The sequence below is a fragment of the Arachis ipaensis genome, chromosome B10 (genome assembly GCF_059453495.1).
Source record: "Arachis ipaensis isolate K30076 ecotype BB chromosome B10, ASM5945349v1, whole genome shotgun sequence".
Classification (NCBI taxonomy): domain Eukaryota; kingdom Viridiplantae; phylum Streptophyta; class Magnoliopsida; order Fabales; family Fabaceae; genus Arachis; species Arachis ipaensis.
The window spans coordinates 25,225,287-25,297,375 of NC_142435.1; the positions used below are offsets into that span (position 1 = coordinate 25,225,287).

Sequence of the window (72,089 nt, forward strand, 5' to 3'; positions counted from 1 at the left end):
TTTTGAAGTTTGAGAACGAAAAAATAAACGACTAGGAATTGAAGCATTGAATAATAACAAGGGATGTTATGTATTTAATAAAAAGGTCTTGGCTAGAAGTAAAAATTGGAGTTCCTATCCTTGTTGATTTTTTCCAAATATAATAGTAAAAGTTTATTGCGTCCACTTAGTTATCCTCTAACTAATAAAGGAAAGTCAAGTGGGTAACACTAACTCTGATTCACAAGTCCTAGTCACTTCCTAGGAAAGGACTAGAGTTGGTGAAAATAAGCCAGCCAGCAATTCCCAATTACAAATTGATACTTGAGTATTACAACTGAAGGGTTTCCAATTAATCAACTCCCAAACCAAGTTGAAATATCTACTCCACTAACATGAATGCTATTTTCACAAACATGTAAAGGGAGTAAATAAAAGACATGGTAATTATAATAAATTAATAAATTCAAAATTGGCAATGACGATTAATTAAAAAGGGATTAAACAAGCAATAGAATTAAATATAAAAATAATTCATTGTATTGATAAATTCAAAAGTAACAAAATCCAAACATGAATTCAAGTAACTAAATGAAAAAACAAAGGAGTAGAAGTAATAGAAAAGCAAACTATGACGATAATAACTCCACTTGAAGGTAGTAATAGCTCTCTCCAAATCCAACATGAAGATGAACTAAGAATGCTAAGAACCCTAGGCGAAGTAGTGTTTCTCTCTCTAGAATTCAAAACTAAAAACTAAAACAAAGTGAAAATGAAAATGTGTTCAGTCTCAACTACACCCCTGTCTCTAGTCTGCGTTTTTGGGCTTGAAACTGGGTCCAAATCAGCCCAAAAATTGCCCCCAGCGAGTTCTGATAAGTGCACTGTCACGCATACGCGTCGCTGAACTCCTGCGCTGGTCACGCGTACGTGTTGCTGTGAGATGCTCAATTTCACGCGCACGCATCACCCATGCGTGCGCATCGCTCCTCGCTTCTCAGCTCCTTAGTTTCTTGTGTTTCTTCCACTTTGACATGCTTCCTCTTCATCCTTTAAGCCATTCATGCCCTGTAAACCTGAAAACACTTAACAAACATATCACAGCATCGAATGGTACAAAGGAGAATTAAAAATTAATAATTTTAAGGGTTAGGAAGCATATTTTCAATCATAGCACAAAAATTAGAAAGGAAATGAAAAACATGCAATTTACATGAATAAGTGTGAGAGAAGTTGACAAAACTCACTCAGTTTAGTCCAAAATATATCATAAAATAGTGGTGTATCAAGAAGCAGTCACAGAAGCAGAAAAAGCAGAAATAGAAACTCAAATAGAAGCTCAAGCAGAAGCAGAAAGCAGAGGCCAAAGCAAGGAGCAAAAGCCGAAGCAAGAAGAAGAAACAGATGCAGAAGAAGAAGCAGATGCAGAAGTCGAATAAGAAGAAGAAGCAGAAGAAGAAGCAGATTCAGAAGAAGAAGCAGATGCAGAAGCCGAAGTAGAACCATCGGCGCTTCCCTGACGGCAGCTCGTGGGCGAATCGGCGGCGACGGCTCAACAGTGTGGTCTCCCGATGACGACGCGACGGCGGCGGCGAGCCCTAGCAGTGCCGGCGCATCTCCCTTCCCTCTTCTCTTCTCCCCCGTCGCAGCCCCTCTCTCCTTTCTTCTTTCTTTCGGCGACGGCGACGGCAGCTCCAAGCTTCGCCGGCGCTGTCCCCCATCCCCCCTCCCCCCTCCCCCCTTCCCCCCATCCCCCCTCTTCCTTTCCCCTTTCCCTCCCCTCCCCTTTCGTGTACCCTTTTCCTTTTCCCCTTCCCAACGCGTTCTTTTCTTTTATTTTTTTTAAATTTTATAATTTTTTTATTAAACTAGGGGTAGTTTAGGAATAAAATTAAAAATTTTATTAAAAAAGACAATTTTAATTAATACGAAAAAATGTTAAGCATGATTCTAAATAAAAAATTACGTTGGGACAGTTTCGATCCTGACCCTCAACATTAGGGACCAAAACAATACTTATCCCTAAAACTTATTACTAAAATATCACTATTTTTAAATTATTTACTCATATGACACTTTGTCATGATAACAACTATTTTTTGTGTGTGATGATTGAGAGATGCTAAATTAGTATACACTTCTTGTGAAACTGCCAAACCAACTAGCGCATCTAGTATTAAACATGTTCAGGTCGATACTCTAGTTGGTTTAGCTATTTTATTGAGAAGGCGAATACCAATTTAACGCATTTAGTCAGCGCATGAAAAAAAACTAGTAGTCATCATATAAAAACAGTAATATTTGAATAAACAATTTGAAAAAAAATTGCATTTTGATAATAAATTTTAGAAAGACAACAGGTTGATAAAAGAACCGAGGTCCTTATCATTATGGAAAAAAAGTTATCTTTGTATTTATATATTTATCCTTATGTCAAAAAATTTATCTTTGTGTTTATATATTTATATAGGTAATAAGAGAAGGTATTTTTTTTTTCAGTACTTTTTTTTATATATATAAAACCATTAATAGTATATCTTGTAATAACTCCTTAATTATGAATTACGAAAATTGAAGGATCTCACAGCAAATTTTTGAAAACCATCTAAAATTCGTAATATTATAGATGCAATCCCATATAGAAGACGCAGAAAAGCATCTGGGAATGCCAATAATCTTTGCAGAATTCGATGTATCATCAAAGGACCATATGGCTACAATGCAACATATAGAGACAACCTTATAACAAGTGTGTACAAAAAAATCTTAAACTCCATAAAGAAAGGAGGAAGTGGTGGCGGAACACTCTTGTAAGAAGAAAGTCATTTATGATCCTGATGATGAATTCTAGATTCTGATCCATGTATTAATACTAGTTTTAAGACCCGTGCCGGGTACAGGGACATAAAAGAAATGGCTACTGAGCATAAAGAACAATGTTCAGTTGCTGCAATATTCAACAATAGCATATTCATAAGAATTAACATAAGTATTAGGGATACGGAATGCAAATAACATCTTGAGAAGATGAGCAAAGAGCCACACAACAAACATACCATTCAAGGTAGAATGAAAGGTAGTAAGCCGGTAAAAACCTCTCTATAGACAACATTAATAGTATGATTTGAGACTGTGCCGTTAGAGCCAACAGATAATATCTTCAGTCCATAATGCATACTGACCTGAGAGAGTGTAACATAAAGCTGACCATGAGTGAAAACAGGTCTTGGAAGATACACGCCAATAGTTGACAGTGTTTGTCCTTGGGACTTGTTTATGGTCATTGCAAAGCAAAGCGCAACCGGAAATTGTCGTCGAGTAAACCTGATTGATAATGTCTCATTATTAGGGGCCATGTTCATCTTGGGAATAAAGACAACCTCACCAGTATTACGACCTGCTAATATGACACACTCAATGAAATGGTCGCCGAGACGTCTAACTTGCATTCGCGTACCGTTGCATAGTCCATTGGATTGGTCAATATTGCGAAGAAGCATCACAGGAACACCAATTTTAAGAACTAACATGTGTTGGGGAATTCCAGAACAATTCAATGCATTCAACGACTCTATGCTCATTGTATATAATTCAGATTCCAAGTGACCATCTTCATTAAGTAGTGTATCAGAGCTCAAGTAAACTCTCTCCTTGCCAGGGATCAAAGACATCACATGATTGTTAACTTCAGTAATAACATCAAGTGTTGGTGCTAATATACTGCTGCCCTTAAAATAATCCACGCTAGAAGAATGGAGTAAAATGTCAGGATAAACAAACAACACCAAATCACGCAGACACAGAGACTCAATATCCAGTAGCAAGTTGTTGGGTATTCTAATAACTGATTCGCCATCGGTACTGTCTCCGAGTAACCCGTCACCTATTTGAAGCAGCCAGTCAACAAATTCCTCTAACTGTACATTGTGGATATCTTGCGAACCATGACCCAGCCTCATGTTTTCAGTCAATTACAACACTTGGCAACATTGCCACAGGTTTGAAGCATTAATACACGAATAAACAATCTCCTCCCAGGAACCACGAGGAATCACAGACAATATCTGACGAAAATTATCTCCTAGAACAACAGTTTTTCCACCGAATGAAGCATTAGGATTATATCCATGATCAAAACAAAGAACATCCTTAAGGCACTTGTCGAGCGCTTCAAAGTAAAATTTATTTAACATTGGTGCTTCATCCCATATAATTAATTTTGCAGATGAAATAAGATGCGCGAGGGGTGTGCCTTGCCTTATATTACAAATGGAGTATTGGTTAACACTGAGTGGAACCTTAAAGCGTGAATAAGCAATTCGCCCATTAGGCAACAACAGCGCTGCAATGCCACTGGATGCCACGTTGAGAACAATATGACCCTTCGACCTTATTGAAGCAGACAATGCATTTCATAGAAAAGTCTTCCCAGTTCTACCATATCCACAAACAAAGAAAAAACCACTAGTGCCACGACTGACTGCATTGGCTATTGTGTCGAATGCAACACGCTGGTCTCGATTCAAGCAGGAAACCAAATCGACAGAAATACTTTCCAACTCTGTCTTATCAAAATTGAGCTCATCAAAGAAGACTGTGTCGGGAGGGTCAGTCGAATCTACCGAATCAGGAAATGGCATGTCAGTAAATTCTTTTAGGGTCCTACCGTTCGGCTGCAGAAGTTTTTCAATTTTGGCAAGCGTGGTAGACTTAATCTCATCGATGGAACGCTGGAAACCTAAAAACAAAATAGAAGAGAGTTACATCGCAAACTATTTTGCCATGGTGATAAAGGAAAAATAATAAATGCATAACACACAGCAGGAGAATGAAAAAAGGGAAGTTTTTAAATTGCTTGGTATGATTTTGGCGAGATAGCAACATAATAGTAAAAAAAATGCAAAGTTTACCCAAGTTGTGTCTTCCGTAAAGCATCGAGCTGTTTGCACAATGTTGCCAACATTGTTCCCACACCATGTCGGGATGGACCATGTTATTTGACATCAAAAGCATTGTAAACAACCTCCTGATATAATTCGGTGAAGCCCACGCATTGGCTTCATTAATTGCATCAATAAATTCCCTATCGTCTTGTAACAACCCTAGAGCATAACAGGCTTCTTTGAATGTATATTCACAATGCCACCAACAGAATGGACATCAACAAATGTCTGGCACCCTTTCTGATAGTTCAATAACAAACAAAGGTAGTACTCCTCTCCATGCGAGTGAGGAATATGTGTGAGGCGACCAATCACATGCCCTTGCTTTCGCTGCTTCCACATATGCCCCTGCTTATCCCAAACAAAAAACGATGGCATCTCCGCGTAGGTAAGTGTACAGGCCATATCAAAATCCTTGTTAGCCTTAAACCAGCCGATAAACATACCATCCTTTGAGACTGCAGTCTCGATTACATTCTCAATAAGCTGATGATCTTCGTACAAAATATTCTGTTCATTCGGCAAGTGGAATGGAAGGCGGATGACGTTAGGCTCTTTGAACTGAATCTTAAACTTGAATAGCCGCCAGGATTCCTCACAAGCAGATATATATCGGCAATCATAGTAGTTTTGGATTTAATCCACAGTGACAACCGAATCAGCTGAATCATGTGGTCGGAAAAATGAAGCTGTGACACGGTCATTACCTTTGTGGACGTACTTAAACAAATACTTAATAGCAGATGTCTGGCAAGTGTACTCGACATTTATGTGACATCCATACTTAAGAAGCAACGTTGCATTGTATGGGACAATAGTCAACATTTCTCTTGCTTGTTGAACAACCATTATCCGACCGTTTATACTTGGGAAAACCTGCACTGTCTATGGTTGTTTTCTCACGGAATGCCACTGGATAGAACTTGGAACACTTCCTGTTAACCATACACGGGCTACTCGTGTTTAAAACCCCACAGGGTCCATGAACCATGAACTTCTGGACTAACCTATGTAGCTTAGGTTACGTGTGTTTGTTGGGTATCTCAGCTAAGATATGATGGTCAATATCATCGGATGATCTAGGCTTCTCGTCTGGCTAAATAAACAATAAAATGTGACAGTGGGGACGGCCACGCTTCTGGAATTCAACTGTGTAAACAACTAAGACAAAGAAAATGGAAAAAAGAATAGAATATGTTAGGAGACAAATAACAACTAACGGAAAAAGGACTAATCTGTTAGCGTGAACTTGAAGACAGTGAATGAAAAACCTTACTTCCTTTAGGCTTTCCAAATATAGACCCATCCTTTAAGCCTTTTAGTAAGGCGTCTAACTTGATCTTGAAAACCCTAGATATGATATCTGGCCTGTCACTTGGCTTTAATGAATAGTTGGCAACGCAATCTTTAATCTCGTTTCAGTCTGGGTTACATGTGATAGTAATAAAATAGCTAGGATAACTGGCATACCTGCAAATAGCAAATGCATCTTTGCAATTGTTGTACATGTACCGGGGATCACCGACAAAGGACTACGGCAGGATAACTCGTTTGCCAGTTCTGGCAGCTTGTGTCTCACCATGAATCAGGCACTCATGACGCCCCTGCAGTTGATGGGAGCGAAACTTGTTCTGGTGGAACCTGTGTTTGTCTTTCAGCTTCTACCATAGTGTAACTATCAACCAAAAAATGTTGGAACAAACATCTTGACTTGAGAAGAACTCGCGACTCCTGTTCCCTCATTTGGATTCGAAAAGACAGAAACTCCCTCATGTTAATCGTTTCTCGCTTATGTAAATATTGCTTAGATCTTTCTTCAAATATTAAGATGTCACTCCGAAAACCATCTTCTCCGTATGGAAATAGCAAGGGGTACTACAGGGCAAGGTACTGGGGATGATTAACGTCTATGCATTTCAACTGATTTGAACGCGTCTGAATGATAACGTCCCTCGCAAGGTTTTCCGTATCAAAATCACCTACAATAAGAGCTGCAACTTCAGACGTTGATGGTAGATTATATCTCCTACCATCTGTATTCCTCTTCTTAATAAGACGAAGCTGTAACGGAGTGGTTGAATCTTCAGCGAACCTTTGCTTAGCATATCGAAAAGACTTAGCAAGAGAATTATGGGAATCAAGCATGTTGCTGAGGTCGGCCACAATTGTCTGATCAATAAGATTGTGTTGATAAGACTGGCTACAATAAACAAAAAATGAAAGACATAATGATAACTCAAGGTCACACCCGAATAAATAATATGATACACATATTAAAATATCAACGGTTCAGCAATTCGCAATAATGGTCAATGAAAACTACTCACCCAATTGCGTCAATCCTATTCTGGACTTCATTTTCCGTATCATGAAAATAGAGCTGTGCAAACTTGGGCTTGCTAGACTGTTGTGGCATCAAACTTCTAATAGAATGGTAATTTTGGCCACTAATAACAAACATCGGGGGAGCAGATCCCTTGTTAGGTGTGTACTGAATCTTCCCAGCCATAGATGTGAAGGAAAAAATACCATTGAAGGCCCTGATATGTTTCTGATAATGCAGAGCTCGTTCATCATCAACATCCAACAACACCCTCAACAATGGAGGCGGAACCGGCAACAAAGGGAGGGTGACCTTCCCACTCATACAACAAATAGCAAATAATATAGTGTTATTGGCTCCACCTTTCGCAAGGCGCTCGTGCATCCACATGTTCGCCCCGCAAAAAACACAGCTTTGCGTGGGTAGCCCAATTGACCAAACGTCTAGTGAACATAAGAAATAAATCAAAATCAAGTGATGCAGGTGTGCAAGAATCGGTCAAAGTATCAAGAAACTCATAATCATAGTCATTGAGAATAAGACCTGGTTCAATAGCAGATGAATCAGAAGCTTGAACTTGGACATCGCTGGCCTCAGGCATGTGAGAATTTGTGAACTGGGACAAAAGGGAATAGCCAACATGCCTGCGTATTTGATCAGAACCAGTTATCAATTGCCTGAGTCAAAACAATTAAAAGAATGTGGGTTAGTGAGTGGAACAATCTGATTCAAGAGCTATGCTCAACCGTGGCTGCCGTTTAGGCTCGCCGAACGGTCTCATACTAATGATGAGCGAAAGCGCACCAGCTAATGCGGAGAAATAATTTCATTGCAGGATAATTGCACGCGTTAGAGTTTCAAGAGAAACGGCTAATTCAGGCATTACTTACGTGGTACGTGTTATGGAACGCTTCTATCTGTCCCCAAACCTAGAAACGTTGCATGAGGGCGAACCTACAGGGAAAACAGGGTGTTATCGGCGGACGGAGAAGCCAATACCATGTTGTGGGGTGGGATAAAAAAAAGGAAAAGAATATAAAAAACGAAACGAAGCAGCACGAGTGATCACAACAACTAAGAGATATCAGCGGTGACTAACGCACGTGGGGGGAATATCCTAACGTTACGTGGAGAGCCAATGAACCAAAGAATAAATTAACAAAGAGAACCAACTTCGAATAACAAAGCAAAGCTAACCTTGCACTACAACAACCGTGGCGGGTGATTTTTCCGGCACACCCATAGTGGTCTGGGGGGACTCATATATCTGTTTGTTAGGATCAGCTGCAACAACAAAAAACATAGTTGAAAGTTTATAAATCATAGATAAACAAATCAGGAAACCAACGACCTTAGGTGCACGCAACATTCCCAACATAAGTTCACATGTTTCTTCGTATGAAGAGAGTGGATCATACACAAAATGAAAGATAGCAAAGAAAAAATGATGACGAACATCGAGCAAATTAAACAATGGATAACCATGAACAAACCATTCTCGGGGAAGGATGGACTCATCAACACGTTTACTCGATGCCTCTTATGACTTAACAAATTCATCCGCCGTTGCCATGCGAACTTAGCTTGGGGGTCCATGGAACCAAGCCAGGGGAAAGAAAGTGGAACCCTTTGGCAAAAGGCTAGATGTGGGGAAGAATTTTGAGATAGGTGTTCAAAATGATTTCAGATAATTGCAAAATTGGACACAGCTTGGGAAGCCAGGAACGACAATACGCACCGCTAAAAGTCAGCAAAGAATGGCAAGCCGGGGGAAGACTGAAAGATCTGCATCAGAAAAGATGTCAAACTTGGACAATAAAACCCACCTGTGCTCAGCCGTTTGGTCAGACTTTGACCATGAAGTAATAGAAACCACTTCACAAAGGGAAAAGATCAATTTGGCATCCCGCGACTCAAACAAATTGAAAATACAATGAGGCCAAGCCATATTCAACCGATCACCTCGAAATGGCAAAAAAGAAAAAAACAAAGGACGAAGTTAGCTGATAGGGGAAAATTGTAATAGCAAAAAGAAACTTATTTGTAACATAAAAAGGAGTACTGGAGCATGGATGCATGAAACCCGTTAAACAAAAGTTCGGTATGACTACTCAGCACATAGCTTCTATATCTAAGGGTAGCAAACAACGAAAACGAATGCTTAGTGAGTTCTGGTCTACAAACAAAGGTGTCACAAGAAAGAATTAGAGTGACTTTTTAGAGGATAGTTGTAACGTACTTTATGTTTACTTCATCTGCAAAAAGGGCCTTGTAACTTATTATGCAGAATCAAAGAAATACTGTCAAATGTGCATTATTCATATAAAACCTATGATAATAATATTTGAGAATTTTCTCAACATAAGGAGAAATCTCTTTGGTAAAAATATCATATTTTAATAGTTTGAAGTTTATTATTGCATATCAGATAATAATTTGAATCCACACTAATTTTCTCTACCTCACAGAATATGACATTCAACCGTTGAGCTAAAATTTGGAGTGTTGGAGCATGCATCCATCTTTCTAGTTTGTAGGTAGATGAGATTTTTCATTGATCTATTGTGCTTTGTTACAATTTATTAGTGCCACCATAATTGATAACAAACTGATGTGCAATCCAAAACCGAGCAGAAGGTAGGACAAAAACATACAACAGAAGAATAAAATCCACCATTGATAAGATATTTTTGCTTATAAATAAGCGGTGTTATCGTTAAATGAGTGGAAAATTAAAACCACTTGGTCTATTTTATCCCACCTCAACATCTTGAATTCTTGATAAACCTCTAAGGTGTAAGCATAGAATCTACGTAGACCATATAATAAAAATGGGCTTTCTATTTAAAGAGAAATCTTTTGGCATTAATGAGAAAATGTAACTACTAATAAATATTGTGTGTCTTCACAGAGTAAAGAGGATCTCGCAAATTCTATTGCGACGTGTGCGTATGAAGTACATGAGGCTTATTCAAATTTAATAGTTCGAATCATGTGACATTATGGTCGGATGGGAGTCTGTTTAACTGATTTACTTTTTTATGTAGCAGCAAGGAAATCTAAAACTTCTTGTCGTAGGCAACTCTGGCATGTGTTCTGCTGGTTGGTTATTGACTGTGTTTAACTAATGTTTATGATGTTTTGAAGGATAGTAGAAGAAAATTATGCATTCAACTAATGTGTAAGAAGTCCCGGGAAACACATTGCAAGGAACCGCTTGGTGATAAATCTATCATCATGCACAGCACAGATACATCAACGTGGGAAAGCGTGAGATGTAACTGAAATGGCTTGCCCTTGATGTTGTGATGACGAAACTCCAGAACACAAAACACTATCAATAGTAATTAGAACACTAAACACTATTAATAGATTGAGATATTGAGATATATATATAAAATAGATATTAAGATATATAATCCTTTTATACTTGTATATTATATAGAGGGAACATAATTTTCTAATTAATTATTCAGTTCATCAGTTAGTTAATATAAATATCCTTAATCGTCCAAATAGTACATATATATATATATATATATATATATATATATATATATATATATATATATATATATATATATATATATATATATATATATATATATATATATATATATATACACATTATCTTACTAATTGCTTATACGGTTGCATATATTTGTATTTAATGTTACTATAATTAATAAATAATTCATTGTACCCTATACTTCATTAGTTTGCTTATAAGTTGTATAATTTTTTTTGCTCTTACTAATGGCTTCCATGAAAGCGAGAATATTGACAAAAACAACAATGTTAACCATATCCGTTATATTTTGGTTACCAAATGCAGAAGTGACATAGCATATGAAAGAGAACACAATACCACATAGAAGTATGAATTGACCATCCTATAAACTAAGGGTGGTATCAATATGTGGCATCTCAATCCAGACTAGACCAATAGCCCAATCAAGATCGGCCAGTATATCTAACCTTATGACCGGTCAAACTAATTAATGACGACGAACATGAGATGATGCAAGCAGCATCTTTAGGTGAGATACACATCGCTGATGTGAACATGAAAAAATTAATGACAATTTTAAATGTAACATTAGGAAGGCTAACCAAGCATAACAGTAAAGTTCATAAAACAAAAGATGCAGAGCGCTTTATTTAACACCGAGCAGTTTGGCTGGCTTTATTTTTAATGATTGCTCTGGCATGAAGGGATGACCGGCTCAGATATCCTCGGCAACATGATCATTGGCATTCCCTGGCATGCTGGTGCACGAAATTGTGATGTCCAGGCTCAAACTATTCCTGGCACGTGAGCAACTTGGTTTGCGTAATCGTGATTACACATTCATAATCTGTCACAACTTCGATACAACTAACCAGCAAGTGCACTGGGTCGTCCAAGTAATACCTTACGTGAGTAAGGGTCGAATCCCACGGAGATTGTTGGTATGAAGCAAGCTATGGTCACCTTGTAAACCTCAGTCAGGTGGATATAAAATAATTATGGAGTTTTCGAATAATAAATAATAGAATAGGGATAGAGGTACTTATGTAAATCATTGGTAGGAATTTCAGATAAGCGAATGGAGATGCTTTTCGTTCCTCTGAACCTCTGCTTTCCTGCTATCTTCATCCGATCAGTCTTACTCCTTTCCATGGCTGGCTTTATGTGATACATCACCACTGTCAATGGCTACTTTCGGTCATCTCTCGGGAAAATGATCCAATGCCTTGTCACGGCACGGCTAATCGTCTGGAGGCATTACCCTTGCCAATGGCTTCATCTTATCCTCTCAGTGAATAATATGCTCACGCACCCTGTCACGGCACGGCTATTCATCTGTCGGTTCTTGATCATGCTGGAATAGGATTTACTATCCTTTTGCGTTTGTCACTAATGCCCTGCAATCGCGAGTTAGGAGCTCGTCACAGTCATCCAATCATTGAATCCTACTCGGAATACCACAGACAAGGTTTAGACTTTCCGGATTCTCTTGAATGCCGCCATCATTCTAGCGTACGCCACGAAGATTCCGGTTAGGAGATCTAAGAGATATTCATTCTAGCTTATTTCATGTAGAACGGGAGTGTTTGTCAAGCACGCGTTTATAAAGGAGAAGGATGATGAGCGTCACACATAATCATCACCTTCATCACGTTCTTGGGTGCGAATGGATATCTTGGAAGTGAAATAAGATGAATTGAATAGAAAACAGTAGTACTTTGCATTAATCTTTGAGGAACAGCAGAGCTCCACACCTTAATCTATGGAGCGTAGAAACTCTACTGTTAAAAATACATAAGTGAAGGTCCAGGCATGGCCGAGATGGCTAGCCCTCAAACGTGATCTAAGATAGCATACAACTGATCAAAGATCAAAAGCTGATCCAAGATGCCTAATACAATAGTAAAAGGTCCTATTTATAATAAACTAGCTACTAGGGTTTACATGAGTAAGTATTTGATGCATAAATCCACTTCCTGGGCCCACTTGGTGTGTGTTTGGGCTGAGCTTGAGTGTTGTACGTGTAGAGGTCCTTCTTGGAGTTGAACGCCAGTATTTGTGCCAGTTTGGGCGTTCAACTCTGGTTTTGGCTCCTTTTCTGGCGCTGGACGCCAGATTTGGGTAGAAGGCTGGCGTTGAACGCCAGTTTATGTCGTCTATTCTTGGCCAAAGTATGGACTATTATATATTGCTGGAAATCCCTAGATGTCTACTTTCCAACGCAATTGGAAGCACGCCATTTCGAGTTCTGTAGCTCCAGAAAATCCACTTTGAGTGCAGGGAGGTCAGAATCCAACAGCATCAGCAGTCATTCTTCAACCTCTGAATCTGATTTCTGCTCAAGTCCCTCAATTTCAGCCAGAAAATACCTGAAATCACAGAAAAACACATAAACTCATAGTAAAGTCCAGAAATGTGAATTTAACATAAAAACTAATAAAAACATCCCTAAAAGTAACTAGATCCTACTAAAAACATACTAAAAACAATGCCAAAAAGCGTATAAATTATCCGCTCATCACAACACCAAACTTAAATTGTTGCTTGTTCCCAAGCAACTGAAAATCAAATAGGATAAAAAGAAGAGAATATACTATAAATTCCAAACTATCAATGAAACATAGCTCCAATCATATGAGCGGGACTTATAGCTTTTTGCCTCTTGAATAGTTTTGGCATCTCACTTTATCCATTGAGGTTCAGAATGATTGGCATCTATAGGAACTTTAGATTTCGAATAGTGTTATTGACTCTCCTAGTTCAGTATGATGATTCTTGAACACAGCTTCTTTATGAGTCTTGGCCGTGGCCCTAAGTACTTTGTTTTCCAGTATTACCACCGGATACATAAATGCCACAGACACATAATTGGGTGAACCTTTTCAGATTGTGACTCAGCTTTGCTAAAGTCCCCAATTAGAGGTGTCCAGGGTTCTTAAGCACACTCTTTTTTTTTTTGCTTTGGACCTTGACTTTAACTGCTCAGTCTCAAGTTTTCACTTGACACCTACACGCCACAAGCACATGGTTAGGGACAGCTTGGTTTAGCCGCTTAGACCAGGATTTTATTCCTTTAGGCCCTCCTATCCACTGATGCTCAAAGCCTTGGGATCCTTTTTATTTGCCCTTGCCTTTTGGTTTTAAGGGTTATTGGCTTTTTCTGCTTGCTTTTTCTTTTTCTTTCTATTTTTTTTCTATTTTTTTTCGCCCCTTTTTTTTTTTTTTTTTTTTTTCTGCAAGCTTTGTTCTTTGCTGCTTTTTCTTGCTTCAAGAATCATTTTTATGATTTTTCAGATTATCAAATAACATATCTCCTAGTCATCATTCTTTCAAGAGCCAACATATTTAACATTCTTGAACAACAACTTCAAAAGACATATGCACTGTTCAAGCATACATTCAGAAAACAAGAAGCATTGTCACCACATCAATATAATTAAGCTAAGTTCAAGGATAAATTCGAAACTCATGTACTTCTTGTTCTTTTGAATTAAAACATTTTTCATTTAAGAGAGGTGATGGATTCATAGGACATTCATAACTTTAAGACATAGTTACTAACTACTAATGATCATGTAATGAAGACACAAACATAGATAAGCACATAACATAGAAAACGAAAAACAGAGGAAACAAGAACAAGGAATGAATCCACCTTAGTGATGGTGGCGTTTCCTTCTTGAGGAACCAATGATGTCCTTGAGCTCTTCTATGTCTCTTCCTTGTCTTTGTTGCTCCTCCCTCATTGCTTTTTGATCTTCTCTTATTTCATGAAGCATGATGGAGTGCTCTTGATGTTCCACCCTTAGTTGTCCCATATTGGAACTCAATTCTCCTAGGGAGGTGTTGATTTGCTCCCAATAATTTTGTGGAGGAAAGTGCATTTGAGGCATCTCCGGGATCTCATGGAAATGAGCTTCTTGCGCCTCTTGAGCTCCATGACTGGGCTCTCTTGCTTGCTCCATCTTTTTCTTAGTGATGGGCTTGTCCTCTTTAATGAGGATATCTCCCTCTATGTCAATCCCAGCCGAATTGCATAGGTGGCAGATGAGGTGAGGAAAGGCTAACCTTGCCATAGTGGAGGACTTGTCAGCCACCTTGTAGAGTTCTTGAGGTATAATCTCATGAACTTCCACCTCTTCTCCAATCATGATGCTATGGATCATGATGGCCCGGTCTATAGTAACTTCAAACCGGTTGCTAGTGGGAATGATTGAGCATTGAATGAACTCCAACCATCCTCTAGCTACAGGCTTGAGGTCCAATCTTCTTAGTTGAACCGGCTTGCCTTTGGAGTCAACCTTCCATTGAGCTCCTTCCACGCATATGTCCATAAGGACTTGGTCCAACCTTTGATTAAAGTTGACCCTTCTAGTGTAGGGGCGTTCATCTCCTTGCATCATGGGCAAGTTAAACGCCAACCTCACATTTTCCGGACTAAAATCTAAGTATTTCTCCCGAACCATTGTAACATAGTTCTTTGGATCCGGGTTCTTACTTTGATCATGGTTCTTGGTGATCCATGCATTAGCATAGAACTCTTGAACCATTAGGATGCCGACTTGTTGGATGGGATTTGTTAGAACTTCCCAACCTCTTTTTTGAATTTCATGTCGGATCTCCGGATACTCATTTCTTTTGAGTTTGAAAGGGACCTCGGGGATCACCTTTTTCTTATCCACAACATCATAGAAGTGGTCTTGATGGGCTTTGGAGATGAACCTTTCCATCTCCCATGACTCGGATGTGGAAGCTTTTATCTTCCCTTTCCCTCTTCTAGAGGATTCTCCGGTCTTAGATGCCATCAATGGTAATGGAAAAACAAAAAGCTTATGCTTTTACCACACCAAACTTAGAATATTGCTCGCCCTCGAGCAATAAACAAAAGAATAGAAGAAGAAGAAGAAGAAATATGGAGAGGGAGAGGGAGATGTGGTTTCGGCGAAGAAGGGTGTAGAGGGGTGTGTTGTGTGAATTTGATGAAGAATAGACGGCTTTATATAGGGAAGGGAGGGGGGGTAAGGTTCGGCCATATGGGTGGGTTTGGGTGGGAAATTAGTTTTGAATTTTGAAGGTAGGTGGAGTTTATGAGGTAGGTTTATGGGGAAGAGTGGATGGATGTGAGTGGTGAAGAGGTGATGGGGAAGAGTGTTTGAGGTGATTGGTGAGGGGTTTTTGGGGAAGAGTGTTTATGGGGTTGTGTGAAAGAGAGTGGTAAGAAGAAGTGAGTGGAGGTATGTGGGGATCCTGTGGGGTCCACAGATCCTGAGTGGATCCTGTGGGGTCCACAGATCCCGAGGTGTTCAAGGATTTACATCCCTGCACCCATTAGGCATGTAAAAATGCCTTTGTACCCAACTCTGGGCATTCAGCGCCAGGTTGGTGGCCATTTTGGGCGTTCAACGCCCATTTGTGTGCCATTTCTGGCGTTGAACGCCAGAACCATGCCTGTTCTGGCGTTCAGCGCCCAGAAGCTGCCCATTTTGGGCGTTCAGTGCCAGCACCATGCTCTGTTCTGGCGTTGAACGCCAGACAGATGCTCCTCCAGGGTGTGATTTTTCTTCTGCTGTTTTTAATTCCGTTTTCAATTTTTATATTTATTTTGTGACTCCACATGATCATGAACCTACAAAGACATATAATTAAGAAAAATATAGTTAGATAAATAGAAATTGGGTTGCCTCCCAACAAGCGCTTCTTTAATGTCAATAGCTTGACAGTGGGCTCTCATGGAGCCTCACAGATGTGCAGAGCTTTGTTAAGACTCTCCAACACCAAACTTAGAGTTTGGATATGGGAGTTCAACACCAAACTTAGAGTTTGGTTGTGGCCTCCCAACACCAAACTTAGAGTTTGACTGTGGGGGCTCTGGTTGGCTCTGCTTTGAGAGAAGCTTTTCATGCTTCCTCTCCATGGTTGCAGAGGGAGATCCTTGAGTTTTAAACACAAGGAAGTCCTCATTCCATTGAAGGACTAGTTCATCTCTGTCAACATCAATCACAGCTCTTGCTGTGGCCAGGAAAGGTCTTCATAGGATGATGGATTCATCCTCTTCCTTTCCAGTATCCAGGACTATGAAATCAGTAGGGATGTAAAGGCCCTCAACCTTTACTAGCACATCCTCTACTTGTCCATAAGCCTGTTTTCTTGAGTTGTCTGCCATCTCTAATGAGATTCTAGCAGCTTGCACCCCATAGATTCCCAGTTTCTCTATTACAGAGAGCGGCATGAGGTTTATCCTTGAACCAAGGTCACACAGGGCCTTAAAGATCATGGTGCCTATGGTACAGGGTATTATGAACTTTCCAGGATTCTGTCTCTTCTGAGGCAATGTCAGTTGATCCAGATCACTCAGTTCATTGATGAACAAGGGAGGTTCAACTTTCCAAGTATCAATGCCAAATAATTTGGCATTCAGCTTCATGATTGCACCAAGAAACTTGGCAGTTTGCTCTTCAGTAACATCCTCATTCTCTTCAGAAGAGGAATACTCATCAGAGCTCATGAAGGGCATAAGGAGGTTCAATGGAATCTCTATGGTCTCTAGATGAGCCTCAGAGTCCTTTAGTTCCTCAGAGGGAAGCTCCTTGTTGGTCACTGGACGTCCCAAGAGGTCTTCCTCCTTGGGATTCACGTCCTCCTTTCCCTCATTGGTTTCGGCCATTTTGCTTATGTCAATGGCCTTGCACTCTCCTTTTGGATTCTCTTCTGTATTGCTTGGGAGAGTACTGGGAGGGATTTCAGTGATCCTTTTACTCAGCTGGCCCACTTGTGCTTCCAAATTCCTAATGGAAGACCTTGTTTCATTCATGAAACTCACAGTGGCCTTAGATAGATCAGAGACTAGATTTGCTAAATTAGAAGCATTTTGTTCAGAGTTCTCTGTCTGTTGCTAAGTTGATGATGGAAAAGGTTTATTATTGTTAAACCTGTTTCTTCCACCATTATTAAAGCCTTGTTGAGGCTTTTGATCCTTCCATGAGAAATTTGGATGATTTCTCCATGTTGAGTTGTAGGTGTTTCCATAAGGTTCACCTAAGTAATTCACCTCTGCTATTGCAGGGTTCTCAGGATCATAAGCTTCTTCTTCATAAGAAGCCTCTTGAGTACTGTTGGATGCAGCTTGCATTCCATGCAGACTCTGAGAGATCATATTGACTTGCTGAGTCAATATTTTATTCTGAGCCAGTATGGCATTCAGAGTATCAACTTCAAGAACTCCCTTCTTCATAGGCGTCCCATTATTCACAGGATTCCTTTCAGAAGTGTACATGAACTGGTTATTAGCAACCATGTCAATGAGTTCTTGAGCTTCTGCAGGCGTTTTCTTTAGGTGAATGGATCCACCTGCAGAAGTGTCCAGTGACATCTTTGATAGCTCAAATAAACCATCATAGAATATATCCAGGATGGTCCATTCTGAAAGCATGTCAGAAGGACACTTTTTGGTCAACTGTTTGTATCTTTCCCAAGCTTCATAGAGGGATTCACCTTCTTTCTGTCTGAAGGTTTGAACATCAGCTCTAAGCTTGCTCAGCTTTTGAGGAGGAAAGTACTTGGCTAAGAAAGCCGTGACCAGCTTATCCCAAGAGTTCAGGCTGTCTTTGGGTTGAGAATCCAACCATAATCTAGCTCTGTCTCTTACAGCAAAAGGGAAAAGCATGAGCCTGTAGACTTCAGGATCTACTCCATTAGTCTTAACAGTATCACATATCTGCAAGAATTCAGTTAAGAACTGAAAAGGATCTTCAGATGGAAGTCCATGAAACTTGCAGTTCTGCTGCATCAGAGAAACTAATTGAGGTTTCAGCTCAAAGTTGTTTGCTCCAATGGCAGGAATGGAGATGCTTCTTCCATGTAAATTGGAATTAGGTGCAGTAAAGTCACCAAGCATCTTCCTTACATTATTATTATTTTCGGCTGCCATCTCTTCTTCCTGTTCAAAAATTTCTGAAAGGTTATTTCTGGATTGTTGTATTTTAGCTTCTCTTAATTTTTTCTTCAAAGTCCTTTCAGGCTCTGGATCTGCTTCCACAAGAATGTTCTTATCCTTGCTCCTGCTCATATGACAAAGAAGAAGGCACAGGAAAATAATAATAATAATAGAGATCCTTTATACCACAGTATAGGGATCCCTGTGTGAGTAGAAGAAGAGGGGGAGACAAAGAATGTAATATAATGGAAGAAACACAACTGTGAGGAGGCTAGATATGTGAGATGAGATTTTAGGATATGAATGAATAAATAGAGTAAGATGGGAGAGAGAGAATTTTCGAAAATAATTTTTGAAAAGGAGTTAGTGATTTTTGAAAATGATTTTTGAAAAATGTTAGTAGTTTTTTTCGAAAATTAGGAATTAAAATTTAAAATAATAGTTAATTAAAAAGAAATTTTGAAAAAGGGGGAAGATATTTTCGAAAATGAGAGAGAGAGAGTTAGTTAGGTAGTTTTGAAAAAGTTAAGAAACAAACAAAAAGTTAGTTAGTTAGTTGAAACAAATTTTGAAAACCAATTTTGAAAAGATAAGAAGTTAGGAAGTTAGAAAAGATATTTTGAAAAGATATTTTTGAAAAAGATAAGATAAGAAGATATTTTTGAAAAGATATGATAGGAATTAGTTTTTGAAAAAGATTTGATTTTTAAAATCTCAATTAATGACTTGATTCACAAGAAATCACAAGATATGATTCTAGAACTTAAAGTTTGAATCTTTCTTAACAAGTAAGTAACAAACTTGAAATTTTTGAATCAAAACATTAATTAATTATGTTATTTTCGAAAATTTGGTATAAAAATAAGAAAAAGATTTTTGAAAAATATTTTTGGAATTTTCGAAAATAATTAAGAATTTTGAAAAAGATTTGATTTTTGAAAAAGATTTTGAAAAAGATAAGATTTTCAAATTGAAAATTTGATTTGTCTCATAAGAAACAACTTGATTTTTAAAATTTTTTGAAAAAGTCAACCCAAATTTTCGAATTTGATGAGAGAAAAAGGGAAAGATATTTTTTTGATTTTTGAAATTTTTATGATGCAAGGGAAAAACAAGAAAAATGATGCAATGCATGAAATTTTTAGATCAAAACAATGAATGCATGCATGAATGATATGAGTGTCAAGATGAACACCAAGAACACTTTGAAGATCATGATGAACACCAAGAACATATTTTTGAAAAATTTTTAATGCAAGGAAAACATGCAAGACACCAAACTTAGAATTCTTTAATGCTTAGACACTAAGAATTCAAAAATGCATATGAAAAACAATAAAAGACACAAAACAAAAAATCATCAAGATCAAACAAGAAGACTTACCAAGAACAACTTGAAGATCATGAAGAACACTATGAATGCATGAGAATTTTCAAAAAATGCAGGATGCACATGCAATTGACACCAAACTTATAACATGACTCAAGACTCAAACAAGATTCACAAAAGTATTTTTGATTTTTTTTTATGATTTTCTAATTTTTTTGGTATTTTTCGAAAATTATATGAAAAAGAAAAAATAAGGATTCCAAAATTTTTAACATGAATTCTAGGAATCTTGCATTCTTAGTCTAAAGCTTCAGTCCAGGAATTAGACATGGCTCACTAGCCAGCCAAGCTTTCAATGAAAGCTCCGGTCCAAAACACTAGACATGGCCAATGGCCAGCCAAGCTTCAGCATGTAATTCAGACATGACACGCCTGACATACTCATTCCCAAAGGAATAGGACATGGCTTTACAGCCAGCCAGGCTTCAACATGCTTCATGAAACACTAGAATTCATTCTTAAAAATTTTGAATAAAATTTTTGAAAACATTTTTATTATTTTCGAAAACAGATGAGAAAATTTTAGAAATATTTTTGAAAAATTTTTGAAAATAAAATAAAAAGAAAATTACCTAATCTGAGCAACAAGATGAACCGTCAGTTGTCCAAACTCGAACAATCCCCGGCAACGGCGCCAAAAACTTGGTGCACGAAATTGTGATGTCCAGGCTCAAACTATTCCTGGCACGTGAGCAACTTGGTTTGCGTAATCGTGATTACACATTCATAATCTGTCACAACTTCGATACAACTAACCAGCAAGTGCACTGGGTCGTCCAAGTAATACCTTACGTGAGTAAGGGTCGAATCCCACGGAGATTGTTGGTATGAAGCAAGCTATGGTCACCTTGTAAACCTCAGTCAGGCGGATATAAAATAATTATGGAGTTTTCGAATAATAAATAATAGAATAGGGATAGAGGTACTTATGTAAATCATTGGTAGGAATTTCAGATAAGCGAATGGAGATGCTTTTCGTTCCTCTGAACCTCTGCTTTCCTGCTATCTTCATCCAATCAGTCTTACTCCTTTCCATGGCTGGCTTTATGTGATACATCACCACTGTCAATGGCTACTTTCGGTCATCTCTCGGGAAAATGATCCAATGCCCTGTCACGGCACGGCTAATCGTCTGGAGGCATCACCCTTGCCAATGGCTTCATCTTATCCTCTCAGTGAATAATATGCTCACGCACCCTGTCACGGCACGGCTATTCATCTGTCGGTTCTCGATCATGCTGGAATAGGATTTACTATCCTTTTGCATCTGTCACTAACGCCCTGCAATCGCGAGTTAGGAGCTCGTCACAGTCATCCAATCATTGAATCCTACTCGGAATACCACAGACAAGGTTTAGACTTTCCGGATTCTCTTGAATGCCGCCATCATTCTAGCGTACGCCACGAAGATTCCGGTTAGGAGATCTAAGAGATATTCATTCTAGCTTATTTCATGTAGAACGGGAGTGTTTGTCAGGCACGCGTTCATAAAGGAGAAGGATGATGAGCGTCACACATAATCATCACCTTCATCACGTTCTTGGGTGCGAATGGATATCTTGGAAGTGAAATAAGATGAATTGAATAGAAAACAGTAGTACTTTGCATTAATCTTTGAGGAACAGCAGAGCTCCACACCTTAATCTATGGAGTATAGAAACTCTACCGTTAAAAATACATAAGTGAAGGTCCAGGCATGGCCGAGATGGCCAGCCCTCAAACATGATCTAAGATAGCATACAACTGATCAAAGATCAAAAGCTGATCCAAGATGCCTAATACAATAGTAAAAGGTCCTATTTATAATAAACTAGCTACTAGGGTTTACATGAGTAAGTATTTGATGCATAAATCCACTTCCTGGGCCCACTTGGTGTGTGTTTGGGCTGAGCTTGAGTGTTGTACGTGTAGAGGTCCTTCTTAGAGTTGAACGCCAATATTTGTGCCAGTTTGGGCGTTCAACTCTGGTTTTGGCTCCTTTTCTGGCGCTGGACGCCAGATTTGGGTAGAAGGCTGGCGTTGAACGCCAGTTTACGTCATCTATTCTTGGCCAAAGTATGGATTATTATATATTTCTGGAAAGCCCTGGATGTCTACTTTCCAACGCAATTGGAAGCACGCCATTTCGAGTTCTGTAGCTCCAGAAAATCCACTTTTAGTGCAGGGAGGTCAGAATCCAACAGCATCAGCAGTCCTTCTTCAACCTCTGAGTCTGATTTCTGCTCAAGTCCCTCAATTTCAGCCAGAAAATACCTGAAATCACAGAAAAACACATAAACTCATAGTAAAGTCCAGAAATGTGAATTTAACATAAAAACTAATAAAAATATCCCTAAAAGTAACTAGATCCTACTAAAAACATACTAAAAACAATGCCAAAAAGCGTATAAATTATCCGCTCATCACATGCACCTCTCAAATGTAGGCAGTAGACTCTTGGATGCAGTGAAAGAGGCACGGGAAGAGCTGATATCATCATATCTAATGCAGATCCGCTTCACAGGTGTATGTGTAGCCATGTGGTCAGCGTCTGCCTCACAAATAGTTGCGGCTTTGGAGCTCGGAGGGGTGATGGAACCAGCAACGCCGCCGATGCTCCCAGTTCGAATCAATTCACCACTGCGATCACCCGAGGCTGTGGTCACCTTCTGCAATATGTCCTGAGACACATGAGAGTCAGATTAGAAAGCGCTATGGAACATAAAAAGGTGCAACAGTTGAATAAGGAATGCAAATTGAAACGCCTTCATGTATTAATCAAAGTAAGGTACCAAATTAATATTGTTTTCTAAAGCAAGTGAGGCCATAATTTCTGGATCAGAACATATCCTAGACACGGTGATCACGCACGCCTGAAATTTATTTAGGCTATCATGCCTAACAGTTAGCTTGAAAAGGAGTGTCTTCTCAATTAGTGCATTCAGCTCCCCTGGGAAATGATCCCTTCCATAACCCTTTTTGTGCAAAATAAGAAGTCAGTCAGTCTTCAGTCGAAGAGTTCACAAAATATGAGGCTAAAAGGAAACAAACTACAAATCATGAACCTTAGCAAGCAGATCGCTGCAGATGTCAATGGCAGATAAACCTAAGAACTTTGAGGTGTAATTCTCAGAGAGAACAAAGGTTGCTGTATCTGAGTCATCGACAACCCGAACCTGAATGCAAAACCTTCGGGCACAAATAAATTCACATAAAAAAAGAGTGTCATATTGGTGAGGCTGCAAATGGTCTCACCAGATTCAATCACAAAAACATACTTGCAATGGGTCCGTTTGAAGGGACCAATGTCAATTCTAGTATAGCATCAATCTAAAAAAACCCACTGCAATTTTTTTACTATAAGGAGAGGACACAGGAACAAAAGAACCACACATGAATGGTCACCGACCTTGCAAAAAAAGTTGAAGCGTAAACATCACATTTGGCACAATAAAATTGGTCAGTAAGTGACTCCAGTCCCTGTGTGCATTGCCTGCAAGCCTTGTACCACCATGCATGATCTCTGTCAATGTCGATGACAGTCTCACAGGTCACATAGGTCGATTTCTGCAGAAAAAGATAGGGAAAAAATGCATGCAGGAAAATTAATTTAAAACATTCCTCCAAAGGGCCGTGTATCGCATGAAAACATGGAACGCATATATTGAACTGTATCATGTCGATTTCCACCAACAACATATGTAAATGGGTGTTGGGAAACTGTTTTAAAATTGGAAGCACCCAATCAACACACCTCAACAGTTTGCTTTATCTGATATATTGGTGCATAAGGTGTAAGGCTGAGAAAATCTTCAGCAGGAGAATGCCTTACTACCCGGCCTATAACATCAACGCTTGTGGTAAGCTTGCTACCAAGTCCAATCATCCTTGCATGGAAAAAAAAACAACATTACCATATCACAACTAAGATTTAAATGTGTTAAGTTGCTTGTTAAAGATTAGTGACAAAAAATGAAAGGCTTTGTTAAAGATCCGGACTTTTGGCGGAATTTCCTAACCACTTCAAGGTCAACATTCACCATGAGCCTTATTGTGTAGTTTGTGTTGGTGATAGTCATAACACCTGAAACAAAATTATATTTGATTCGACAAATACTTGGTTACATAGAAGCAGGTTTCTTGCAAATTTGCCAAATTTAAATATACCATTATAGAACTTCATTTTTGCAAATTGAAGCACGATTATATATTCAGTTGCCTTGTTGGCATCAAGAAGAGTGACAAATTCATATGCATAATTTTCCAACAAGGTGCATGATAGCTTCTCACTGCCACTTTTGGGTCCACAAGTATTTTTGATGGGGATTAACATATAACAGTTATAAGCATTAAGCAACATAATCAGAGGTAAGTATGGATTGTGGCATAAATGAGATACCCAAATTTTTTGCACACAATAAAATGGAAAAACTGACCTCAGATCATCAAGCTCGATTTTCATGTAGTGTGACTTCTGTATTTTTTTTCAAAAGGTATTAAGTCACTCTTTGTGGATAGAAGCCCAATAAAATCTGAGCAAGGTAAACACAAGATAAGCTGGCATTAACAAACATTTGGAAGAGGTGAATAAATGATATTCTAGGCAGATAACATGGATGTGGGTGACACAATGAGGACACCAACGTGCATACCAATAAGAAATAAGTCATCCCTAACCGAAGATAGGATTTCCTTGGTTGGCACGAAATCAAACGACTCAATTGGAATATCTATATCCTCGGCACTCGAAACCAAGGTGTCCCTCTTAAATATGATCCTCATATTATGCTTAGTGGGCTTGAATTTCAACGAGTTTGAGTCAATTGTGAAGTTGGCCAGAACAAACACCTTGCCCTCCTCAAGAATCGATTCAAAAGGACGGTAATGAAAGGATCGAATGAAATAATGGATTCGAGTTCCCTGACAATGATAGAAGTAGATATAAAGACACGGCTGATATGACAGAAGTGACGAACAACTAAGGGCAAGAACATAAAAGAAGTAAAAAAAGGTGGAAACGTACCTCTTTGTCGAGGACAACCAACTCCATTGAAGGTTGGGAGTAACTCTTTTCATATGAGGGAACCTTCCACATCCTCAAAATCCTTACTTTAATGCACTAGTTTTTGTCAGAAATAAGTGAAAGGTCTTTAACAGAATCAAAAGTCTGATCCATCTGGGGGATTTCGGTCTTTGACCAACCGGAGATGAAAATATGAGCTGGGGACCTGATAAATTCTAACAGGTAATACAAACATGACCGTGTTTATGATTGTGTTTGCATAAACCTGAAAGGGGAAAAAAGGGTCCTATTGATTAGAATAAGAATACGATAAATTGGTAAAATGAATAAGTACATAGAATTCTAGAAATTAATTAAGGAAAATCTAAATGAGGAGACACAATTACACACGAAAAAACACAATCCACATGGAGGGCGGAACAAAGAAAGTGAAAATAAATTTAACACCGATTATGCATATCATAAGAATGACGCCAATGATTAACTTCCTTTTTTATAACAGCAATTATGAATTAATGTTTCATTATTTGGCTAACAATGATTGTATCTATTAAAATAATCGGAGAAAGACGAACACAAAACGATTATCATGGTAATTAGAGGCATACGTATAAGTATATAAGTATATAATATATAATATACAGTATTTACTCATAATCAGTGAAGGGTTTACTCATAGTCCAGGCAAAATCTGTTAAACACTTGTGCTGCGATAGAAAGAGATATGTAGAAATCGCAAGACCAACTCAACAAAGCAACAATAACAACAGTGTGCCACATGTTTATACGTCTCACATGCAACAAATGAAATGGATGACGAACACTTTGGGAATAATAACAATTATAAACTCATGACATCTTACCTAGTGTGCATTATTCTCCTTTACCCACTTAGAAACACATACCCAGAAATACAGATTCTCATGGATGTGGGGCAAGGTTAAGAAGCAATGGCGTAAAAAAATTACATGGGAAAAAAATTCGCCAGTGAAAACCAAAAACCATTTTCTGCACTGGGAAGATTTACTGAGGAGATTCATAGAAATTGAGAAATATGCAGACACACACACACACACACACACACACACACACACACACACATACATGACATATGACAATCTATATATACAGGTACACATCTAGAAATAAACATATAAGAAGAAACTGTAAATTTTGTAACATATACAATATATATAGGCGTTTTACGCCTACTATAATTAAAGAAAATAAATCACACACATATAAAAGTTGAATTTGTCATAAAGCTGCCACGAAAAAAAGACAAAAGGATACTAACATCTTAAGAAAATGACGACGTAAGAACCACGAAAATCGAAAAAATATGCTGAAATCTCAAGGACTTAGTTAAGAATTATGTCATGCCTGATAACGATTATATCTAAGGCAGTAAAGGCAAAGCTTTCACACATGTATCTATAGCAATCACAATAAATATCAGAGATAGATGAAAGCGACGATATAAAATGGACCAGTATAAAAGATGCAGAGCAAGTAAGTGTGGGAAGCATGATGCAAGGTAGAAGAGAATTTATAGGGCAGGAGGTCCTAGCAGTAACCAAGGGCCATATACCTCACTGCAAACTGGACGGCGGTCCACACCGTCTGACAGTGCTAACAAAAAATTAAATTAACTCTTGAACGAAACAGTTGAAACCTTGACTTGAGATACAATTTGAACGTTATCCATTTAATTTGACCGAGCAATAATATCGGTGTTATTATTACGCATATATTACCCATCTCGATAACAATGTTTGCAGTGGCTAAATGGCTAAAACAGATATATTCACATGCATGTGCATAACTTATTAAATAAACTTGGGTCTGAAGATATTGTGGGAAAGGGGTAACGCTAACGAATGACCGAAACTCGGGTTTGATTTTTTCGTTTCTCTAACCAAGGAGCCGGAAAGTACGTGAAGCAGGCCCGGTTATAGCAAACCTTGCAGAATTGGGACACGGCGGTCAAAACCCAGCGTTGTATACATTGAATGTAGGAATTATCCACACAGCTATTGATTCAGAGTGATGAACGCACACTGTGTAGGAAGAGTTAACAGTGTGTTGGGATAGTTGCGAAAGGTGAGCTGTGTGAATGTCCTTTGATGAAATTTTTTTTGTCGCATCAGGTGGATTATTTTTCAAAATCCAAGAAAAGGCTCCTTATTATTCTGCATAATAAGGCTGAGGTAATTACTCAAAGATGAAATAAATTATTCGAGAGAGCAAAGGTCATAACCAAAAAGGACTTCGCTCTTCTAGGTGCAGGCCAGCACAGTCTGAATACTGAGTGAGTTAGTTGAACACGGCTGTCCCATATGGCAACACGTGACTAAAATACTAACACTCTCTGTCAATGGGGAATTATAAAAGAGAAAAATTTAATAAATGGTGATCTAACCAAATTTTGCGAATATTTTTTTATGATTCTTTTATTAATTGGTTGATATCCATATACGTTATTTTAACACTGAAATAAAAAATCTGACCCCTGTTAATATGTAGAACAATTAATGTATATATGCTGAGATTGAAAAATAATGATAAAGGTTTTTTTGATCTCATGTAAAAATAATACATACATATGGAAAAATTAATTGTAAAAAAACAAAATTGGTAAAATTATAAGTTAATAATTTAAAAATTATTGAAGGATATTTAAGAAGAAAATATAATAATTATTTAATCTTGTCAAAAATGCAATTTAATCAATAAAAAAATAATTCGTTAAATGGTATTTTGGTAAGCAAACTTTAAAATAAAAAAAATTGTGTTAATGGGTTATTTTAAAAGAATCATTTTTTTAAGTTAAAACTGAATAAAGTTAACATTAGTTAACACAAAAAGTTAACACAATATATATTAATTTGACATGGTTTCGCCTTTTTTATTAGGTCCATGATTAAACCGATAAAATCAAATAACTGTAGTCTTGAGTACAAAGAACATCCTAAAATGCAAGAAGTCGAGATGCATGCAACCGTGAAGAGAGAAATATATTATTCAGAAGGATTCAAACGTTGTGAAGAGTATTATTAATCTAATTTTCCTGTACCATAATGGGGAGGAGTATCTGATAAATAAAAAGTATAAAAGAAAAAACCTAAAAGCTATATACTTATATAATATGATGCCTATGATATAAATCAATAAAAACAATCAAATATTTTTTACCATTAATGCAGCAGAATCACATTCGATTGAATAGATAGCATTTTCCAAACGTATGTTTAAAAACGAAGGAACATTATACTGGATGTGGATAAATGTCATCTTAGCTGTAGTCTCGCGGCCAGTAAAATATAAATTTATATATATTCATGACTTAACGCGGATAACATATGAAAATTAAATTGACACAATTCTGAAACACCAAGTTTGATATTTGATGGTGGAAACACAGAATACGGTTTCAGCGAACAAAACATCAAATACATAGGACATGACAATGCACATGTCAGTTCTTGAGCGAATAAACCATTAGCCTAATGATGCTCCCCGTTTGAAGCATGTGCTGCTGACTAAAAGGCCTCCAGCCCCTACCAAAATAACACTCTCGGGGCCGACTGAGCTTGGAGCAAACATCGACCTTGTAACACACACTAGCATCATCAACAATGTCGACTTGATCAGGTCTAATCCGGAAAGCCCTTTGAACAAAACTGATCGGGAGGGTCTACAAAACAAATGAGACAAAATCGTCTAAGAATGAATAAGAGATTGTGACTACCTAGATGTAGACATCAAGGACAAAAACCGATATAAACCAAACACACAAACACGGGACCACTGATTAAATTCTCACCAGAATATATTCGTCAGCTTGGTATTTTGTAATCTTTTTGTCGACTACAACAGCCTCACAGTTTGGTAGCAAGCTGGGTAGTACTCCAGGGTACGCAACTGAATAATGACCAAGCATTGAAGCGAAGGCACGATAATCAAGAGGTGTTACAGCAAACGCAGTAACAAAAGTCAAATACATCTCCAGAAGCAATGACAGCATGGGCAAATTTTGTATGGTAGATGCAAACTGGATGGTATATGTATTACCATTGGGATATATTGCTGAAGCCAAATTAGAGTGGAATGAATCTGGTAGCAACAAATCCTCATCATCACCCAAAGCGGGCACAAAATAAGCGGCCAAATTATAAATATTCCCTAATAGTTCAGCTACAGCAAAAGGCTTGTCCGAGGATACTCCCGCATCTGGGAAACGTGCATTTGCATCTAGCACATGAAAAATAACGAACTCGGTATTACCGACATATGCCATAAAGAACCAGCATCTTCCCTTGATGCTAAAGGCATTAATTAATTGAGTCAATCTGCCCACTATTAGACAAAGAGAAGGAGTCTTCTGGAGCAGCATGGTGAATTGACGACCCGAGAAATCAACAAATCTAACCTCATATGGCAGTTCAGCTCGAAATTCACTATAAAAAATGCGGGGAAGAGCAACCATTGCTTGAAAGTAAAATTCGTGGTTACTACAATAAGTTGTCCATGAATCACATATCATAATCTCTGCAGCATACGCTTATATCACGAAGGAGAGAGACGCACCAAGCACAAGTCCACACAAAAAATAATGCATCTGCATGTAACTCTCGAGAGGAAAAAGGTAGACATGTTCCCTGAAACATAAACGGAGCGTACGAGGAAGAGTAATGTCTCCATTAGCCAACAAAGTCATTCCAGTCATAAACAACAAAGAAAAGCTGAGCGAATGAATGGTGCCAAAGCAAAAACAGTGTTAATTAGTATACCCATTATCAAGCAAGCAAGCACGAGCTACCCAACAAGACTAAAACGATGTTTGTGGGAGGCTGGGTAACTAACTATCCTGAAAGTATCACCAATCTCGTTGGAAAAAAGTCAGAAACGGCCGGGAAAAAAAAAGAGATTGCTTGGCCGGAGAAAATCGCGAAAAGAGCTATGACATGGAAAAGAAATGGTTAGCCAACTCACCTTTTGATAAAAGATATCCAGGAAGAGAGCACATGAGCTACGATAGCAAAGAGATAAAGAAGCAATTTTGAAAGGAGAACGAATTGGGTTGTTCTCTTTTTTGGGTTAAAGGAAATGGGAGAGGAGAAAGACAAAGTCAAAGTAGTAGATGTAATAATTGAATGGAAGTGGCCATGAAGTGTTTATTATATAGTAATAGTAATAGTAATAGTAATATAGTAATTTAGGGGACCAGCATGAGCCATGGCCCCCCTAAATTTTCAAAACTTAAAATATATTTAATATAATATTTAGAATTTTTACAATACACCTTCTAGTTCAATCTAGTTCAATGGTTAAAGAAAGATAGTTTATATTCCAAGACATGGGTTCAAACCTCATCTCATGCATTTTAAATTTATTTTCTTTTGTTCTTTCAATTTTTTTTCTTTTTTGTAATTCTTCAATCTATTATTATATAAAAATACTTTAGTTTTTATAACAATTTTTTTACTTTTTTGTAATTCTTCTATCTATTATTATATAAAAATACTTTAGTTTTTATAATAATTTCTAATTGAATGTAATAATAAAATATATACATAAAAATAAATTAGATTAAATTTTATTTTTTATAATATTAAAATCAAAATATATTAAATGAATTATTTATTAATATGAATATATCTTATATATTATATTCATTAATTTATTTTAAATACATATATTAAAGTATTAGAGAAATAAATTTATATTATTTATGTTATATGACTTATATCTTTTATAATAAGGATAAAAATTAGAATTTTATGAAAAAACTTTGATATAAATGATTTTTAAAAATTAACTTTAATTTAAAATAATATTAAAATATATAATTTTTTTTAATTTTGAATTTTAATGACACTTTTAATTTTTTGTTTTTGGCCCACTCTTTATAAAATTTCTGGATCCGTCACTGTATAGAATAGTATATTATAATAAAGTATACAAAGAATATAATATATATAATATAATAGTATAGAATATAGATAAATAGATTAATTTATTGATTAGCTTAGTTTTAATCTATATAATCAATATCAATCAATGAATCCTCAACCGACTTGAGCTGAATTAATTGCGAAACCAAGAGTACAGGTTTCGTATGATTAAAATTTTCTCTACCCAAACAAAAATTCAGAAAATTAATGATACTAAAGTCGAAGACGAGCAATCATCTAAGCATAAACTACCAAATAATAATAATAATACGAATAATATGAATATATACATGTATATATACTTAAATATATTTCTATAATTATGTAGATTAATATATTTATATTCGCATAATTATTCATGATTATGATCATCACGTTGATGGAGGCAAAATTAGTATATATGAAACTAATATGATAGCAATTTATACATTACACTTTATGATATAATATATAATATATAAGATATAGGGTTAAGTACTGAAATCGTCCCTAAGGTCTTGGGTGAAAATCAAAATCGTCCTCGACCTTTTTTTGTTATTAAAATCATCCCCAACGTTATAAAACGTTATAAAATCGTCCTTTTGTCCATAAATAAAATTTTTCGGACAATTTTGCCCTTAAACAAAAATTTAAAAGTCTCTCCACCTTCACCACTACCCTCTGCATTATCATCACCATCACCATCACCATCTACATCACCATCGCTGCACCATCACCACCAACAATCCAGCAACACCAACAGCAACAATAAAAAACAAATCAATACCAACAATCCAGCAACACCAACAGCAACAATCAAAAACAAATCAACAAAAATCCATCGCTACACCATCACCACCAACAATCCAGCAACACCAACAGCAACAATCAAAAACAAATCAACACCAACAATCCAGCAACACCAACAGCAACAATAAAAAATAAATCAACAAAAATCCATCGGTACACCATCACCACCAACAATCCAGCAACACCAACAGTAACAATAAAAAACAAATCAACAAAAATTTTAAATTAAACAATTCAGCAATCATCAACTATAATTTCAGATCCAAAATTGACAACAACATAAATTAAAAAATTTAAAAAAGAACTCATATGTTCTTCAGAAAAAAAAACGAGAGAAAGAGAACAACGCAAAATTGGGAACAAGAACTCAAAATTGCAGTAACAATTAAAACTCAGAAATTTCACTAAAAATTCAGAAATTCTACAACAAAAATCCAGTTTAAAGAAGAAGAAGAAGAAGAAGAAGAAGAAGAATGGCGGTGCGGTGGTGCGACGGGGCGGCGGTGCGGCTTCCCTTCCCTCCTCCTCCCCCCAGCCCCCCTCAACGGCGGCCCTGGCGGTGGTGACGCTCCCCTCGGTGGCTCACTCCCTCTCTCGCGCTGTCTCTCTTCTCGGCTCAACTCTGATTCGTGACGGCACTCTCTCTCCCTCTTCCCTTTGATGGCGACGATGACAAGCAAGGCATCTGGGCACGGCGGCGGCGGCGCTGGACACGACCTCCCTCTCTTCCCTTCTCAGCTCTCCGTCAGTCACTCTCTCCCTCAAGCCCTCTCACCGTTTCGTTCTTTCTTTCTTTTTGTTTCCTGTCTTTCCTTTCTTTTTAATTTATTTTATTTTATAATTTTTTTAATGAGGGGTAGTTTGGTAATAAAAAAAATAAAATTGGTAAAAAGGACGATTTTATAACGTTTTGTAACGTTGAGGATGATTTTAATAACAAAAAAAGGTCGGGGACGATTTTGATTTTCGCCCCTTACCTTAGGGACGATTTCAGTACTTAACCCTAAGATATATATATAAGAAATTATATATAACACACGAGTGTTAAAATATGAATAACATATCAAATATATTATTATAATGATAATGATTATAACTTATGTATATGTACAGAAAAGAAGCTATAAATAGATAAATAGTGACTATATATATATATAAGATCCATAAATAGATAAATAGATATGATATAATATTATAGAATTGAGACAGTAAAAGATATATATACTATCTGTAATTAATTATTAATTATATTTATCAATATTATATTTATGATAGTTATATTGATATATTAAATATAATGATTAATAATGAATATATTAATTTAATTTATATAAGTTATATATATAATATATAATATAACAATAATATATAATATATAATATAAAACTACTATTCGTAAGAATACACATATCTACGTGTACTACATAGATAACTTGACATGTGACAGTAATGGATTTAGATACATGGATGGAAATGATGACTATGAGGGGTATACAGCATAATTATCCATCAGGATGAGTGAAACTACAAAGGTTTCGAACGCACTGCACCACAAAGCCGGGGATAAATTAACAAAAGAAAAGAAACAAAACATGACCCACGACATGGCAAAGCACAAATGAGGAAACAGCGAAGAGTAGAGCAGAAACATGACACTTGGATTAGGCATGGTTAGGAGTATCATTGGTTGCAAGGCAAGATCTAAAACAACTTTAACTACGAATCCACTCGGAAAAGCTGCCAGGATCTGCAGCTAAAAATATCATCAGCAACTTATAATGCTTAATTAACCGTTGCACCGATAAAAAAACCTACATTTGTGGGACACAGAAAACCACAACACAATTAGTTAAGATAATTAAATGTGGCCATTAGCTCGTGCAACCGGCAGACTATGTGCTCGCCTCGGCGAACTGATGTGGACTTGGTGCACCGGACTTGCTTGGGAAGCAGTCGAGGCAAAATACACAGGACAACCAAGGCTGTTGGTTGGGTATTGTGGACTGCCGAAGGTGTTGCTACGAACAGGAGAGGGGGGAGGAGTATATCCGATGGCAAATGGAGGTATAACGTTGCCAGTCCGAACCACATCACGAGAAAGGGTGCCTGAACGAAGCGGATTCATGCTACTCATTGTTGGACCGGTGCAGTTGCTTCGAGAATGTGTCCTTAGATAAATAATGCGGGATCCATCAAGGTTCCTTATAGAGATGCATAGAGTGCCATCACCTTGGTAGTAGGCGCACAACCAAGCCCCATGCCTGATGTTGTACGCGGTAACCATGGAACGAAATCCCTCGGAAAAAAATGCATTGTTACCAACCTTGTCTAACATAACGCGAAACTCATTTCCATGGTTGTCCTTAAACATCATGAAATCACGGAGTTCATGACGAAAAGCAAGATAAAAGGGACCGGAAACTGCAACTCGTCTCTGAAAAACATATATAAAGAGCAGAAACAATCTAAAAAAGCTGTGCATATATATATATATATATATATATATATATATATATATATATATATATATATATATATACATATTTGTGGATGTCAAACACATACCTTGGAATAATAATGAAATTAGAATAGCCAAGTATAAGTACGTGCATGAAGACCTTTTCGTTAGTGGCAGTATCTTCATATATAAACATATATATGTATGATCCAAAACTTTTTCAATTTATGTATATGCAGTTATGCACACAATATATATCATGTATATAAGGTGTTATATACAAATATGAATATATGAATATAAATATAAATATATGACATAGATTAAAAGAAGCTGGGAAAATGACGCATGAGGCCATTAAGCAAAAAAAAAAATGCATGGTGCTTTGCAGTCCATAAAAGATGAGGCTTCAGTTGAATATTAGCATATTAGCATATATGAATAAGTGATGGTTTTGACGCAGGAAAAAATGTACGGCTACGGGATCCAATGCAAGGAAGAGAAGTCTATAGAAATCAGGATTGGGATCACCATTTTCGCTTGAGTCAGCAGATGGCCAAAGGCACATACTTCACAAAAAGATTAACAATATCAGATGTTGTGTACGGAAAAGGACCTCACATATTGGGTTAGTGTATCAACAGAAAATGCAACAAAAGGCACATATAGACATGTGTGTCTGAACATAAATAGAAAGCAAGATAAATATTGGTCACTCACCCATGGTCCACTAAGATGAAAATAAACTTTTGAATCATTGTAGATAGCGACTGCATGACAAATAAAATCCTAAATCCCGAGGAAACAGCGGAAGGGTGGGAAATGGTAGGGGAGGGTGGGGAATATTGTGCGATGAGTTAGTGATGTAAGGTAGACCGAGATTAAATTAGTATATATGGGTAATATGGATATGAGTATGGGTATGGTTATGAATGACCTATTCACATATTTATAATAAAGACGAAGCGGTGCGTATAAAAATATGAATATGATAATAATAATTATTGTTATTATTATTCAAAGACTAAAAACTAAATTTAAAAATAAAAATTATAATTATATATTATATCATTATTATTATATTATCTAACCACTAAAGTAACAAATTGAGCAAATGCTCTCATTGTTATTGTTATAATATCTAAGGAACCGAGCCCGTGGTCAGGGATACTATTTGGACCACCTTGGGCCGGATACCAAAGAAGACATTGGATTAGACGGCTTAAAGGATTTACATGAATAAATATTGAACATGTAATAACAATAATAAATCCTAAGTGATGCGTATAAATATATGAATATTTTGATTATTTTGATTATTAGTATTATTGTAACTTAAATTAAAAACTAAAGTAATTTATAATATGACCTATTAACCGAACAAAAGAATTGAGCAAATGTTGTTCAAAGATCCAAGGAACCGAGCCGTTGTCATTAATAATATTTGGGCCCCTCAACCCAGATACAAAGAATATCAGATTTAATGATTAGATATTTAGATGGCTTAATGGATTAACCAGTTGCAATATTAAGCATGTAATACAAATAATAATGATAATAATATAACATAATGATAATAATCTAATAAAAGAAATCAAATTTATAACAAAAGCAAAAACAGAGTTAATCTCGTGGATCAGAATTTATTACGGAGAATTTACGGATCACTTTATAGGAAGCCCTCGCTCCAAGTGAAAAAATTGAACGGGAAAATGTTCCCTCCTTTTAAAGAAAGACCGATAAAAATGAATAATAGACAGGTAGTCAATAAATGCAACTCATCCAATGAGATCAGTAAGAAAACAAGTAGGGTGAAGTCTAATAATAGCAGTGATAATTACCCAGTTTAATTACTCCAGAGATAAGTAGGACTGAAAGAAGATAGAATACCATTAAATTAAAATGACAGTAAATGCTGAATCAGGGATAGAAGTTTAAGTTCAATTACTCCAGGTAGGAAAACGTCTTGTCACCAGAGACTCAAAGGGGTTGAACACCACGAATGAGAAAGTATGGAACACAGGTAAAGAAATTAATTGCATTGATTCACCAACATGGATGAATTGGGGGGTAAAAATAGTTGAAGGCAAGTCCGGGAAAAATACGGTACATGGAGGGATACATGGGAACCAAGCAGAAAAGAGACTGGCACATTAGAGTCAAATATAAACACGGCGCAAAATTAAAAAAGAGTATGGGCAATATAAATGCGGTCTAATAGATAGGCATGGCAGTAGATAACACAAGATTCAATTTTGCATAGAAATATTAAGGGCGCACAATTAAAGGCATCGCTTGATAATATATAATCGGTTGTTTACCAGTGTAAAGATCATCACTAAACTTTAATAGGTAAAGTTAGATTAGCGGGGCATAGTAGCAGATAAAAATGTATTCTAAATCTGGATACCATTAACAACGAAATAGAAGCCAAGACTTAGGATGACTATTATTTGAAGGTATTATTATAACTAAAAAGAACAGACGACCAGGTACTTGCGCAAAGAGGAGTCCACAGTCGACCGAAACACTGCTAACAATCCATATATCCACGTAATCCCTGAAATGTACCTTGCTGTGTATAAGCCGGAGCTGTAGAGGACCACAGGGAGATCAAAAGTCAAGGGTCTGAATACTTTCAGGTCAAAGAAAGTGTGCACATTCAACCGATGGGATCGCCCTGGAAAGAAGATATAAAACAATTTAACATGCATCAAGTCGGAGCAGGCATTTTATGAAAGAACACAAAGCGATCATAGCATGATAACCCTGTGGGGGGTTATATTTGTGAAATCATTGTGATAAAAAACCAAAAATTATAAAACCAAAGAAGAGATGAATAAGAAATTACTGAGTAAATATAAGAAAGGTAGTAAGTTGTCCATGACGAAGGAGCAAGATCCAAAACAACAGGTTAAACAATCGCTGCCGAAACGATTACAGAAGCACCTTGGTGAGCCCGACTGAGTGATGGGAGCGGCGGCGGAATCCAGGGTTTAAGGGCTAATGAAGCATGAAAGCACCAAGATAACGTGATAACATCATAGTGGGCCAGTGTTCACCCAATCCGCAATTCCAAAGTTAACACATTGGGCCCACGTGAGCAGAACAGGCCGGGTATGCTTGGAATAGAAATGAGGCATCAATTAATACCTTTTTAATGAAATACCTAGAACAAAATACCAGCCCAAAGCAACACAAAGCTGCTGTGCATAAAAAAAATGAACGATTTCGAACAGAAAAAAATGGTAACCGCAACAGAAGATGCCTAGTCAACCCAGCCATATTCATTACCATGAAAGCCACATCGGGGCTCTCTAATATACATTACATAATAACCACGAAATACACAGCAGAAATTATAAATTATAAATAAAGCATTCATAAATAAAACATGAAGTTGCCAAGAACAATCATAGCGAACGCATCAGCCACCGGAGACACGATGCAATCAAACTCGGAGCCACAATAACTAATGACAAATGGCAAACCACTAACTTGTTCACCTAATGGGTACAGAAGTCCAAACAAAGCAACGCGTAAAACACAACGCGCAAAACACAACACGTTATTCAAACATTTAAAGAAAACTCGAGGCACCCCTTGATGGAAACAACTACAGGCCATCTCACACGTCCAACAAACCTTACAACTCCGTCAATCAGCCCAACAGAGCGAAAATGGACCTCCGATACGACAACATCAAGCGACGGCTCAAGTACATCGAAACCACGGATAAAATGGTTGATCCCGAGAAGGTCACGACCAAACATAACACATGGTGTATCGGTCAGGTTAGGATCACCAACAAAGAGATGCCGACCCACTCCATTGCACCTGAAGGTCCAAGGTTGATGGTCATCACATGTACCCCGAACCTTACAGAGGACCGCTCATAGCTAACAAAATCCACACAATCATGGTACCCAATTAAGGTAGGATGATCCACGCATGAACCTGTACCTATTTCTATCTCATTCCATGTAGACTCTAGCGTTGCGTACCGAACAACAGAGACCGGTTTCTGTTGGGAATAATACACCATTCCCCCTTGAGAAAACACCTTTGACAGAGAAATAAAATAGACACAATCACAACACAAGAATTTAACGTGGAAACTCCAATTACCGGAGAAAAAACCACGGCCGTTGTCAATTGACAACCAGAGAATATCACTATGTGAAAATTGTTACAACACATAGACTTCTTTCTCTCACCGGCACCCCAGTACACCCACACTCTCTCAAAGCAAATATCTAACTACACCTCACAACACTCTCTAATAAAGAGTACAGAGGAAAAGAAAAATCAGATACAAGCTTAAAGTGTTTCTGACTGGTGCAAAAACAAATGGAGAACTTAGCCTCATATTTATAGCCTAGGCCACCCACTCCATTTGCTATCCTGAGCAATGTGGGACTAATTCAACCAAATCCTAACAATCTCCACCTTGATTGAAATAGTCACACATCTTCAGCTTCCATTGTCAACACCGACAATTCTTTGCTGCCATTGTCTATACCGACAATCATAGTTCAGAGAACTATTATACTCCACCATGAAAGTATACTCACTTGGAATTAGACTACTCCAAGCATTTCACCTTGGTACAGATCGAAACCTTGCTGAAAATTCATGGTGCAACTTCCAAATTGGCTTTTCCTGGAAGTTCTTCAGCCATCGACCTAACTCCGCCACACACCTTGCATCTCAACGCCAACCAATGCCCGTGTGCAATTGTGGACCCGATTGCCACAACTCATCCTTATCCATGGCAGTGCGATAATACCATGAGGATACTTCTTGTCTTCTAGAGAACATCATCTTCTCTCATAGAGAGAGCAATATTGCAAGTATCAGATTGAGAGTCTTTTTCTGAAACTACATTACCTGGACAATTTCTCTTTACATGCCCAGACTTTCCACATTTCCAGCATGTTACACTCCTTCCACGATTTCCTTTTCCATAATTGTCACTTCTAGCTACAAGCGCCAAATCTGATGAAGTGCTACCCTCATTTTTCATTCTTCTTTCTTCAGCAATGAGCTTACTGGCAACTTCTTCAAAATTCAGAGTTTCCTTTTCATACATTAAAACAGGTTTGATATACTCATAGAAAGGGGAAAGAGACAATATAAGCCTCAGTGCCTTATCTTCATCATCAATTTTCACTCCAATTGCCTCTAATTCAGAGACAATACCATTGATAGCACTAAGATGGTCGGAGATTTTCACATTGTGATCCATGCGTAGATTATGGAACTACTCCTTCAATAACAACCGATTTGAGATGCCCTTTGACTGATACAACCCTTCGAGTTTATCCCAAAGTTCCTTGGCTGTTTTCATTCCTTGCATATTTGCAAGAACATTCTTAGCCAAACACAGGCGAATAGCACTTGCAGCTCTCAAATCTAGTTCCTCCCATTCTTCATCCTTCATACCAGAGATCTTCTCCTTCAACGCCTTATGCAAACCTGATTGTATCAACACATCCTTGACTTGTATTTGCCACAAGCCAAAATTGATTCTTCCATCAAATTTCTCTATTTCAAGCTTCACAGCACTTGAATATCCTGACATTGTTGCAACCGTATACTGGAATAGTATAACTCAACCGTGCACTAGGAAAGGTCCCCAGGAAAGAGAGGTGGGTCACAATAGACACACTTAAATACCAAGTCTTTCCTTAGCCAGAACCTTTCCAAACAGCACTCTCACAGTGTCACACTGCCTTCCAGCAACAACAACAGCAACCAAAGATCAACCTCAAGCCACAGGACAAAATTCTTTTCTGATGTGGAAGGTCAGACTAGGCTGCAACCACAGAGCATACTAAGAATAAATCCCACCAAACCGAAGCTCTGATACCACTTGTTGGGAATAATACACCATTCCCCTTTGAGAAAACACCTTTGACAGAGAAATAAAATAGACACAATCACAACACAAGAATTTAACGTGGAAACTCCAATTACCGGAGAAAAAACCACGGCCGTTGTCAAATGACAACCAGAGAATATCACTATGTGAAAATTGTTACAACACATAGACTTCTTTCTCTCACCGGCACCCCAGTACACCCACACTCTCTCAAAGAAAATATCTAACTACACCTCACAACACTCTCTAATAAAGAGTACAGAGGAAAAGAAAAATCAGATACAAGCTTAAAGTGTTTCTGACTGGTGCAAAAACAAATGGAGAACTTAGCCTCATATTTATAGCCTAGGCCACCCACTCCATTTGCTATCCTGAGCAATGTGGGACTAATTCAACCAAATCCTAACAGTTTCTTCCAAAATCTACTTTCACTATTGACCCAAAAAACATAGTTGCTGGCAATGGCATACCCACTGCTCAGTCTATCAACCATTGGCGGGGTCCGAACAACGCGACTCCACTGACTCGCATTCGAAAGATACATCTACATGTCGTATCCAGCAGCTGCCAGGTGACGCTTTGTGAGGCTGAGAATCTTATAATCATCACCACCAACCACGCCAACAAAGGCATAAGCAGACCAGTCATCACGGTGGTTGAAGTGGTAACAGTCAGACCCTGGATCAGGAATAACATACCTCCAGGAACCCAACGGGTCCCATGTGATCAAGGAACTGGAACGACCATTTGTTGGAAACCTAGCACATAGCTTGCCGGTGGCCGACCCCACCAAGAAAAACCACGTCCAGTCAAGAGGAGCAGCAACCGGAACCTCTACACGAGTTTCGAAGATGTACAGAGACAGCCACCCACAATCAGCCTCTTTCAGGGGGTTGTCCAAATGGAGGACCGCCGCGTTTCCCCTTTCGATTTTAAGTGAGTGACCATGTTAGCCGCACGATTCAACCTATTGTACCAATCACGCGACATACACCTGCCTCTTCCTATCGTTTTTCCATCAGATAGAAGAAATATCTTCAAAATCAAGTCCGTTGGCAGTGCTAAGAGGCTCGAATTGTTTTCATCCCGACAATATCCACCGCGAAATACATGATCAATCTGTTCGCCTGTTGGTCGGGAGATTCCAACTTAGTGCTGAACTTCCATGCTAGCTGCGGAGGATGAAAACTCAAAAAGATAAGTGCCAATGTAGCAGAAAGAACGTTGGCAAATGCTATGTAAACAGGGAATGATTTCTTTAGCTGGTGTGATGTTCCTATACGGTGAGTGTGGTTCTTCTTAAATACATAAATATATACATAAATAAATATATAGCTATGCAGTATAGATTAATACATTAATATTATATAATCCTTTTATACTTGTATATTATATAAAGGGAACATAATTTTCTAATTAATTATTCAATTCATCAGTTAGTTAATATAAATATCCTTAATCGTCCAAATAGTACAAAAACATCTATATATATATATATATATATATATATATATTATCTTACTAATTGCTTATACGGTTGCATACATTTGTATTTATAATGTTACTATAATTAATAAATAATTTACTGTTCTTCATAGTTTATTAGTTTTCTTATAAGTTGTATAATTTTTTTTTGCTCTTACTAATGGCTTCCATGAGAGCGAGAATATCGACAAAAGTAGAAGTCCAATAACGTTGGTAATAAATGCCAGCAGCAAAATAATAGCATTGTCAATATTCAAGAGGATGAATTGATTGGATGAATTAATGAAAAATCAGACCGGTGAAGTACGGTCGTTGAAAAGGAGAATGCATTCATTCAACATGAGCCGGGGTTATGACACGTGGATTGCTGAAACCGGGATTTAGGATATTAACTTAGGATATCTCATACAATATATTTCACTGTATCAAATTAAAACAAGAACAAATAATTTATATGTACATTTGTATATATCATATGGTATTTAATGAATTAAATAATGTAACACTATCTTTGCATGCATTGGAGCACTCCAAAAGAATGTTATGTAAACACATTGTATTCATTTATGGTTTATATTTATAGAAAAAAATATTATTATCATACTAAAAATTATTTTATATTTTAAAATATATTTTTTTGCAGATAGTTAATTTTTTTATGTACAATTAGCATAGTAAATTTATTAAATATGATGTGAATCTCACTTGAGATGAATGGAATATTCAATATTCATTTGTATTTTTTATCGACTTAACTGTTGATAATAATTGCTTATCATTACTATCATTTATTCCAAATTTTATAAAACTTGAACATCATCATTATTCTAACAAATATTATGTAGATTTTAAAATTTTTTGTTATCTAGTTAAATGAATTAATACTCAGATTAATCCCAAAGTTACATTCGCGCTTCAATTTGATGTCCAAAAATTTAATTTACTCAATTTGGTCCTCCAAGTGACTCATGTTAGTTCCTAATCTGAGTAAATTGACTACTGCCAAGTTAAACTACCTAACGGTTACTTGATATGATAATTGAAATTTTTTACCTCAATTTACTCCCTAATAAGCCTTTAAAACCCTTAAGTGAAATTACCATTAAAAATTTAAAGGCTTTAATTTACAAACATGAAGAAGAGTTTTCATATTCAAATTTAATTAGTAATTAATTCAGCTTATAATAACTCTGAATATGCATCCAACAAGGATAACAACAATAGGAAGGAAAATATGGAATTCAGTTAAACTCTACAAAATTCAGAAATATATGAATCATTTTTTTTTTAAAATAAAGGAATAAAAAAGAAAATTATTTGATAAATATACTACTTACAATAATGACATTGCTAATCAAATCACCTTGTGCTCAAGCTTAATTTTAAAAGGACTAAAGCCGCCTGAACACCACCTAGAAGAAAATAAGGATGCCTCAAAGCAGCCGCGGCCGATAAGCGTCTGCTCGCCGAGGAATCTCAGTCCCAACCTCTACCGGAGTCCCATTGAGGATTCCAAAATCATAGAGGTTCATCTTAGCACCTTTCATGTGTATCTAGAAACAATAGATAAAGAAAAAAAGCACAATGCATGCACATTTTAAACTGTATTAAGTAAATGGTGCTAGAATTTTGAAATTATAGCTTATTCAGAAACTATAGGAAAATGAGGAATTCAGACTTAGTGCGGTTTATAAATCCTAGTGAAAATATTTCTAGTATAGCAACATTAACCAAAGAAGTTAATTGAGTCCATGTATTGTTAATAAACTCATTAACATTGTAGTTGTTAGAAACAAAAAAGGTGAAATAGAAGAAAAGGTTTTATCCTGACAAATATACAAAGTATTTACAGGTAAAGAACAAATCAAAATAATAAATTCATAATATCCTATAACTAACAACAAAAATGATATGTACACACTAAAATTCAATTACCATATATTTGTGTATAAATATGTGTTTTCAACGCATTTTCAATTTGTATCTTGTATTCTAACATGCATCTTATACGTGTGGTTGATTTTTTTTTTTTATGTAAGGTTGTATGGTTGAATTAACAATAGTATCATATTAATATGTACTCAGATATGCTAATGATTCTAATACTAGTATGTATAATTCTTTAAACATATCTCTTCCGACACTTCTTTAGTTAATAATTTTTGTATAAACACAAATTTAACACATCATTTGTAGACACACTTAGATAAAAGTTGTCAAGGTCCACTTTGTTTGCCATATTACCTAAAAAATAAAGTGTTAAACTTGTGTCTATGCAAAACCTTCTGCTAATTTTATGATTGTTGAACCTACTATAATGTTCTGTTTCAAAATTGAAACCACTACAGAAGGAACTTAAAAAATTGAGTGCATAAATAGGACAAAGCAACAAAACCTGCCACAATATTGGTGAAAGAAAAGCTGCAATTGGCTCTGGATGAAGACTAGTTGTTTCTTCAGGTAGCACATACAATTCTGGGGGACAATAGTCAGGATCCAAAGGGGTAAAATTGGAAACATAATTCTTTCCGATTTGCAGGTCAGTAGCTGAACCAAAATCAATGAATTTGATTTGTTCGTGTTTAGTAACCACCAAGTTGGCAGGCTTTATATCCCAGTGAACAATGCCTGTGTCATGAATCTTCTTATCAAGCAAAGTAAGATCAAGGCATCTCTTTTCAACGAGTCTATCCCTTGCAAGACTTGTCGAAACATGACAGAGTCCAAGTTTGAAGGAAAGTTTCAATCCGTCATGTAGTCGGTAAGAGAACAGCCACCCTGTGACATCATAACCCTGCAATTAGTGTATAGAATAGTTGATACCTAAGTTGCATGAAAACGGGTACAGAGTACAAAAAATTTTGAAAAAAAAGTACATATATATATATATATATATATATAGGAAACGTTTCAAGTATTCCATCGTACTTTTATGGAAATTGGGTATGCCAGGTATGATTAGGTAGCATTGTGTTCATTTGTTGTGTAGCGAGGAATTGAAAGACAACAATAGCCCCTAGCAAAGGTTTGAAAAGACAATATTAGGTAGCTTTAGAAATGGGGCACCATAGTGTGGCGAAGGTCAGCTATGTTACTATGATTGTAGTGGCTCCGCTTATGTTGTGTGAAGCATGTTCCTCTGGTCAAAATTAATAAAAAAAATGATGAGTTCAACAATTAGAAATTGACTATGTTTAATTATATTATTAAATATGATACAAGTGAATATCTTAGTTATTATTTTTAATAAAATATTTTTATTCAAACAATTACTTAACTTCTTATAATTTTTTAAATATAAAAATATCAAGATTAATATTTTTTAACTTGTTCTGTATTTGAATTAACATTAATTAATTTATACTTTTAAAATATTAATATATATTTTGAACAAGTGTAAAAAAACAACATATTTTATTTTACTAAATAACTATTTTAATTATTTAAAATTATTTTAAAAGTGAATTTCTCTATCTTAATGCTAAATAAAATATATTATTTTTGTCATTATTTTAAATAAAATGGTAATTAATTTTTGTAAATTAATTAAGACAATGAGATTACAACACAAAATCTAATTAGATGTCCAAAAAAAAGTTTCACAAATACAATGATTGATTTATCAAAAAGTTATAATTAAGTACTTTGATATTTTTTATAAATAAAGACCAATAACTATATATATTATCACATTAATAATAATGATCCACTTGCGATTTATCAATCTATTATATAGTTAATTATCAATTTATGATAAAAAAAAAAGTTAGCACAACTAAATTTTTTTATATAAGAATATTCGAGAATGCATAAAAGGTGAGTTAAATTCCACTTTAGTCTTTAGGATTGGCGAGTTGTACTAATTTAATAGTCTTTGACTTTTCAATTGCTACAATTTAGTCTTTCAAATTTAAAAAAGTGCACCAATGTAGTCCCTCGTGCATCTTCTGTCATCGAAATTTGTAATACCCTACCACACAAAGCCGTACGCTATATTCGTAAATTTAAGGTGGTGAGACATTACGACACCTAAAAGAAAAAAATATATACATAGTATTCGAAGGATAATAATATAATTAGGATTATGTAAGGAAAGATAAACAAAACAACGATCATTATCACACACCAAATATTAAAGCAAGAGAAAATATCGTATACAAGAGCATAATCAAAAATATTATTTGTACACCAAAATCAGTCACTAAAATTAGCCACCAATGTATTTATATATAAATATATGTATTGGTTTAATTTATTTTTAATGTGTATTTGTATTCCAACCCGTGTTTTATATTACTGGTTGACTTTGGTGATTGATTTTGGTATATACGTAACATAATTGCAAAATATATATATATATATATATATATATATATATAGTTAAATACATAAGATGCTGCTTACGACCCATTGCATTGGCTTTCCTACAGCTTGCCAAGCCAGCTACATGGGAACTGGGAAGCACCATTACTTCACACGAGCTTAGGCATTAATGCCATCTCAAACAACTAAAAACTTCACAACCATAGATGCGGTTAGAGTCCTATCGTGCACCTTATTAAATCAGTCATCACAGTACCTATGTGTCTATTTATCTGAGCCATTCAAATAATTTACAGTATATCTCAATGGTGTGAACGACTGGCGTACTGAACTTCCAGTACAGGAACCTGCCTCACCTGAAACGCTTCCATATATATGTCACAAATAAACTGCATGCGTCTATAGTTTATCAAAGATCAAATTATTCTGTTAATTCTTATAATTTTCTCAAATTGTGATTAGATCTTTGCATTTTAAGTTATCAATTGAGTCCTTACATCAATTTTAGATTTGTAATTAGATCTTTTTAACAATAAACGTTGCAAAATCATTTTCATCCATCTCACGCCACTGTTAGGTTAATTGTTCTTAGAACGACGAAGATGTGATTACAAATTTAGCAACTCAATTTCAAATTTGGTAAAACTAAATTGATTAACAGCAAAATTTTAACCTTTATCAAACAGAAACATAAATAAGAGCACCTCAAACTTCCAAACAAGTCATTTTCCACCTTTTGTGAAAAGTGATTGGTTTTATCAGCAACAAAACTTCCAAAAAACCTAGCACATGTTTCTGGAGCTGCTCTGAAGACTCTGTAATTGAACCACTCCTCACATTCACCAAATTTTTCTGGAGTAAATACCCATAGTAGTACCTGAGATTCACGCAATTACTCATAGTAATCCCTAAGATCCCGATTTCTCTATTGTAGTCCTCCAGATAGAGCTCCGAGCACTCAAACTAGTCCCTGGCCATATTTCAGGTGATGACTCATCACCGGAGCGCTGACGTGGCCTCGGATTGCCACGCTGGAGGGCTCCCAACGGCTAGCTGAGCTGGCTAAGTTCCAATTTTTACCCATATTAGTCCCCCCTAATATATGTAACCCTAAATCCCCAAATTCTCATACACTTCCCCTCTTCATCTTGTTCACCTCTTCTTCTTCTTCTTCTATAACTTCTTCCTAAACACTGATGAAACATGATGTAGTAGCCCAAAAGAATACACACCATGCATCCAAGTACTTCCGAGTCTAAAAACACATGGATAAAACATGAGGATCAAAATTAATAAGATAGTAATCAATTAAATTATGCCGTTGTTGAACACTAGCTCAGTGGGTTTCAATGAAAATTTTCCAGTTTCACTTCTAAAGATGTAAATCAAAATTTAAAGCATTACAGCTAGGTGTTTCACTTCCAAAGATCTTGTCTCCATCAACCAACCAGAAAAAATAAGTTCCCATCCATACATCTTCAAAGTGCGAATATATGTCAAAAGTTCTCCTATTCTACGAATTCTGTAAGAACCACAATTTTAGGATTGTAAATATGCACCAACAGCTTTGAAAAATATTAACCCATTTTTGTAATATGCTACAACTGGCTAGAGAATGGAAAACTGTTGATCCTGAATGCAGAAAAACAAGAACATGGAAATCTAACAACTGTAAAGAAGCAGGGAACAACTGGAAAAATATTGCATCATGTTTGTAACAAATATGAAAAGATTACATGCCAAAACTTTTAGAAACTCCAAAGGTTCATTTAGCAATTGAAAAAGAAATCAATGGATACCTTTCATTCTTCTCCTTCATTTGTTCAGTGGCAATTGCAATTAATTGTGATATCCATTTATTCACTACATCAATTCAAATATCATAGTTTTCAAAATAATAAGAAAACAAAAGTAGTGACAACAACGATAATTTAAATACATAAATTAAACCTTTTAAAAGAAGGAATTGAAGGTCAAGTATACATTTCTGAAATGGAAACTGGCTTCTAGGTCTAGAACATTGTTAAATCAAAAGAAATATTAAGCAATCTTCCCTGAAGGTACGGCCAAATACACATTCATTGATAACAAATTAGAACAGAGTTCCCGCTTAGGATTTAGAAAACAAACTCAGTTACTGATAACACTTATAATAAACAGGCCTTGTTGTCCGGAGAATATATCATAATCCTTTCTGAATTTTTTTTGAAGTCACCTCCATGATGAAACATGATGTCCAACTTCTCCTCTATCTGCAAGAAATTTAAAATGTTTACAATATACAAGGAGAATTTGAAAGCCTACTCATGCATTAAAAAAGAAAAATAATCACCACAAGAAAACATATTTTTCCAAACCTTCATACATCTCCCTGTGTCATCCCTGTTTTATTCAGGTATTACAGCAACCCCACAAACCCCAACCAAGATTCAAACCCTAGACACTACAATGACACCAAAACTCCAGAACCTCAACTACACTGACCAATGCTATCATCAACCAACATTGTATTCAAAATGCAGAGTAAAAAAAAATGAAGGTTACCTTGAGTCCGATCACAACGTCAGAACCTCGTGTTTGTGGTGAAGGAAGGGAAGGGAAGAGCGATAACAACTTCTGATCAGATGAATTCTTTTCTCAAATTTTCGTAAACCCAGCAAATACAACCCTAACGCTACGCCATTGATGGGGAGATGAAGAAGAAGTCACAGGGTGGAAGAAGAAGAGACGAAGTGTTTGTGTTGGGGGAGAAAACTGTTTTTCATACTAAGTAACAACTATACGGTGTCGTTTTTGGCTTTCAAGGGCACCAAATCCAAAACGACGTTGTTTTGAACACGTTCCACGTGGCAATCCGAGGCCACGTCAGCACTCCGGTGATGAGTCATCACCTGAAATATGGCCAGGGACTAGTTTGAGTGCTCGGAGCTCTATCTGGAGGACTACAATAGAGAAATCGAGATCTTAGGGATTACTATGGGTAATTGCGTGAATCTCAGGGACTACTATGGGTATTTACTCAATTTTTCTGCTCCTTCAATTCCAACTTTCACTTGCATACACACCACAGACGAAATCGGCTACAGGAATCAAACTATGCCAGAGTATTCTATCATAACTAGGAATACCTTTTTAAGAATGACTTTGTCCTTAGATTTTGCATCCAACTTTTTTATTACATTCCTCCCCTTATTGCCACTCTTCTTTATCCTCTCTTGTTCTACATTATTTACATTTCTTGGGACCAAAACACCTCAATAAACAACACCAAATGATCCTTCTCCTAATTTATCTCCAATCACAAAATCACTCCTTTTGAGATTTCTCTTTCCAAATAAGCTATCCAGAACCATTTGAATTGGAGCCATATAGTATGCATCAACGGCTCCAACAAGAAGACCAGGCTTGCAGTTAAGTAAATCCATGACAAACTAGCAAAAGTAAGAAACCCCCATTTTTGTAAACTTGATAAGTCTTCAGTTACATTCTGGAACTTCCCTAGTGTGGAGTCCAACTCCACCAATAACTCTTTGATGTTATCCAAGAATGCATTGCACTTTATGGAGTTAATGTAGTTACTCTTGAAACGCTGTGTTAAGAGGGAAATTGTATATGGGGTGGTGGATTTCAGAGGAGAAAAATATATTGCGATGATTGTGATGAAGTGTAGTTGAAGTTGTGCTGATTAGAGTAACCATGATATGTTGTTACTTGTTACATACAATATTACAATGACTTTGGTTTTATTTTCTTTTATATAAATAATAAATAAATACATTAATGCCAGCATTCAGCAGAGGCAACACTTTTGCCACCGTTCATCCTTACTTTATACACCTGTTCTACGTATTTTTTTTAGTTCAAAATTACATAAAACCTCATCCAAGAAATCATAAGTCCAAACAATTTAGTTGTTTAAAATATTTAATAAAAAATAAGTAAATAGATAATGGAAACTGAGTGTTTCTCATAACCCCTTTATTCTTTTTGTTGTTTAGAGTATTCAATTTGTATTAGTATTTTTTATTTTCAAATAAAAAAATATATGATCATTTTCTTAACTTGATGAAAATTACTAAATTTAATTTCATATAAAAGCATAAACTCTTAAAATAGTCCGGCCTAGTTATTTTTAAAAAATTTAGATAATTTTTAGAATAAAATGACAAATAAATCCCTTAAAATTTATGTTTTGAACAGATTAGTCTTTAAAAAAATACCAATAAAATCTTTTAAGATAATAAACATCAATAAATTAGTTTAAGGGCAAAACACGTATTTAAACCAGATGGAGAAAAAACTTACACAATTCTACCAAAAGCAAAAAAACAATGTGAATATCCCAAAAGCAGCATCCTATGTAATTCGAATGAACCCAATTTGAATTACACAAAGCAATAGTAATTTGAATTAACCTAAATCGAACTACGTGTGACCTTAGTAATTCAAATCACACTGATTCAAATTATATACGCATAAACTCGATATGGTAATTTAAATCACATTCTTTCAAATTACACACAAATAAGTATCCACACTAGTTCGAATCAACATGTATCGAACTAGCACACCGATTTGAAGCTCATGGTAATTCAAAACAACTTGATTCGAATTACCCTCAGTTTGGCTGCCCCTAGTAATTCGAATTACAAAGGCTTGGCTTATAAATAGAGTTCGAGTCAACCTCATTCGAACCATTATCCCAAACCCCTGCCCACCAAATCCCAAAGAAAACTCATTCTGTACGACCGCAACAAAGTGTTCAACAGAATATTCAACTGATGGGGGATGACCCGGACCAACTCTATCATTTGGATGGCGTCGCCCATATAGCTGGTGTCATCAATGAAGAGGTTAGTGCCATTTTTTCCTTTGAAAATAGGATTTAGTGTGTTATATTTTTTATATTTTTTACATTTTTACCTTTTGTATGTTATAATGGTAGTAAGTATATACCTTTGTTAAGTGGTTATATTAGTGGTTTATTAGTGAACACAAACATGAAAAAGTATGAGTAGTAAGGAGGGTGAAAATTATCTAGAGTAAGTTTTTTCTTTTTTATATGAGTAGTAATCATTGAAGTAATTTTTTAAGCGTAATATTATACTCTCTCTAAGAAAATTTTTTATGGTAATTAAGTATACCATTTTCAGGAAAAAGTTTTTAAAAAATTTTCTCGTTAGGCCCACTTTGATGTGTATTTGAGGTTATTTTCCATTTTAACGCGTAACATAATTTGGTAGAGTGCAAATTGTATGTTCTGCTCTACAATATGCATTAGTGAAGTATGTTGTGTAAATATGTTCCGAGCCGAGGGACAATCATTTTTTATGCATCCCCACCGATGTATCTCGAGTATGCGACGGCAGCAGGGTATGCGCCTGGATGAGAGATGGTTTATGCTGGATGAGCCCCTAGTTAGTGTATTCGTGGAGCTTGGCGTTCAGGGAGTGCACGATTACACTTCAGAACGTGGTGTACCAGTTAGGGCTGCCGATCGATGGGCATTATGTTAGTGGGTGCTTGGCAGATTTTCAGACGTACATCGAGGGTGGTCTCCCAGCTTGGGTGTGGTTCGAGGAGCTGCTGGGTGTATTGCCTCTTGCAAACTGCATCAAGAAGTTTGCAGTGAACTGCAGCTGGTTCTAAGATACGTTCAGCGAGCTTCCTAAGGGGGCCGATGAGCCCACGGTTAGGAGGTATGCCCGGACCTATATCATGATGCTGTTGGGGACTCAGCTATTTGGTGATAAGTTCGGTACTCGCATTCACATTAGGTGACTTCCACACCTAGCCAGGCTTGAGGACATAGGTCAGTACAGTTGGGGATCAGCTGCTCTCTCGTGGTTATACCAGTGTATGTGTCGCATGGTGAACAGACACATAGTGAAGCTAGCCGGTCCGTTACACCTGCTTCAGTCTTGGATCTTCTGGCGGTTTCCTGGATTCAGACCCGCTAGATATGATACGTTCAATTGGCCTTTGGCCTCAAGGTACTATTCGTCGTCATATGGCCGAATCTCCTACCCTCATCCCGATGTTGAGTCCACATTGCATACTCAATCCTGTTAGCCCAGTCACACATGGCAGGATTTTCACTTCGTAGAATATCAAACCAGTAATCGAATTCCACCTCAGTCTTCGCATATGCCGCATTCACAAGAAGCCTCCGTGCATTCTTGCCCTTAAAAGTGAGGGAAAAATTTGCAACCACATGTCGAATACAAAATGCACGGTATGCAGCAGGTGGTAGCCAACCTCCGTCCGGAGCCTCAAGTGCGGTCTTGATACTATTGTGCCTATCTGATATCACTAAAATACTCGGCTGCAGGGTCACGTGCTGGCGGAGATGGGATAGAAAAAAAGACCAGGACTCAGCATTCTCACCCTCCACGAGTGCAAATACAACAGGCAGGATGTTGGAGTTCCCGTCTTGTGCAATCGCAACGAGCAGCGTACCCCCATATTTACCGTACAGGTGCGTCCCGCCAATACTGACCAACGGCTTGCAATGATGGAATGCCTCTATACACGGTGGGAATGTCCAGAAAAGCCGGTGAAAATAGGCTTGCGAGTCATCCACCAGCCCACCCACTCGAACAGGACTCGTCCTCAACACTGCAACACTACTAGGCATCGTCAGCTGCACACCTAAGACCCATCGCGGTAGCTCGTTGTATGACTCATCCCAGTCTCCGTAAATCTTTGCCACGGCCTTCTGCTTAGCCAACCAAACCCTCCTATAAGTCGGATTAAACCCGAAATGTGCCTCTGTCGTATTCAGCAGTACCTTGATACAGACGGATGCATCAGCTCTAACCATTGGCATGATGTAGGCCGAGATCACATGATAATCAAGACTCATGTGATCGCTTGAGATTGACGTGGCCAGACAAGTATGAGGGTCATTGTACCGTTTTACCTCCCAAATACTCCTGCGCTGGCAGAGACTGATCCTGATCAACCATGTGTACCCGTTGCCAAATTCAGTACACTTCTCAGGGTACTTGCGATAATCAAATTCCATCACTTTGTACTGTACCCCCCGTCGGATGCTATATATCTTCACGCTTAACACAGCCTCCTGTTTATCCTGAAACTGCTGACCAACCTGAAATTCTGTAGACCTCCGGAACCATGCATATCTCTGGCACCAAATCCAATAGGTTCCCCAGGAATCCCCTCCTGTCTCATGGCATCCAAGTCCAAAGATGAAAAGTGCGGGGGATACTGCTGAGTCCCTGAGCTGGAACCACCGCCATCCCCAACTAGATTACTCGCCGCTATGTCATCACTACTATCATCAGCAATGAAGTCCGGCTCCACATCATCAGTGTCATCGTCATCCGGCAATGCATCGTCCATCCCAGCCGGTGCCCACACTGTAATGAAATCGGCACCCTATCAATGATACTAACTTCTCTGCCACCACCGCTATTGAGATTAATGGCGAACGACGGGGAGGCCACATGCTCTTCTTGAGGTGAAATCACAGGCACGGATGAAGATGCACCAACAGGTCTCGAACTAGAACAGGCTGCCGTTACTGGAGTTTGGGTATTCTAGTTCGAACCACTTGATCTAGAGACCACATCAACCAGCTTTGCTAACAGTTCAGGTGTCTTGACCTCGGGAAACTGCCGACGATAATGGAACAGGACCTCCAAATCCTCGTCACTCCCTATGACAAACGAATCGTATTTCACGTCATCTCGCAGCACTGAGATCAGAATGCGATAGAATGATTTCTCAACCCGTTTCACGCCTTGCATCCCAAGTTTCTGTATTATAGAATTCAAGAAATTAGCGAAGCTCGTTGTAGATTTCAGAAAAATACTAAAGGATCCTTATCAGTAAACTTAACACCAGAACGTGTTTTTTTCTTAATTGACCCTCTATAATGCACCAAACATAAACAACTCTCTTCACTAGCCATTGTTTTCACTCTAATGGGAGGAATTCACGTTCACACTATATTTATACACGTTGGGCCTTCATAATTCGAAACAACCAATTTCGAATTATATATAAGTAGTTCGAAGCAACCTCATTCGAACTACTATGTCTGGCTTCCCTACTTAATTCGAATCAGTATTATTCGAACTACTATAATACAAGATGCATACATAATTCGAACCATGTTTGATTCGAACTACCTACGACTAACTCCATGGCATAATTCGGATTTACTAAATTTGAATTTACACTTCCCTATTAATTCGAAGTGTGTTAATTCGAATTACTATTGTTTTCATAGTTCAAATTAGCTTAATTCGAATTACATAAAAATATACTTTTGGATGATTCATGTCACATTTTTTGCTTTGATAAATTCGTGTAAATTTTTCTTCCATTTGATTTAATATAATTTTTTACCCTTAGTTTAAATTAAAACTTTTTACCCTAATTATAAAAACTAATTTAAAATTTAAAAATAATATATTCACATTTGCTATCCTCAAATTTTATTAATACTTTTATTTTTAGAAATTAACCTATTCGAAATTTAAATTTTTAGAAATTTATTTATCACTTTATTTTAACTTTTACATTGGCATAGAGGATTAAAAATCAAATAAACTCTTTATGATTATAGACATGATACAAAATAAAATTCAATATAGATAATATATATGATAAAATTTACTCGCATCTAATCCATATATCTGATTCCAGATAATGAAATAAGACTTTGTTGATGTTGAATAAAACAAAGGATACAAAATTAAACAATTTTATTTTCTGCATAACACATTATAAGTCAACTCAACACAAATGAGCCGCAATTCACACAAATAACATAACCTAGAAAGTTCACACAACTCCTAAAAGCCAAAATAGAAACCTAAGAAAAAGTTTCTTGTTGGCAATTTATGTGCCAGTATAACACCTTCGTTCATGCAAACCCCTAACCCAACCAAATATAAAAAATACTAAAAATACCAAAGAAAAAAATAGGTGTGGATTTAAGAGCCAAGACCAATTGCAAACTACAGCAATTTTAACAAGCAGGGCTATTCCTTTGAAGGAAGGAGGCTGCAGGCCTCACATAAGAGAAGTCTTTGAAGGGGTTGGCACCATTCGGGCTGGCAGCTGGTGAATCGACCACAGGCATATCAGTCCATCGCTTCTCAAAGTTGGCGACGCAATGCTTCCCGGCTACATCCGGCCTAAAATTCGGCTGGATTTCTCTTGCTTCCAACTTCCTCCAGTTGATTTGTTTGAACCACTTGTGGCCTTTAATCTCCATTATCCCCTTAGGTCCACAACCTAATCGCTTTCCCGCCTCCTTCTGTAGCAGCTGTAACAGACACAAATTATTTTTATCTCAAAGTGAAGAACAAAGGTTTGAATACAACAGTAAGAAAGCAGAAAGCTCAACAAGAAAGGGGAGAAGGAAAGGAATCAAAGGTTCTATGCAGATAAAAATGGATGCAAATAACATCTGAAATACTAATTTCAGTACAAGCTTAAAATGAAATTACAAAATAACCAACAATGTAAACTGATTTTTTTTTTTGTGACTAAACAAGGAAAGAAACAAAGCATTGTAAACTGATTTACTTACAGCATTGTGAGTATTACTATCTAAATTTTTTGAAAACAAATGCCAATGAACTTATAATTCAATTAACGAATTAGTATTATGTATCATAAACAAAAACAATTATTACCATGATAATGAAACAAAGAGTGGAACAGAAGGAACAGTTTTTCTAACATGCATCTACAATTCCAAATTGGAAACAAACATGGACAGTGGATAAATCAGTGAACAGATTGTGATGGTGTAATCATGAGATATTGAACCAGAACCAGAGGTCTCGGCACAGCTGCACTACTACTGCACCAGGAGAACACTGGAAGAGGTCAAACCATCAGAAGTACCTGCTTTATTCATCATCTTCACACTGGGACACTATTTTACACAAATATGAATACATGTATTAGATACAGTTCGGTATGTAAATATGATAAATTACCCCTTTCAACAGAGAATGCGCCTCACTAGACAAAAATGCTGGCAGCTTAATCTTGTCTTTAATTATCTTCTGCTGAATTTTCTCACGGTTCCCACCACAAAAAGGTGGCTGCAGAGGAGAAATGACAAGAACAAAAACTTAGCAACTACAAAAAAATGGCAGTTATGAGCATTTAAATTAAAACTATTTATTACTTATATAATCACGCTTACACATAGTAATTTTGTATCATTGAATAACAGTATGAAGATCCAAATGAACAGCAAAGACATAAATTTACAAGAAACAAGATGCAAACCTTTCCAGTAAGCATCTCAAACAGAAGGATGCCTACACTCCACCAATCAGCAGCCTTATCATGGCCCTTGCCAAGAATAATTTCAGGTGCCATGTACTCTAGTGTTCCACACATAGAATTTGATCTTGTACTATCCTCGAATTGCTTTGCTAAACCAAAATCAGTCAACATAACCTAGTAGACCAACAAATAAATCTCAGTACAGTTATTACACATAGAAAGCAATGTTGAATAAAATCATGAAGGAAAAATTACGTGGCCATCAGCATCCAGCAAGATATTTTCAGGTTTTAGATCCCTGTGCATTATTCCATTCGAATGGAGATGTGAAACTGCAGATACGATCTCAGCAGCATATATGCGTGCTAGATCCTCTCTGGATATTCAAAGAACAATAGAACTCGAGTGTTATCCTGTGAACTAATGCAAGAAGCAGAAGAAAAAACCAACACTCAACCAAACTTACCTGAACAAGCCCTGGTGATAAAGTTGAAAGAAAAGATGCCCCCCATTCACGAAATCCAGCACAAGATACAATCTATATTTTGTCTGAAACAGAATAGAACACATCCATTTTGAATTTCTGAATATTATTAGACAGTCTTATAATACAAGCCATTTAACAAAAGAAACCAATTTATGAGCAGAGCGCATGATTCCCGACATAGTTATGATTAGAATTGCAACCAATTTATGAGCAGAGAGCATGATTCCTGACATAGTTATGATTAGAATTGCACATCAATGCCTCAAACTAACACTTTCTTCATTTAAATTTTGGCCCTTTGGGTAACATACACAATGACAAAAGGCACTAAAAGGAGACAGAATCTAAGAAAAGTACCATACCATTTTGATAAATTATGTCACTAGTGATATATCACCACGATAACACAAAAGAAGCTACAACATTATCACAATTTGAAAATCAGTACCTGAAATGAGTATCTGAGTTGTACAACAAAAGGATGCTCTATTTGTGTCAAAATATCCCTCTCAGCTTTCATGTACTCAGCATGGTTCTTTTCCATAATTTTGTCCTTCCTCATAACCTTCATAGCATATATTTCAGAAGTTACCTTTTTCTTCACCTGATATACTTTTGCAAATGCTCCCTGCCCCACAACCTTCAAAATCTCAAAATCATCAAGGCTAACTCTGTGAATCTTCATGAGACTCCCACCGTCTTGCAACGATTCCTTGGTGATAACATTGTGAAAGGAAGATTCTTTCACGTCTGTGACCTTTTCTCCAGTCACATCCTCCTCTAGGACCTCTAGTTCCAATGAATCTTCAGTTTCTTGTATGGTGAGCTTTCCAAGCTTCAGTGATTGGCTAACACAAGCAGAAGGGCCAACCAAAGAATGTGAACGGGTGTAAATGACTTCAGGCTCATCATAAACCAGCTCACTAGATTCTTCGAAATACTCTGCAGATTCAATATTATTTACTTCTACTGTGGGTGGAACTGTAACCGGACCAAAGACATCTGAGAAATCTAGTTCAATGTGATCTGTGATTATGTTTTCAGGAAGACTTGTAGGAAAGAGCAACTGAGCCTGTAAAGGCTTATATGTGCCAGCCGTAGTCAAACCAGAAAGCTGAGAGGAAACCATTTCTTTTTCCCGCTAATTAAAATGGGATCTAAATGTGCTGATGGCCAAACTAATAAAGACTATAGACTAATCACTCCAAAGTTCCCCAAGAACCCAACTGCCGATTCTTTCCTGTCAACAGCCTGAATTAGGAGGAAATTGATGTATGCAAATGGCGTTCCCAAGAATTTTGGCAGCAAGGAGAGCAAAATCCAGCAGAAGAGGAGGCTGTTGTTGTTTCCCGAGTCACAGGAAACGAAGAATGCTCCAGTGGTTGTTGAACTCATGAAGATCCAATTCACAATCTGTTCAAACTCATCCAACAAAGAAAAGGAGGAATCAAAATCAGAGAGACATGACATACACAAAAGCAACTTCCTTTGTTACCATAATGTAATCCCACAAAGTATTAACAAAAACAACTTAAGCTGACAACAAAAACAGAAATCCAATCATATGGATCTCAACCACCAATCTTAAATAAATAGAATCATTTTGGACCAAAAATACCAACAACTACTAAAAAGGGTGAATAATTAAAAAATTATCAAACATGGATGCTTCCTAGTCCAAGAAAGTAATCTGGCATTGAACATCGGTATCAAAGATATGATTAAACGACAATCTATACTTCAATGGACATCAAGATCTAATTCATGACGAAATTCCCAAAAAACCAAATCACGGATCCAAAAGTCCCCAAAAAACCCAAAACTAGGGTCAAAACCCCAAAGGATAAAAGCACACAATTTACAAGCTACAAACATCAATTCATCATCTTCATATAAAGATAAACAAAAGCATCATCAAACAAACCAATCCACCAGAACAAACAGAACTAAACAAATAATTAATTAATTAAACGCTACAAGCTAACCTACAAGACGGGATTTGAAAAATAATAAAAGATGATGGTTTGAAAGCAAAGGAAGACAAAAAATCGAAACTTTGGAAACGGATATAAGAAATTTGAGTTGGTTTACTTACCTGGGAAGGTTGCGGGGGAAGGGAATTGGGGGGAAAAGGCGTTGTTTTCACAGCAAAAGAGAGGAAAGGAAATGAGGGATTCCGATTTCAATTAAACATGTGGAAGAGCACTCGCGTCGCCGCTTATACGGTATTAGGTGCTACGTGGCTTCATGTGATTGGTGCCAATTGAGTGATTGACCAAGTGTATTATATTGGGTCCCACTTGTTTTCTTTCCTTTTTTTTTTTGTGTAATGGGTTTTTCTTTTGTACTTGTTGGAATCTGAGGATGGGGAATATGCTACGGGAATTTGGTTTCTCCACTTCCGTGTGCTAATTTTGCGGTTGGATTAGAGGAATTTTTTCTTTTTATCTTGGAACATTATCTATAATCTATAACAATATATAATAGTATAATACGATTATATAGATAGTATTTAGTAGAGAGATAGAGACGAAAATATTGAGACAAAGAGATAGAGACTAATGTCTAATTTTTTTTTGGTGAACAACTAACAGAAAAAATAAAAGAGCAGAAAAGAAAAAGAAAAGAAATCAGATTCTTAACAGCAAGAGAGGACAAACCACCTCTGGCGGCTGGTGCCAAAGGTGAACCTCATCAGCTCCGCTACCTCCAGATCCCATCTTTGCCAACCGATCTGCCACGAACATTAGCTTCTCTCGTGATAAGCTCAAAACGAATATCACAATCCCTTCTTAACTTCAAGTCAAAGATCAGTTGTATCACTTCTTTTTCAAGATGCCAGAGTGGAACTTGCCAACTAGTCACTAGCTCAAAAGCTGATGCGCAATCTGTCTCACAGACAACAAGCTTAAGACCTGCCTCCCAAGCCCAAGCCAAACCTTTCCATATACTCCACAACTCCATCTTGACGACACTAGATCCAAAGGAATTTCCTGAGCATCCCATTACCCATTGACTGGAACTATCGCGAATTACCCATCCAAAACCAGCACAATCATCTCCCAAGTTCACACTCCCATCACAATTTAACTTCCAAGCACCAGGTTCTGGCGGAGACCAAGACAGAGATTTTAATCCCTGGATGCAACACACTCGATTTTGAGTTGTATATTCAAAATCCACCATGCACCTGCGAGCCTTGTATGCAATTGACCCAGCAGATCCAAAAATTCCCTAAAAAGTACCCATATTTCTGTCTTGCCAAATTGACCATATTATAGCTACAAATTTGGAACAACCTTCATTGAGGAGACCATGCTTGAACCAATCATGCACCTCGTGAGAGCCAAAGAAACACACATCAGAAAAACCTAGAGAAACCCAAATTGATCGCACCACTTCACAATCCCGAAAACAATGAAGAATTGTCTCCGGAAGTTGATTGCAACGTGTACATAAGGATGAGGAGGAGAGATGTCGCCGAAAACGCAGATATTGAGTTGGTACAGCATCATGAAGGCAAAGCCACACTAGGAGCCTCAACTTTTCAGGGACCCGCGCCTTCCAAAGCCAAAGCCAATTGATATTCCTATCCCAATTCAACTTATTCTGAATTAACCATAAATATCCTTGTTTAGCAGAGTAAAGAGTGTGCTCCCAACTCCAACCCAAATCACGACCAGAAGCCGAAATATGTACTAAACTAAGAATGTCTTCCCTTAAGTCCATAGGAATAAAAGAGTAAATCCTCTCCAAATGCCAAACTCCATCACGGTAAACATCTTCAATGGTCAAAGCAGCCTCACAAATATCAAAAAATTCAACCCTCGCTCCTACTGGCCCAGAGTGCAACCAAGAGTCAAACCAAAAATTCTTAGAAAGAGCTCCCACTTCCCAAACAAACCCTTCCTTTAATACGGAAGCTGTGTGCATAATAGACTTCCATATATACGATGAAGAACCCATTGCTTTAACTGCAAATAGGTTTCTATTCTGGAGGTATTTTTGAAGCATAATCTTGACCCACAGTTTCTCTTGATTCATCAAAATTTGCCAAACTAGCTTTCCTAATAAAGAAAAATTGACCAACCGCGACTCCCGCAAAGCAAGACCTCCAAACTTTTTCGGAGTCGTCAAAACTCTCCAAGATGCTAAATGAAGACCACGGTGATTATCACTACCACACCAAATGAAACTTCTAGTAAACTTATCAATGTTAGAGCACACACCTGATGGAAAAAGGCTTACTTGCATCCTATAAATAGGTATAGAAGATAAAACTGATTTAGCAAGGCAAATCCGACCAGCTTTATTAAGGAAGCGACCTTTCCAAGATGCTAGCCTATTAGTAAGCTTATCAACCACATCATTAAAATCAGCTTTAGTAACTCTGCCATGCTTAAGGGGGACACCAAGGTATTTTCCCAGAGAATTAGCAAATCGGATAGAAGAAATACCAGTGAAGAGATCCTTGCGTTGTCTAGAAACATTCATAGAACAGATAGCACGAGATTTGTCAAAATTCACCTTCATACCAGATGCTCTGCAAAAGGTGGCCATAGTGTCCAAAACATGAAGTACTTGAGATTTCTTCGCTTTGCAAAAAAGGATAAGGTCGTCTACAAAAAGGAGATGAGAGATTACAGGACCTCCCCTAGACACAGTCACTGGTTTCCATCTACCAACCTCCACTTGCCTAGCAATGAGGCAACTCAACCTCTCCATACAAATAACAAATAAATAAGGAGACATCGGGTCTCCTTGCCTCAAACCCCTCTTTGGCTGAAAACCATCCAACCGGTTACCATTCCACATTAGAGAAAGGGAGGAAGACTTTACACATTTCATAATAAGAGAAACAATAGTACCTGGAAAGCCAAACATTAGGAGAGATTGCTCCAAAAACTCCCAACTCACCCTGTCATAAGCCTTTTCTAGGTCAATTTTAAAAGCAAGAACACCTTTCTTTGATTTGGTTTTCTTCATAAAATGGAGAACTTCCTGGGCTACAATGATATTGTCTGGGGCACCCCTTCCAGGAATAAACCCTCCCTGCAAAAGACCAATGATATCTTGTAGAAAAGGTCGTAACCTCTCCACAACCACCTTAGTTATAATCTTGTAGATGACATTACAAAGGCTGATAGGACGAAACTCTTTCATGCGAGACGGGTTATCAACTTTAGGAATCAGCACCACCAAAGTGTCAAACAGAGCACTATCCAGATCAAACCCAGCGAAAGCCTTCTTAACAAGTTCCCATACCTCTGTACCAACCACTTCCCAATATTCCTTGAAGAAAAAAGCCTGAAAACCATCGGCACCTGGGGCCTTAAAAGAGTTCATGCCCATAACCACCTTCCTAACCTCTTCTTTAGAAACATTTCTTGTGAGACTTTCAATAGCCTCACGAGATAAAGAAGATAATTCCTGATCCCCCATCACACCGAGTTCTACCTGTTCCACATTACAAAAAAGATCTCTATAAAATCCAATTGCACATTCTTCGAGTTCTTGCGGATCAGTACTCCATCTTCCATCCTCCAAAAACAACCCCTGAACCTTGTTACGCTTCCTCCGCATAATGGTTTGCATATGAAAGAACTTAGTATTTCTATCTCCAAATCTGACCCAGTGCTCTCGGGATTTTTGATACCAAAACAACTCCTCTTGCATAAGCAGATTACTATATTCAGCCTGTAACTCCCTTTCTTCCTGTATGAGGGATAAAGCATCAACTCTCTCCATTCGCTGTTGGATACTGGTCACACGCCTCTCCAATTCCCTCTTTCTTTTAAAAATATTCCCAAAAACATCTCGGTTAAAGGCCAACTTAATTAAGTTACTTTTGAAGAACTAGCTTAAATAATAAATACTTATATTAAAAGTAATTTATAAATAAATTATTTTGTATTTGATTTTTTAGTTCTAAAAGTACTTATTTTAAGAGAAAAATGATAAAAAACTTTTTATTATGAGAGAAATCATTTTTTTTACTTCTCATTAAGCGCCAAAATAACTTTTTAAAAAGTTGCAATTTTGTTTTGAAAATTGTACCAGACATTAATACTACACATTTTCATAAGTTAAAAGTTAAAAAAAGTCACTTATGAACCTATCCAAATGGACCATAAGAGACAGAGATTGAAATAAATCTTAATATTCTGTTTGGTGCAAAGTGGAAGAGAGAAATTGAAATAAGAATGAAATTCTAATTTAATTTGTATAAAGGGTAAAATTGGAATTAATTAATTAAAATGAAGGTATTTTAGGTATAAAATGTTATTAAAGTTTCAGTCTCTATCTCTAAAAATTTTAGTCCCCTGTGTCTCCACTTTTTTGAGGTACTGAAATACTGAAATTTTGGGACAGAGACAGAAATTTTAGTATTAGTCTCTGAACCAACAAACATGATACTGAGTCTCAGTCTTCTAGTCTCTGTCTCAGTATCTCAAAACAAAACGCTACCATAGAGTTTAATGTCCAATTTTTTTTATTTTAATCCTCTCAACTTAATTTAAAACTAATTTTGCAGTTATGCATCTCACTAACAGTTATAAAAAATTCACACATAACTTCTCTTTCAATCCTTCACTCAAATAATCTACTTTTTTTAATTTTTTTACTATTTCTCTAATTTTATTTACTTATTACTCAATTCTAACTTTTTCAATCTTTTAATAACTTTTTAAATAACTTTATAAGTCAGATAATAATAATTATGCCAAATGTTAATTTTTGAGCCTATATATAAAAAGAATAAAATAATATTCATGATAAAAGGAAGTGTTTAATCATTATCAGCAGTGATAAGTAATTTGGTAGATCTTATTTTATTTTGAGATATTCATTTAAATTATATTTTGTTTAGTTTTATGTTAATTTTAGTGGCTACCATTTTATTCTGAGTACATTGTATTCTGATCAGCAGTTTGATTTTACTCTAACTATTTATAAATATTTTTTTAACAGTTTTCTTTTTAAATTGCTTTGTATGGAATAATTTTTTTAATTTTTAAAATTATTGATTATTTAGAGTATTGTATTTGAAATTTGAGTACATAAATACTTACTTTTAAATTAAATTAAATTAAATAAATACATAAATACTTACTTATTTTGCGTGCGTGTGTCTCTCCATAACGATATCGTTGTCGTCATCCTCTTCTACTCTCTCTCTCTAATTTCATAAATTAATCATATTAATAGTCAATTAAGACTCTTAGGTGTGTGTTGGAGTGTCACTTAATGTGTCACATTAGTAAATTTTGACTCCATCAATAAACAAAGTGACTCAATGACTAATATGACTAATTTAAAATCTTTAATAGATGAATTTGATTTAAAAAAAATTTGAAAATCAATTTGAAGAACGAATGATCTTTTAGGGACTAATTTAACCATTTACTCTAATATTTCTTCTATAAATGAGACTATAAATCAAAGTTTTAAGAATACTACAAGTATAGAAGAACTTCAGTAGCTACATTACTTTGCTAGTGAGTTCTTGTGTAATACAAAAAGTATCATAGTATCGAAAGATTGTATATCAAGTGTTGTGTAAATTTTCACATTGGTTGGAGAGTTAACGAAACATGTCTTATAGACATCTCTTTGTGGATGTGTTTCGATGGATGAGTGTCAGAAGCTCTGGCATTAAGAATAAAATCGTGAAAGCTGGAGTGTCAAAGTGATCAATATTTACAAATGAGTGGGTTGGACTATTATAAATAGTATCAAAATTAGTGTTTGAATTGATGTGCCAACAAAAACGTTGGATCCCATTAAGAAGTGAAATATGAAGTCTCATATTGATTGGAAAGAAAAATGACTTGTGTCTTATAAGTATGTGAAGACATCTCCTTCATGGACACAATTTAATAGGTGAGTATAGGAGATTTTGTCGTCATCCCTACTATCAAGAGTAAAAGTGTAAAACTGTGAGGATTAGAGTGTCAAAGGAGACAATATCCACAAGCGAATGGAACTGTTATTAAGGTATCCAAATCAGTGTCCGAATCACACACATCGAGAATGTTGGGCTCTATTAGGGAGTAAAATATGAAATTCCACATTAGTTGAAAAGGATAATGAAATATACCTTACAATGATATAGAGATCTCTTTCATATCTTGTAAGAGTTAATAGTCAAAATCGTCCCTGAAAGATACCTCGATCTCCATATGAGTACCCGAATGATAAAGTTAATCAAAATCGTCCCCGAAAGATGACGGACATGACCACGTTAGTCCTTCCGTCAATTCATCCGCTGACTTGGCTAACGTTGGGTGACATATTCCGTTAAGTGCCTGCGTGGCACAATAACAAAACGACGCCGTTTTGAATCAATGGACTCCAGATGTTGGGACGACGTCGTTTGGTGTCCACGAGAGATTCAAAACGTTGCAACCCATCAAGAAGCTCAGCGGCGGAGGAGGGGCTTCGAACGGTTCGATTCAGGGCAGAAATGGATCGGATCAGAGTGGTTACGGCGGCGCCAGAACAAGCGGCAACAACGAGGAAGATAAGAGTCCTGGTGAAAACGGTAGCGCTGGCGCTGGAGGAGCTAGCCGAGGCACCGGCATAGTAACTCCGTCAACGGTTCTACGACAGGCGTGTTCGGAGAGATCATGGAGGCGAAGAAAGCAATGCCTCCTGATAAGCTCGCTGAGCTATGGACCATTGATCCGAAACGCGCCAAGAGGTCTGAACATGATACTCACTTCATTTTTCATTTAAATTTTCTATTTTTTTCTATTTTTTTATTTTGATTTTGAGTACATGTTTTTATCTTAATGTTATTTACAAACAATTCCTTTTGGGAAATCTCTGATTCTTGACATCGGAAAGCTGAATTTTGGCAATGATATTTGATTCTTGCTATGATTTTTCTTAATTTGATGCATGAATGGATTTTGGCATTCTAGATCTATTGTAGCGTTGGTTTGTTAACCCTGGAAGTAATTGAAGCATTGGAATTCAGAATGGGATGAGTTGTTATAGCAATTGATAGGTAGTTTTTTAATAGACACCCTGGAGGTGTTCGCAGTGCTAGCTGATCTTCAATGTGATGTTGTTGAGGCTAAAGTTTGGACTCACAATGGACGCATTGCATCCCTAATCTATGTTAAAGACTGTGATTCTGGTCCACCATTGAGGATTCCCATAAAATAAATAGAATTGAAGTGAGGTTGAGAAATATTTTGAAGGGAGACAATGACATTAGAAGTGCCAAAACCACGGTTGCTCTGTCTGTCATGCACACGAAAAGAAGGCTACATCAAATGATGTTTGCCAACCGTGATTATGAGAGAACTCCCATTCTCAAGTTTACTTATGATTCTCCGTTAGTGACTGTTCAGAATTGGGCCGAAAGGGGTTATTCGGTTGTGAATATCCAGTGCAAGGATCGAATCAAGTTATTATTCGATCTTGTATGCAACTTGACAGACATGGAATATGTTGTGTTCCATGCAATTATTACCACTAATGGTGACCAAGCCTACCTGGTACTTACTGTTATTCAACTTCCTTCTATCAAATTCTATATATATTTTCACTTACTCTATTGCTTGTTTTATGAGCTTAAAAACGGTAATGTTCAAATTGTCATCTCAGGAGTTTTACATAAGACATAAAGATGGCACTCCAATTAGTTCAGACCCTTCAGACCGAAGCTACAACTCTTTCTACCCAATTGATCCTATACCAGGTTCGTGCTGTCCATCTGAAACCACTTGCATGATTTTGCCATGAAATAGATGAAGCACTCAAGTGTTAAGTTCATCTTTGCTGCAACAAACTGGAAATTCCTTGTACAATATCTCATTTTGTTTTTTTTTGTGACTAATATTGAGGACTGTATTTTTCTTGGCTTATATTTTTTTTTCATAAATCATTGAGAATTTAGTTTGAAAAGGTTACGATATTCTTCTATCCACAGAAACATGTTTCTTCGTGAGTCTTCCTCCTTATTCGCATTGATGTACTGAATTTGCCGTGCGACCTAAGAGATACACCACCACTACGACAATTTCAGCATCTACCCAACTGTGTGGCCATATGATTCTAGACCGCGAGTTATTTATCATTGAATTTGGGATTAGGGTTCATCATCCAAGGGACTGATTTGATTTCTTTTAACGAACTTACCTTGTCAGCAAACCCAGCGTACACGTAGGCGTCAGCCACCCAGGCAGTTAACGGAACACGTCACCCAACGTTAGCCAGCTCAGCGGACGAATTGACGGAAGGACTAACGTGGTCATGTCCATCATCTTTTGGGGACTATTTTGATTAACTTTATCATTCGGGAACTCATATGGAGATCGATGTATCTTTCAGGGACGATTTTGAATATTAACTCTATCTTGTAAATTCTTTTGCAAATAAAAGTGTTTAATAGAATTTTCCCAAATTTGACGTTTTTACGGTAAAAAATCATCACATTTTTAGCTAGCCACACTTGCCATAGCATGTACACTACTTGTCCTTGAAACATTTTCTTTTTGAAATATGTTCTTCTATTGAGATTGTCAATAAACTACTTCCATCATTGTCATTCTTCTAGGTTCGAATTTTTGGATATTACACTTGCTATTGGGAATTTATTTAACACCTCTTGAATTTCTAGACACATCATCATAGTATGTAGAGTTTCGGCCATTAACAAGCACTTGAAACATAGTTCGTTAATCTAGAGGCATTGTTGATGTAGTTTTGCCCTCATCGCCAGACCTCTATGTGTGACTTTTCAGACAAATGATTTTTATTTTTGGTTAGTATGGTTCAAATTCCATATATGTTTAATTCAGATCAATTTTTTTTAAAATTCAATGTGTAATTTGATAATTTCTTAGTTGGCTTGTGATAAAATTGATTGGTTATGAGATATCCTGATTTTACTGAATAATAATTGGTATATTAGAATGGTTACATGTTGTATTTTTGAGACTATTATTAATACAATTCTCCTATTTTCACATAAATTTATATTTTTATTTCTCTACTTTCACCATAATTTTGCAACAAATTTTTTTCTATTCCACAACAAATTTGATCTAGCATAAATTTTTTTTATTTATTTTTGTGTATTTTTTTGGACTAAATTTGTAGTACTAAAATTTAAATTTAGGACATCATGAATATTTTTTGCTATATTTAAAGATAGTAAAATTTAAATTTGGGATCTTGATAGTAAATTAGTGAATTAGAATTTAATCTATATATATATATATATATATATATAAATTCATACCTAGTTTAAATACTTATTCAAATAATAAATTTAAGAGATATTTTTTGAAAAAATATATAATTAAATATTTGTATAAAATTCTTTTTACTCAAATTTGCTTTTCATGTAAAAATGTAACTATTTTTTCATGTAAAAATGCATCCTGATTCACCTTATATCTTTTCAAAAAAGTATCACGTATGTCACTTGAAAAAAGTGAAATAGAATATTTATGGTATGAAAAGTTAGTCAAGTTGTTATTTGTTATGTAATAAAGGTTGAAATAACTAAAATAACCCTAGTTATAGAGGCAAAATGTCATAAACAGGTAGTTCTAAAATAAGGACGTGACTCAGCTACCAAGGACAATTATATATTTGTTTAATTTCTTTTGAAGCCATTTATTATTTAACTGTTGTTTACTTTTAAAAAAATGTTATTTACTTAGTCACTATTACGGATCCGGTCCACGGATCCCGGACCCGAGGCTAAACCCGAATCCGGTTCCTCGGGACCGATCCGTCTCCCTCCTCCGAAAGGCCCAAAATCGGCCCTCTAGAGCTCCTAACCGACTTTCGAATTTAAACGCCTCCCTTATCTTAACCAAACAAAGATAAGATAAGACGACTCCCATCACCTATAAATAGAGGACCCAAGTCCCTCCAGGTAATCATCCATTCCTGACACCTTATACCTCTGAGATCCATTCTGACTTGAGCGTCGGAGTGTCTTTGCAGGTACCTCCCCCCATTGCTCCAGTCAGGTGATCCGGCATCTGCCTCAACTCGCAAGTTCCCGATCCATCTCTCAACCCGTACCAGAGACATCTCGTACATTGGCGCCGTCTGTGGGAACTTGCGCCAGCCGAGCCGAATGGGGGACGTCCTGGAGGAGACCCCCTCAAGCCAGGATGACTCCCAACCGCTTAACCCAACCCCATAACACCGGGAGGTCACAAACCAAGCAAGAATAGCGAGTACTGTCCAACACATGAACGACCACGTCGTCACGGACCAACGACATCCTGAGAAAGCTAGGGACAAAGCGGCACAGATCATCCAGGATCTCTGCCTCCGGGTCCAAGAACTCGAAGGCAAATTGACCAATAGAGAAAAATACAACGAACATGGAAGCCACGCAACTTCCAGATCAAGGTCTCGCCGCGGTAGGTCGCCAACCCGACGACACGAGAGAAGAGACGGTCGCAGCCCCTCACGCGACCACAGACACGAGAAATCGCCAGAACGGCGACACAACAAGAAACACAACTACAGCGTTTCCCGAGATCTGAGTTATTAACGCTACTCAGACGAAGATCGGAGGGACCGAAACACCAAGCGCACGAGAAATGACCATATAATAATGGGAGCTACACCCTTCACAAAAAGAATCTTAAGAGCAAAACTCCCCAAAGGCTTCGACAAACCTACCGACATGAAGTATGATGGAACCAAAGATCCCCAGGAACATCTAACGGCCTTCGAGGCCAGAATGAACCTGGAAGGAGCGGCCGACGCGGTCCGATGCAGAGCCTTCCCGGTAACCCTAGCAGGGCCGGCGATCAAATGGTTCAACGCCCTCCCAAACGGATCCATAGCCAGTTTTCACGATGTGACACGAAAATTCATGGCCCAATTCACAACCAGAATCACTAAAGCCAAACACCCCATCAGCTTACTGGGAGTCACGCAAAAACAAGAAGAATCCACAAGGAAATACCTCGACTGCTTCAACGACGAATGCCTGACGGTCGACGGACTCACGGATTCCGTCGCCAGCCTTTGCCTAACCAATGGACTCATGAACGAAGATTTTCGCAAACACCTCACTACCAAACCAGTATGGACCATGCACGAGATCCAGAACGTCGCCAGAGATTACATCAATGACGAAGAAGTCAGCCAGGTCGTCGCCGCCAACAAACGGCAAAACGGCAACACCCAACACGGCAACTCGGCTTCTCGCCAAAACCCACCACCCAGAGAAAATCAAAGGGACCACCCCAGATCGGCAAATACAAGCCGACCACCGAGAATTGGCAAATTCTCCAATTACACGCCCCTAACAGCACCAATTACCGAGATATATCACCAAATAGCAGACCGAGGCATAATTCCGAAAGCCCGACAACTCAAGGAAAGGACGGGAGGCAACAAAACCCTCTACTGTGACTACCACCGAGGTTACGATCATAAAACACAAGACTGTTTCGACCTTAAAGACGCCCTCGAATAAGCCATACGAGATGGAAAACTCCCAGAATTTGCCAAAATCATCAGAGAACCAAGACGCGCGGAAAGAGACAGATCGCCGGAGAAAGAAGGGCGTAACCTAAGAACCCAAAAGCAACCCCCCAGAGAAAGCCCGGAGGAAGACCCGACCATCATAGTAAACGTCATCACAGGCAAGGACGTATCAAGTAAGTCAAAACTAACGATAAAAAAAGATCTCAAAGTAATGGCTGTCAGAAACCAAACCCCAACCGTTGCGGCCGACAACACGATAACCTTCTTACCAGAGGATTGCCAGCACGGCACCTCGGCTGAGGATGCCCCTTTCGTCATCTCGGCTAGAATCGGAACAGGACTAGTACGAAGGATACTGGTAGACACCGGGGCAGACTCAAACATCCTTTTCCGAGGAGCCTTCGATAAACTCGGGCTCCACAACGACAACCTCCAAACACACCGCAACGGCGTCACGGGACTCGGAGACAACTTTCTCAAACCAGATGGCTCAATCACACTTCCCATCACCATAGGAACGAGCAGCCAGAAGAAGACAATCCTATCTAAATTCGTAGTCCTAAAAGACTCCACAGCCTATAACGTGATCCTCGGAAGGAAAACAATCAATGACTTCTCCGCAGTCATCTTTACCAAATACCTCCTTATGAAGTTCAGAACCGACGACGGCTCCGTCGGTACCATCCACGGGGACCGAGAAGTCGCAACCGAATGCAACAACACTAGCCTAGCCCTAAGGAAGAAGTCCCAAGATGCGGCCGGGGTATTCCTAGCCGATCTGGATGCCTGACAAGACGGCCAACCCAGGCCAGAACCAGAAGGAGATATGGAAAAACTACAAATAGGGCCAACCAAAGATGAATGCACCTTCATTAACAGGAACCTCCCATACGATCTCAAAGAAGAAGTCTCCCAACTCCTGAAACAAAATAGAGACTTGTTCGCATTCACACCAGCCGACATGCCGGGAATAAACCCCGACCTAATGTCTCACCGGCTAGCCTTGGATCCCAAAGCTAAACCAGTGGCACAAAGGAGACAAAAAATGTCATCAGACTGAGCCGCTGAGGTCAAAAAGCAAGTTAAAGCCCTACTTAAAGCCAACTTCATCAGAGAACTCCCCTACACGACATGGCTAGCCAACGTCGTACTAGTGAAAAAATCTAACGGGAAATGGCGAATGTGCGTCGACTACACGGACCTCAACAAAGCCTGCCCAAAAGACGCCTTTCCCTTACCAAACATCGACGGATTAGTGGATGCCGCATCCGGCCACCAATACCTCAGCTTCATGGACGCATATTCCAGCTATAACCAGATCCCGATGCACCGACCAGACGAAGAAAAAACAGCGTTCATCACTCCCGACGGGACATACTGCTACACAGTAATGCCCTTCGGCCTGAAAAACGCGGGAGCCACCTATCAAAGACTCGTCAACAAGATATTTCAAAACATTTCCGGAAGCAAGCTAGAAGTCTACATAGACGACATGCTCGTCAAGACCAAATCCGGCGAACAACTCACCGACGACCTCAAGGTCGTAATGAACACCCTACGAAAGCACCAAATGAGACTTAACCCGGCAAAATGTGCCTTCGGGATGGAGGCAGGGAAGTTCCTCGGCTTCATGATCACGCAACGCGGAGTTGAAGTAAACCCGGAAAAATGCCGCGCCATCCTCGAAATGACGAGCCCAAAAAACCTTAAAGACATCCAAAAGCTCACCGGCCGATTGACAGCGTTATCACGCTTTCTCGGGGCATCGGCTCAAAAGGCGATCCCCTTCTTCAAACTAATGAAAAAAGGAGCCCCTTTCAAATGGGAGACGGAATGCGAAGAAGCCTTCCAACATTTCAAGA

General features: G+C 37.3%; 5 protein-coding genes, 1 non-coding gene and 1 pseudogene across 8 annotated transcripts; 1 reads left to right on the forward strand and 6 right to left on the reverse strand.

Moving 5' to 3' along the window:
* Nucleotides 1–3,038: 3,038 nt before the first annotated feature.
* On the reverse strand, nt 3,039–3,938 carry LOC107620396 (uncharacterized). Its single transcript, XM_021114045.2, has one exon. The coding sequence runs from the start codon at nt 3,936–3,938 to the stop codon at nt 3,039–3,041; it is 900 nt and encodes a 299-aa protein (XP_020969704.1).
* Nucleotides 3,939–3,950: 12 nt separating this feature from the next.
* Nucleotides 3,951–4,971, reverse strand: LOC107620395 (uncharacterized). Its single transcript, XM_016322559.1, has 3 exons — nt 4,890–4,971; nt 4,461–4,717; nt 3,951–4,361 (listed from the first exon to the last, which is right to left on the reverse strand). The coding sequence occupies exons 1-3, from the start codon at nt 4,969–4,971 to the stop codon at nt 3,951–3,953; spliced, it is 750 nt and encodes a 249-aa protein (XP_016178045.1).
* Nucleotides 4,972–18,179: 13,208 nt separating this feature from the next.
* On the forward strand, nt 18,180–18,287 carry LOC148579451 (small nucleolar RNA R71). Its single transcript, XR_015895771.1, has one exon. It is a non-coding gene; the product is annotated as a small nucleolar RNA R71 (small nucleolar RNA).
* A 4,194-nt stretch (nt 18,288–22,481) lies between these two features.
* On the reverse strand, nt 22,482–24,241 carry LOC110268385 (uncharacterized). Its single transcript, XM_088490181.1, has 7 exons — nt 24,226–24,241; nt 24,058–24,142; nt 23,813–23,945; nt 23,468–23,625; nt 23,124–23,247; nt 22,851–23,033; nt 22,482–22,739 (listed from the first exon to the last, which is right to left on the reverse strand). The coding sequence occupies exons 1-7, from the start codon at nt 24,239–24,241 to the stop codon at nt 22,482–22,484; spliced, it is 957 nt and encodes a 318-aa protein (XP_088346307.1).
* A 16,472-nt stretch (nt 24,242–40,713) lies between these two features.
* On the reverse strand, nt 40,714–49,675 carry LOC148579452 (serine/threonine-protein kinase STN8, chloroplastic-like; annotated as a pseudogene). Its single transcript, XR_015885886.1, has 6 exons — nt 49,106–49,675; nt 46,682–46,854; nt 44,050–44,432; nt 43,142–43,207; nt 41,280–41,467; nt 40,714–41,092 (listed from the first exon to the last, which is right to left on the reverse strand). The product of XR_015885886.1 is annotated as a serine/threonine-protein kinase STN8, chloroplastic-like (transcript).
* A 2,273-nt stretch (nt 49,676–51,948) lies between these two features.
* Nucleotides 51,949–53,004, reverse strand: LOC110268386 (uncharacterized). Its single transcript, XM_021114510.1, has one exon. The coding sequence runs from the start codon at nt 53,002–53,004 to the stop codon at nt 51,949–51,951; it is 1,056 nt and encodes a 351-aa protein (XP_020970169.1).
* A 1,691-nt stretch (nt 53,005–54,695) lies between these two features.
* On the reverse strand, nt 54,696–59,166 carry LOC107622978 (serine/threonine-protein kinase AtPK2/AtPK19). 2 transcript variants are annotated; one of them, XR_015907012.1, is made up of 7 exons: nt 58,841–58,939; nt 57,194–58,158; nt 56,725–56,807; nt 56,514–56,634; nt 56,259–56,432; nt 55,534–56,068; nt 54,696–55,482 (listed from the first exon to the last, which is right to left on the reverse strand). XR_015907012.1 is itself a non-coding variant. In XM_016325064.3 (7 exons), exons 2-7 carry the CDS (start codon nt 57,872–57,874, stop codon nt 54,979–54,981), a joined length of 1,467 nt encoding a protein of 488 aa, XP_016180550.1. In that variant the 5' UTR covers nt 57,875–58,158; nt 58,841–59,166; the 3' UTR covers nt 54,696–54,978. The 2 variants fall into 2 exon arrangements, 1 of the variants encoding a protein (XP_016180550.1); XM_016325064.3 differs by having other exon boundaries at nt 54,696–55,278; nt 55,961–56,068; nt 58,841–59,166.
* Nucleotides 59,167–72,089: the final 12,923 nt, after the last annotated feature.

What these genes read in the sequence shown, in the direction of transcription:
- LOC107620396 (XM_021114045.2), bottom strand. Translation starts at nt 3,938, where the DNA reads ATGAGGCTGGGTCATGGTTCGCAAGATATCCACAATGTACAGTTAGAG.
- LOC107620395 (XM_016322559.1), bottom strand. Translation starts at nt 4,971, where the DNA reads ATGGTCCATCCCGACATGGTGTGGGAACAATGTTGGCAACATTGTGCA. An exon ending in TTACGGAAGACACAACTTGG is followed by an intron (nt 4,718 to 4,889) that starts GTAAACTTTGCA and finishes TTTTGTTTTTAG; the next exon opens with GTTTCCAGCGTTCCATCGAT. An exon ending in TCGACACAATAGCCAATGCA is followed by an intron (nt 4,362 to 4,460) that starts GTCAGTCGTGGC and finishes ATAAGGTCGAAG; the next exon opens with GGTCATATTGTTCTCAACGT.
- LOC110268385 (XM_088490181.1), bottom strand. An exon ending in GCAGCGATCTGCTTGCTAAG is followed by an intron (nt 23,034 to 23,123) that starts GTTCATGATTTG and finishes TTGCACAAAAAG; the next exon opens with GGTTATGGAAGGGATCATTT. An exon ending in TAGAAAACAATATTAATTTG is followed by an intron (nt 22,740 to 22,850) that starts GTACCTTACTTT and finishes CATGTGTCTCAG; the next exon opens with GACATATTGCAGAAGGTGAC.
- LOC110268386 (XM_021114510.1), bottom strand. Translation starts at nt 53,004, where the DNA reads ATGGAATTTGATTATCGCAAGTACCCTGAGAAGTGTACTGAATTTGGC.
- LOC107622978 (XM_016325064.3), bottom strand. Translation starts at nt 57,874, where the DNA reads ATGGTTTCCTCTCAGCTTTCTGGTTTGACTACGGCTGGCACATATAAG. An exon ending in TGCTGGATGCTGATGGCCAC is followed by an intron (nt 56,433 to 56,513) that starts GTAATTTTTCCT and finishes TTGGTCTACTAG; the next exon opens with GTTATGTTGACTGATTTTGG. An exon ending in CGCATTCTCTGTTGAAAGGG is followed by an intron (nt 55,279 to 55,960) that starts GTAATTTATCAT and finishes TGTCTGTTACAG; the next exon opens with CTGCTACAGAAGGAGGCGGG.